Here is a 72,089-nt window from a genome sequence, read left to right as displayed (position 1 = left end):
AATAGGGTCCATGGTTAATTGTTCAGATGCACCGCGTAGAAGCCTAACCGTGAACGGTTAACGCGTGTGGATAGAACACCGCGAGTTTTTTAGAAAAAACTCACTTCCATGGTTTGGTGAATTCAACATCTCAGATGTACCCTTTGTTGCCAAGAGCGTTCAATCGGGTAGATAGAGCATGAATTCCCAGAGGGTTATGTCCATATGTAGAACACATATGGGTTTCAGAAAAATGAGAAAAAATTCAATCAGGAAGTAGGATCGAGCAAACAATACGAAAAAACCAGTCGAAATTAGAACGCATATTTCTGGCTCGGTATTGGGGGAAATTGGCGCCAGCAAACAGAGAATGGCGCCAACTTTTAATTGTAGCGCCTGGCGCCAATACTGGCGTCTGGCGCTACGGCTAAAGGTTTGGCGCCAAGCTCTGGCCCCTGACGCTACTTCCCACATGCCTCAGCAGTTTTCAGTGCTCGATAAAATCATCCAGTTTCGCGCGGTGTTATTTCAGTCCTAGTTGTGAAAGACATTTCTCAAATTTCCTACGTGTAAAATCCTATGTTTTTGACTCATTACGGATGGTCTTTCCAATGAGAACCTTTTTATGCATATGACAATAATGTTAATCAAAATTACGCACATGAAATACTTAGAATTTTTCGAGTCTCATCTACTCATTCTAAATCATTGCTGAAACAAATTCAGGAATTAAAATAGAAATCCTCCCCAGTGGAGTCGCCAAAAACTGTAGGGAATATTTTCAAGCCTTAAAAATCCCACTAGCTTGAACCCCAGTGTGATCATACACTAAAGTACGGTGGCGTCCAAAAGGGAAGAAGATAGAGCAAAAGAGTCGCCAACAAGTTTTTAAGGAACTTGTAAACCGTTCACGAGGTGAAGGTTACACCCCTTAACGATCCAAGAAATCGCCAACTCCATAAGGTCATGAACCAAATAAGGGTCCGGGGATGAAGGTACAAATCCAACCTAAAAGAGATTGAACTTGCCCTAATAATAGGCCTCTACTTTATTCTGCTCGTATTCATGTGCGCTTTCTGACTAACATACAATCAATAGGATTAACCCTAAACCTGTTTAATCTATGTTGGTTGAATACTAGTGCACAAATAAACTATTATTGGCGATCACTTGAATTATAATCAAAGTTAACCTAACAAGATTATTAATTATCTTATTAAGCGTGATTGCAAATACCAATTCCCTTTAACCTGCAATAAAAGGTGATCAAGCAATAACAATATATAATATATATGCATATCAAGAAACATAATAAATAATCATCATCAATCATAATCATTAATATTAGAAAGAACATAGGAAGCATCATATTTTTAATCATGCTTAATATTAAAAACACCCTATACATGATACTAGGAATTATAAATAACAATCTAAGCATGATATCTACATCATAAAATCAATTATTCAATAAAGTACTTACTTGGATGCCTCGTACCTCTTTCTAATTACAAAATACACACGTTAGTAACTTCAAGGAAAATAATAAACAAAACAATTAAATAATTGAAAGAGAAATTTGGGACCAAACCCTCAGAAATTAAAACCTTTCACGTCTAGGGCGAAGGCAACTTCGAATATGGCTAGGTGTATCAAGATCTTGTGAATGCGGAATTTTGTATTAAAGAGCAAAGTATTAGAAAAGAAAGAATGAACGAAAGATTAATGATTCATAAACTAATTTGTTGACGATTGAAGATTGTAGATGATGAATCCAAAAAAGCCTAGACTTCTGGATCATCGGCGTTTTTTTGGAATAGGGGAACAAAAACGAATTTTATTAAGACTTAAGAATAAAAGAAGTGGTGAATGACAGATGATAATCTGTCCTCGAAAACGGAGTTTTTGATACGATATTTATAGAGAAAATCAGCCAAAAAAAGATAATTTATCAAAACAGAGTCTGAAGATCACATAAACAACTTGGCGCCAGCCCTGGCTCATTGGCACCAGGACCACTGGCTAGCGCCAGGCGTCAATGGCTGGCGTCTGGGGCCAATCCTGGTTCTAGGCGCCAAGGCCTGGGGTTGGACGCCAAACCGGCTTTTAACACGTTTTCGAATATCTGATAATTTTACCGTACTGGAAGATAAAATAATATAATTTCAGTCGAAAATGCTATTTGAACTAATTAAAACTCTAAAGAACCCTAATTGAATTAAGAATGATAAGAACCTTCTAGAATGTTCTAGAAGACCAAAACCATTCCTAATTACATTAGGAATGATAAATCATATAGGCCCTCCCCTAGATCATTGGGCCGTACTTAAAACTCAAACCAGGCCCAGTTTAGTAAATTGGCCATAAATTCCTCAATATTCATCAGAATTGGGCTTATAATATATCGTTGGAAAGGTCTTTGCAAGCCCCATCCAAATACACCACTATTGGACCCATATCATGGACCAACCAAACTGGATTGGTTGTTTTCTTAAAATAAAGTTTTCAAAAACAGAGAGAAGAGAAAAGAAAAGAAATAAAACTTTCCGCAACACTAGACCTTTCCACACTTTTGTTTCATTCGATTATGATTCGACGTGAAAGGCACTCATCACTGGGTTTGGTTTTGAGGAGACACAAATGGGTGTCTACAGAAGCCCCCACTTTGACTGAGTTTGGAGAAACGCAAGTTTCGAAAACGAAAGTCAAAGTAGCGATAGGGATAGAGAATGATTCAGAACGTTCTGCGATCCTAAATCAATCTTGCAACGTCGATACCTGCAAACTAGCATTAGTTAAACATATAAAAGAGTTAAGAAACGCGTATCTTGCACCGTCGAGCACACGTCACTGAAAGTAACCGATTTGTTTTGATGACCTCCTGTAAGCTAGAGAATGTCATCCCGCTTGAAAACCGCTACGCCTGAACTGCTTCCAAATTAGAAGATTGCTTCGCCTGAAACCACCTTCTCCGCTGTGATAATATTCCACGTCCAAGGGAATACCATCAAAGGTTATTTCTCTTGAAACAATCCTCAGTTTTTTTTGTGACAACCCTCCACAATCTAGGGAACGCCATCTTGCTGTTTGTTTTGACGATCTTCCGCAATCTAGAGAACGCCGTCGATCAATGTTGCTACATCTTGAGCCTTTTCTTGAATCATAGTGACAACCTTTCCAATCATAGCAAAAGTCGTCGAAGACTGCCCATCTCGTGCTATCTTCTCAAATCTCGGGTGACAACCTCCACAATCTTAGCGAATGCCGTCGAAGACCGCCCATCTCGTGCTATCTTCTCAAATCTTTGGTGACAACTTCCACAATCTTAGCGAATGCTGTCGAAGACCGCCCATCTCGTGCTATCTTCTCAAATCTTTGGTGACAACTTCCAGAATCTTAGCGAATGCTGTCGAAGACCGCCCATCTCGTGCTATCTTCTCAAATCTTTGGTGACAACTTCCACAATCTTAGCGAATGCTGTCGAAGACCACCTATCTCGTGCTATCTTCTCAAATCTTTGGTGAAAACTTCCACAATCTTAGCGAATGCTGTCGAAAATAAATTTACTTGAAGTCATCCTCAGTTGTTGCGATAATATTCCAAAGAAAATTACCAAAGACCAATACTTGTCGATCTTTAAAGCTCGCTCGAACTTTGCTTCCGCTATGCCTGTACGTCGGCGCTCTCGTTGCTTTGAACCTATACGTCGGTGTCCTTTTGCGAATGAACCAGTATGTCGGTGCTTTTTGTTAATGAGCCAATGCTTAGGCGCCTTAAACACGATACTAGGAATATCATAATAACAATTTAAACACGATTTTTACATCATAATATCAATGAAAACCATTAAAGAACTTACTTTGATGCCTCGTACATCTTTCAAATAATAAAATACACACGTTAGTAACTTCAAGGAAAATAATAAACAAATAATCAAATTAAATAATTGAAATAGAGATTTGCGACCAAACCCTCAGAAATTAAACCTTTCACGTCTAGGACGAAGACAACTTCGAATATGGCTAGGTGTTTCTAGATCCTACGAATGCGGAATTTTGTATGTAAAAAGTAAGGTTTAGAAAAAAAAAGAGAAAGAGATGAATGAATGATTAAAAGAGAATGAGAGAATTAATGATTGCGAATGAAAACTGGTTGTAGGTGAATGAAAATGGAGTTTTTATGACGTTATTTATAGAGAAAATCGGCCAAAAAGATAAAATTAACAAAGCACAGTATTGGCGCAACTAAAACAGAGCTGGCGCCAACACCAGCTGATTGGCGCCAGGCGCCAACATTAGCGCCAGGCGCCAATAGCTGGCTCCAGGCCTAGTTCCAGGCGCCAATGCCTGACGTCAGGCGCTAGTCCTGTTTTTGACGCGTTTTCGAAAATCAGATAAATTTGTCGTACTGGAGGATAAAATCGTATCTTTTCCTCAAAATTGCTCTTTGATTTTAATTAAAACTCTTAAAAGTCAACAAAAGTCAATTAATCAATGCTAAAACCATTCCTAATTGCATTAGGAATGATAAATCATATTAGGCCCTCCCCTAGATCATTGGGCCGCATATAAGGCTCAAACCGAGCCCAGTTTGGTAAATTGGCCATAACTTCCTCAATATTCATCGGAATTGGGCTTATAATATATCGTTGGAAAGATCTTGTCAAGCCCTATCCAACTACACTACTATTGGACCCATACCACGGACCAACCAAATTGGATTGACTGTTTTCTTAAAATAAGTTTTCAAAAACAGAGAGAAGAGAAAAGAAATTAAAAAAACTATCCACAACACTAAAATTTCCACACTTTCGCTTCATTTGATTATGATTCGACGCGAAAGGTACTCATCACCGGGTTTGGTTTGGGGAGACACAAATGGGTGTCTACAGAAGCCCTCACTTTAACTGAGTTTGGAGAAACGCGAGTTTCGAAAACAAAAGTCAAAGTATCGATAGGGACGGAGAATGATTCAGAACGTTCTGCGATCCTAAATCACTCTTGTAACGCCGATACCTACAAAAATAGCGTTAGTTAAACAGATAAAAGAGTTAAGAAACGTGTATCTTGCACCGTCGAGCACACGTCTCTGAAAGTAACCGATTGTTTTGATGACCTCCCACAAGCTAGAGAATTCCATCCCGCTTGAAAACCGCTACGCCTGTAATTGCTTCCAAATTAGAAGATTGCTTCACCTGAAACGATCCTCTTCCGCTTTGATAATATTCCACATCCAAGGGAATACCATCGAAGATTGCTTCTCTTGAAACAATCCTCATCCGCTATGATAATACTCTACGTCCAAGGGAATACTATCGAAGATTGCTTCTCTTGAAATAATCCTCATCTGCTATGATAATACTCCACGTCCAAGGGAATACTATCGAAGATTGCTTCTCCTGAAACAATCCTTAGTTGTTTGTGACAACCCTCCACAATCTAGGGAACGCCATCTAGTTGTTTGTTTTGACGATCTTCCGCAATCTAGGGAACGCCGTCGATCAATGTTGCTACATCTTGAGCCTTTTCTTGAATCATAGTGACAACCTTTCCAATCATAGTAAAAGTCGTCGAAGACCACCTCATCATGAACCGCTCTTCTCATATCTTGGTGACAACCTCCACAATCTTAGCGAACGCCGTCGAAGACAGCCCATCTCGTGCTATCTTCTCAAATCTTGGGTGACAACCTCCACAATCTTAGAAAATGCCGTCGAAGACCGCCCATCTCGTGCTATCTTCTCAAATCTTGGGTGACAACCTCCACAATCTTAGCGAATGCCGTCGAAGACCGCCCATCTCGTGCTATCTTCTCAAATCTTGGGTGACAACTTCCACAATCTTAGCGAATGCTGTCGAAAATAACTTTACTTGAAGTCATCCTCAGTTGTTGCGATAATATTCCGAAGAAAATTACCGAAGACCAACACTTGTTGATCTTTAAAGCTCGCTTGAACTTTGCTTCCGCTAATACCAGTATGTCGGTGTCTCCGTGATGAGCCAATTCTTAGGCGCTTTAAGCTAAGTGAGACGATCTTTTGTCAGGTCGATCACTTATTTGCGGTTGTAATCAAATCGACTACTCAATCATGTCAAATTGCTTATAGGGGCTAACTGGCGTACCAAGGAACCCGAAATTGCTGTTCTGTCGCTGCTGGAATATCTCTGGCGCCAGGAATTGGAGTAGGGTCTTCCCTATTCTGCTGCACCTGTATTTATTTTTGACTATAGAACTTTGCCAATCTCTTTAATTATCTTAGGGTTGACCTAAGGTTTAGCATTGCTTGACTCATCGACTTGACACGACTCAAGGTATAAACTTGACTCTCTATGATTGACTGACTCGAGGTTGACTCGACTCAAAGTAAAATGACACGTGTGACTCAAGACCCGTGTGTGCATAGTGTTGAATCAATGTGACTCAAAAATGCAAAAAGAAAAAATTTTCCGTCATTTTTGTGGAGGGTACCGACTTTCTCCCAAAAAAGAAAGACGCGAAAAAAATCGAAGTTTTGAAAGTGCATGTTGAATGAGCTTAGTCAAATGTTGTTTGATACTATCTCTCAAGGTGCAAGGATTAATCCATCCTAGGCTATCTCAACTGTTGACTCAATGATGAAAGCATTTAGGTAACTTAGGCATGGAGGCTAAGCACTTCATACTTCGTGATGCAATGATGATTATGATGGATGAGTGATGTTGATATGACAAGGCATGCTTCAGCGTTATGTTAAGATTCCATGACAAAGGGTTCCTAAGGGAAGTATTTGATCATGTATCTGTGATGTGTGTGATAGTGACACTAAAGTTAGGCCACAAGAGCTAAGTGTGTGGAAAAATATATTGAAAAGAGTCAAATGGACTCTTAGGCTAGGTAAGCTAATGATGTAGGGATCAAGCCCCCAAGTCTAGCTCTACGTGAAAAGGGATGAGCATTGGAAATTCCTAGATATGATCATAGTGTAAGTGTGTGAATGTGAATATGAATGCATTTTTATTACGGCCGCACCTCAATGTGAGGTTGCCTACGTATCCGTTAGGAATCAGGCCGAACGTAGCTCTAGCTGAACCTCGCACAAGTATGTGTATACCTCAAAAAGGTCTTTCTAAGGGTTGTGACGTGGTTAAGCTAAAGTTTATAGAAGAAGGGGATAAAGGCTCAAGACCCTAAATTAGCCCCCAAGGTGTGCAACCTCACTTTTGAATCTTTACTTTTATGCTTGAGTTCCTACTCTTTTTAGCTCTTTTTTCTTTAGCATTTATTTTATTTTAATAAGTGTGGGCAATCCCGATCATGCGGTCTATCACTCACTTGGCATTCATGTTTCTCAGGCACGGTACCGAGCACTCGATAAGAGACGCAATCTGAGACGTGTTCATATCAAAGATACTTTCATATCAGAGACATTGGAACACTTGCCCTTTTGTACACTTGCTTTTATTTTTATTTTTCGAATTACTCAAGCTCTTTTTTAGAATTGCATAAGTTACACACCATCCCATCCCAAGGTTAGGTAGATGTAGGTTGGAAAAAATAAAGGTCTATCGTTAGACGAGGTTCAAAGTGGTTTATGAAGAAAGGATTGTATATTAGAAAGGTGAAAGGAGATAAGATGCGGCTACAAGGGGTGCCTTAAATCATTGGTATACCTTGTGCTTAATTCGACATGGATTTTTTTTATTTTTATTTTATTTTTTTTATTATTAATGCAATATAATGAAATGATCATATATAAGGAAATAAATGCTCATTTTATTAAAAGAAAATATATAATGATTCTACAGAATAAATCTAAGGAGAATAAAAAGGTGCCTATGCTAGACTTATTAGGGAAAGGGTAAATAACAAAAAAAAAGAAATAGAAAAAAGAGGTCACGAAATCTTGTCGTTGAAGCTCGCCTCTTGTCTTGTGTTGTTTCCTTTATCATCACTCGCTCATCTTGTTAACTGGAGGCATGGGAATCTTGTTATTATCAATCAAATGTTGGATAGCCTCCTTTAGCTTCCAACAGCTCTCAGTAGTATGACCCCTACCTTGATGGTACTTGCAGTGTTCGTCTGGATTCCAACTAGGCAATCTCTTTTCAGGTGCGGGATCTTGAATAGGTCTAATGGGAGTAATGAGTCCTTTGGCATGGAGTCGACCGAAGGCAGTATCGTAGCTCATCCCAATGGGGGTGAAGTCTTTCCTTAGTTGCTTCTTAGATCCTTGGTTATCGATGGCTAAAACTTCACTGAGATCAAAGGTACTAACATTGTTACTAGAGTGGGCGTTTTCGGAAGAAGAAGGATTGTCGTTCTTCTTTCCTTTCCAGCCACCGCGGTTACTATTGTTAGTAGCTTTTTGCTTTGCGAGGTCATCTTCGATTTCATTCCGATGTCATAAACGACCTTGAAAGTATTCAAATTGTGTTGATATTTTTAATGCTTCGAATACTTCTCTTGGAGATTCTTGATAAACATCCTCACAGACTCCTTTTCGGTGGGGACCTCAATCTTCTTAGCGGAAGTTTCCCTCCATTTATTAAAGAAAGAAGTAAAACCTTCTTTCTCTTTTTGTCTTAGCATCTCAAGTTGTCTATGATCGGTTTCAACTTGAATATTGCACTTGTACCTATCAATGAAAGTGTTTACTATCGATTCCCAGGTAGAGGTTTTCTCTTTGTCAAGGGAGAAGTGCCATTGTTGGCAAACGGTTTCAAGAGATAGTGGGAACAAAGAGGGGAAAACCTTCTTATCGATACCCTTAATACTCATTACAGTTTCGAAAGCTCTTAGATGGAAGTAAGGGTTATCTGTTGCCTTGAATTTAGGGATTTCAGTGGCGTTGAACTTATGCGGAAGAAGTTCCTTGTCCAGCGAGACCCCTTGTGAACTCATGCCCTGAAATTTATAGTCTCTAGATAGCTTGCTTAGACTCTCTTGTATGAGGTCCATTTGTTGTTGTTTCACGGGATCATCGATCTTGAGGGTTAAAGTCTTTAACGTCTCAGTCACGTTGGTCAATTGACTCCTAAGTTCATTGACTTCCTCTTGAGTTGCCATTATCTTTTTAGCCTTCCTCTTTTGACGAATCGGTTTATCAAAAAGTAAGACTTGAACAAAGGTGTTGTCCTTTATTAATCGCCCTTCTCTCCTCGACCAAGTACTGCGGAAAAGGAATTTGGGGATATTCATTGTTAATTATTTGACTCAAACTTTATTCAACATGCAATGGATGGAGGAAGTGAATAAAGATTGGAATAGAATGTGAAGAAGATTTAGAATGTACCCCCCAACTCAGATTACGGAAAAGACCGACCCATACATGAACCTAAGACATGGTCATGGTGATGTGTACTCAAAGTGTGTACTAAGAATAGTGAGTGTAGGTGACATGTTAAGACTCGTGTCATGACCATGTGGCTAGACTATGTGACTAGACTCAATTAATGACTCGACGAGGTATGATTGACAGCGAAAATTAACCGAATTAATTAGTAAACTGGTTAATTAGACACTAGGTGATGACTCGACCAATAATCCGAACTGTCGGCCAAACGACAGGACTGGCATCGCACTGTGTAGCTTGGCGCAAGACGACAGAGCTGTCGCCAGGCGCCACACTCCACAGTGTGACGCTACCGCTTAGACTTTGGCGTCAATATTGGAGCTTCAATCTGAGACTGTTTTCGGTGTTATTAATCAACTGGGGTATGCCTAAAGTCGTACTAGGTCAATTCCGATTAAAAAAATTAGACTTTATTTACTCAAATTAATTATTTAATTAATTAATTAGGCAAAGTTCTTTGAGTCATTAATTTATTTAATCTCAACACAAGTAAAAAAATGGTTAAGAGAAACATAGAATATATGCACAACAAATAATGCACAATTAGTCAAGTAGGCACAATATGATGCAATGAGTTTGCAACCTAACCATGGCTCTAGTTCTCTAAAGTTCGGGATATGGTTTAGTCAATAGAGGGTCCATGGTTAATTATCCGGATGCACCGCGCGGAAGCCTAACCGTGAAGGGTTGGCGCGAGTGGATGGGACACCGCGAGCTTTAGAAAAAACTCGCTTCCATGGTTTGGTGAATTCAACATTCTCGGATGTACCCTTTGTTGCACGGAGCGTTCAATCAGGTAGATGGAGCATGAATTCCCAGAGGGTCATGTCCATATGTAGAACACATATGGGTTTCGGAAAAGTGAGAAAAAATTCAATCAGGAAGTAGGATCGAGCAAACAATACGAAAAACTGGTCGAAATAAGAACGCATATTTCTGGCTCGGTATTGGGAGAGGTTGGCGCCAACAATCAGAGACTGGCGCCACATTTTATCTGTAGCGCCTGGCGCCAATGCTGGCGTCTGGCGCTACGGTTAAAATTGTGTCGCCAATGTTTTGGCCCCTGGCACTACTTCCCACATGCCTCAGTAGCTTTCTGTGCTCGATAAAATTTTCCAGTTTCGCGCGGTGTTATTTCGGTCCTAGTTGTGAAAGATATTTCTCAAATTTCCTACGTGTAAAATCCTATGTTTTTAACTCATTACGGATGGTCTTTCTAATGAGATCTTTTTTATGCATATGACAATAGTGTTAATCAAAATTACGCACATGAAATACTTAGAACGTTTCGAGTCTCATCCACTCATTCTAGATCATTGCCGAAACAAATTCAGGAATTAAAATAGAAATCCTCCCCAATGGAGTCGCCAAAAACTGTAGGGAATAAATTTCAAGCGTTAACCCCTAGCTCGAACCCCACTGTGATCATACACTAAAGTACGGTGGTGTCCAAAAGGGAAGAAGATAGAGCAAAAGAGTCGCCAACAAATTTTAGGAACTTGTAAACCGTTTAAAGGGTGAAGGTTACACCCCTTAACGATCCAAGAGATCGTCAACTCCATAAGGTCTAGAACTAAATAAGGGTTCGGGGATGAAGGTACAAATCCAACCGAAAAGAGATTGAACCTGCCCTTATAATAGGCCTCTACTTTATTCTGATCGTATTCATGTGCGCTTTTTAATTAACATGCAATCAATAGGATTAACCCTAAACATGTTTATCTATGTTGGTTGAATATTAATGCAAAAATAAAACTATTATTGGCGATCACTTGAAATTATAATCATAATTAACCCTAACAAGATTATTAATTATCTTATTAAGCGTGATTACAAGTACCAATTCCCTTTAAACATGCAATAAAAGGTGTGATCAAGCAATAACAATAAATATCAAGCAACATAACAATAATAAAAATCATAATAATCATCATCATAAAAATAATCTGAATAATAATTATAATCATAATCATAACAATAATCATCATAATAACAATCATATTAATCATAATAATAATTATTATAGCAATAATAAAATTATAATCATAATCAAAATAATTATAAAAATAATCATAAATCATGTTAAAGCATAATAAAAATAGCAAGATCCTAAGCATGATACTAACAAGATTAATAACAAACCCTAGCATGTCACTAAGCAATAAAAATCAAATCTTTAACCCTTACATGATACTAACAATCATGAATACTAGGAAGAACATAGGAAGCATCGCAGGAGTCATAATAAGCATATTTGATATTATAACCTTTTCCCTAAACATGATACTAGGAATATCACAATAACAATTTAAACACGATTTCTACATCATAATATCAATTAAAACCATTAAAGAACTTACTTTGATGCCTCGTACCTCTTTCTAATAACAAAATACACACGTTAGTAACTTCAAGGAAAATAATAAACAAACAATCAAATTAAATAATTGAAATAGAGATTTGGGACCAAACCCTCAGAAATTAAACCTTTCACGTCTAGGGTGAAGACAACTTCGAATATGGCTAGGTGTTTCTAGACCTTGCGAATGCGGAATTTTGTATGTAAAAAGCAAGGTTTAGAAAAAAAAAAGAGAGAAAGAGATGAATGAATGATTAAAAGAGAATGAGAGAATTAATGATTGCGAATGAAAACTGGTTGTAGGTGAATGAAAACGGAGTTTTTACGACCTTATTTATAGAGAAAATCCGCCAATAAGATAAAATTAACAAAGCCTTTTCTAATAGGTTAAGAGAGTATTTCAATTCATTACTTCAAATTCAGTTTTGGGGGGAAAGGTTAAGAGCAATTCAATTCATTTTGAGGGGAAAGGTTAAGAGCAATTGGGAGTACTATATTGTCAATTTCCATAAAGGTATCCACCGGTAAAAAACTGGTTTAGATTTTTGTACCATTAGAAACGTTAATGGTATTATCACATTTCAAATTTCGTTTGCCTCACCACATGTGACATGTGAATATAATGAGTCTCTAAACAGAGTTAGCTAACATTCATATACGTTATTAAACAACGAATTACATTACTTATACATGACAAATTCCATTACTTAGCTTACACGACATATTCCATTACTTAGCTTACACGACAAATTCCATTAAATTACTTATACATGACAAATTCCATTACTTAGCACACACGACAAATTCCATTACTTAGCTTACACGACGAATTCCATTACATAGTTAGGTTACATAACGAATTACATTTCCATTACAAGTGACTGTCATTCACTTACATGTGTTGCACCTTTTTTGTTAAACTTATCATAATCTAATGCTTCTCTGATCGACCTTCTGCCTGGTGGTGGTGATGCTTCACCATGTCCCTGATAAACAATACCAACACTAAATCAGATGGTCATACTAACAATAACTGTGATGTTCTCAACTATCAACAATTAATTTAAATCATAAAAATATAAAATACATACGTGGAAGGAAATATCTAACAAGTGGACCACGAACGGCTCTTTCCGCTGTTTAGGCGGAGTTGCCATAGGTATTAGTTCGTTCTTCTACCAGAATACAACAACCCCACCCGGTGACGCTTGAGGACCAAAACTGGCCATTTCATACTTTGTAGGCAGACGTAGTCTTATTAAAAGGAGGTCTTTAACCGTATTTTGACTCTCCGTTACAATCAACACTGAAGGCTTGAGCGATTGTAAATTTCATGAAAGTGGCGGACAAAACATAGTCGGTTCATCCCCCTAGCATTCTAACACACAACTTTCTTTCCTCTCGGTATGATAGGAGGTGAATTGTATGTTGGTGATGTGGGAGTTGCCTTAACTTTGACAACATGGAAGCGCAACATAAATTTCTTACAATAAGAAGAAAAAACTTGTACATGCAAGACAACAGATAAAGAAGCTAGCTCCATGACATGAATACAATTAGTAAATGAACCAATAAAGAGTGGACAGATTTTAGTTGGTATGGCATATATACCAATTGTATCAAATTGGTATTCAGGTGTTGGATCAAACAACAGCAGTAAATTCTCAGGTATTATGACATGCTGGTCTAATTTTGTGATAAATTCTGTAATTCCCACTCCAAATAATCCCATAAACCCCTATGTAACCCATAAGAATCACATAACAAAGGTAGGTGAACGGGGAGTATGTTAACATCTGGTGGTGGTATGAGCATGCACTTACCCGGAAAGGGGTCTGAATACAACGCAGAAGAAAGCAATCCTACCCGTACAGCATCAACGTTTATTGTATTACCCGTCTCAAAATCATCATAACTAGAGTAGTATAATGTCTGGTTTATATTCAACTCTACCTCACGGCTACTTAGGGACTTTAAGAACATAACATAAGGAGGATGGTATGGAATACGTCTAGATTGGGAGAGTTGTGTTGATTTAAGTTTCATACATATATTTGGGGAGGTATTGTCCATGTTGTAAAAATAATTTCAAAAGGATGACTAACTTCTTATTTATAAACACACATTTAAGCATTAAATCCATTAATGCATTGCCAACGACTAGCTGCTTTAATCTGAAGACCATCAACTCTTCAAATAGTACCAGGTATAGATGCCAATACAAACTACAATGGTATTGGATTGTGTTACTGAATTCCTAATTACCGAGTTCCAAAATTGTTAGTCCTTATGAAGTCCAGATGAATTCCTAATAAGGACTGTATTTGGTAATTATTAAAGGGGTTCATAATTCAAAAAATTCTAATAAAACAAAAGTACTTCTCCATAATAAATACGAACTGCTCCATAATATGAATATCTCATTTGGACATGTTGTGTAGGTTTGCTATCTACATAATATGTTGACAAGGAGGTGGTCACTTTGTAAAAGTAGGATGCGTGTACATATATTTGTTGTCTTTTTTACAAAAACTACTCTCATACCATTACACACTACTATCATACCATACTGACTTCTTGATGGTACGCCATTAATTACTCCCACACCACTGACCTGCAAATGGTTTATCAATAAAGAATACTCTAACACGACCCATGTAGTACAACATGGTATACTATGTCCAAACAAAACATTTCTACAACACATGATTTCCACTACTGGTATATTCTAAAAGTAAGATACAGTAACAATGGAATCGCAAAACAGACAAAGTTTCATTTCAAAATACTTAACAAATAGTATCAAAAGCACCTATTGTGATAACATTACATAAAGGATTGGGAAGTTGTGTGGTATCCCAACTCCTCTCTTCCTGAACCAAATTAATTAAGTAACACAAATTCCACACTAACTGTCTAGAACCAAAAACCTGCACACTGTCTAGAACCAAAATCAAATCACAAACAGATATTCCAAAACTACAAAACAACTAATCCATCTAAGTGATCCCGCTTTTCATTGCAAACGGAGCGCAAATCCTCAATAAGTAGCGATGCCTGGGCGAATTCCATGTCCTGGGAATCGACACCTCCTTCATGTGGAGTGAGATGAGCAGAAACAATGTTAAAAACCTAAATTTACAAACTCAAAGTCCATACAGAAGTAAATTAACAACATCACATTTACCACTTGAAACTTAGTTTGAAAACGCTCCGTACTAGCCCTAATGCAAGCCAACATGATAACCCCACAACTAACACTGTGCAAAGTGGACAAAATAATGTTATTAAAAACAACAAACTTGAAACAACTGAACAATGTACATAGCAGTAGTGAACTCACAGATCAGGCTGGTGAACAACTTCAATGCTTTCAATAGGCCATCCTCCAAAAGTACCCTGTTCCCAACTGTTGTCATGGGTGTGAACCAACACCTCCATTGCACTAATCTGGTAACAGAAAATGCATTAGACAATGACCAATATATCATAACAAAATTTGTCTAATAATTTAATAAAGGACAAGTTTCTACCAATTTCTGTAAGAAAGGTTCATGTTTCGTAGCAGGGTAAGAGTACATGGAGTCAATTAGCCATATCTTCTGTTCTTTAAAGGAGAACGCAACACACCACCGGTGTTCCCCAATTAGAACAGGGACAAATATCTGCATAATCAAAACAATATACAATACCAATAATATCCATAAAAAGCAAACTTTCTGTTAACACCAGTCTGAAATTACCAAAATCATTATGTGCTCTTACCACATCAATTTTCTTATAATCCACCCCCCACAATGGTTGCCCATGTTTTTTAGCCAAGGCATGAGCATCGTCCATGTCTGTAACCAGCTTAATCTGCAACATGTCATTGAATAAATATTACGTATATCATTTCAATAAGGTTATCATACATGAAAACTGAAACAAGGCCCAAGGTTACGTACGAAAAACACTAGATGGAGCATAATCCTTTTGTTGTGCCCATCATACTTAATACCCAATTCCTTTGTATACAGCTTGGATGCTACAAATACATACTCTGTCCCAACCCTTCGGCGACAGTGCAGAACATTATGGCAACATTCCTTATCAGCATACTCCCCTTCACATTCCAACAAAACAGGACTGCAACAAAAATATTATTAGTCCTAACAAACCATAACAGATCATAGCTAAATCATAACACATCAACATTCTATCTATACAGCATTCTACTATGTGGATGGTATACCATCTTTCTATTTCGATAGTATGTCAATATATGTTGATGGTTGCAAAGAATATTTCAAGCATTAACCCCTAGCTCGAACCCCACAGTGATCATACACTAAAGTATGGTGGCGTCCAAATGGGAAGAAGATAGAGCAAAAGAGTCGCCAACAAGTTTTAGGAACTTGTAAACCATTCACGAGGTGAAGGTTACACCCCTTAACGATCCAGGAGATCGTCAACTCCATAAGGTCTAAAACCAAATAAGGGTTCAGGGATGAAGGTACAAATCAAACCTAAAAGAGATTGAACCTGCCCTAATAACGGGCCTCTACTTTATTCAGATCGTATTAATGTGCGCTTTCTGACTAACATGCAATCAATAGGATTAACCCAAAACCTGTTTATCTATGTTGGTTGAATATTAATGCACAAATAAAACTATTATTGGCGATCACTTGAATTATAATCAAATTACCCCTAAACAAGATTATTAATTATCTTATTAAGCGTGATTACAAGTACCAATTTCCTTTCAACATGCATAAAAGGCGTGATCAAGCAATAAATATAAATATCAAGCAACATGATAATCATAATCAAATTATAAAAATAAATATAATTATAATCATCATAATAACAATCATATTAATCATAATAATAATTATTATAGCGATAATAAAATTATAATCGTAATCAAAACAATTATAAAAATAATCATAAATCATGTTAAAGCATAATAAAAATAGCAAGATCGTAGGCATGATACTAACAAGATTAATAACAAACCCTAGCATGTCACTAAGCATTAAAAATCAAATCTTTAACCCTAACATGATACTAAAGATCATAAATATTAGGAAGAACATAGGAAGCATCATAGCAATCATATTTAATATATTTGATATTATAACCTTTTCCCTAAACATGATACTAGGAATATCATAATAACAATTTAAACATGATTTCTACATCATAATATCAATTAAAACCATTAAAGCATTTACTTTGATGCCTCGTACCTCTTTCTAATAACAAAATACACACGTTAGTAACTTCAAGGAAAATAATAATTAAAACAATTAAATTAAATAATTGAAATACAGATTTGGGACCAAACCCTCAGAAATTAAACCTTTCACGTCTAGGGCGAAGGCAACTTCGAATATGGCTAGGTGTTTCTAGATCTTGTGAATGCGAAATTTTGTATTTGAAAAGCAAGTTTAGAAAAAGGGAGAAAGAGAGAGATGGTGAATGATTAAGGAAATCTTGATGAGAATTAGCGAATGATTAAAGAGAATTGAAAATTGGTAGTAGGTGAATGTAGATGAATGTTGATGAGAATTGGTGAATGAAAACGGAGTTTTAAATACGTTATTTATAGAGAAAATCAGCCAAAAAGATAAAATTAACAAAACAGAGCATTGGCGCAACTGAAACAGAGCTAGCGCCAACGACAGCTATTGGCGCCAGGCGCCAATGCTTAGCGCCAGGCGCCAATGCCTGGCGTTTGGCGCTAACCCTGTTTTTGACGCGTTTTCTCAAATCAGATAAATTTTGCCGTACAGGAGGATAAAATCGTATCTTTTCCTCAAAAATGTTCTTAAATTTTAATTAATACTCTAAAAAGTTAACAAAAGTAAATTTATCAATGCTAATTGAAGTAGGAATGAAAATAACCTTTTAGAAGAATCTAGAAGACTAAAACCATTCCTAATTACATTAGGAATGGTAAATCTATATTAGGCCCTCCCCTAGATCATTAGGCAGTATATAAGGCTCAAACCGGGCCCAGTTCAGTAAATTGGCCATAACTTCCTCAATATTCATCAGAACTGGGCTTATAACATATCGTTGGAAATCTCTTGTCAAGCCCCATCCAACTACACTACTATTGGACCCATATCATGGACAACCAAACTGGATTGACTGTTTTCTTACAATAAGTTTTCAAAAACAGAGAGAAGAGAAAAGAAAATAAAACTATCCGCAACACTAGACTTTTTACACTTTCACTTCATTCGATTATGATTCGACGTGAAAGGTACTCATCACCGGGTTTGGTTTTTGGGGAGACACAAATGGGTGTCTACAGAAGCCCCCACTTTGACTGAGTTTGGAGAAACGCAAGTTTCGAAAACAAAAGTCAAAGTATCGATAGGGACGGAGAATGATTCAGAACGTTCTGCGATCCTAAACCACTCTTGTAATGCCGATACCTGCAAACTAGCGTTAGTTAAACAAATAAAAGAGTTAAGAAACGCGTATCTTGCACCGTCGAGCACACGTCTCTGAAAGTAACCGATTGTTGTTGTATCCTTGTTGTTTTGATGACCTCCTACAAGCTAGAGAATGCCATCTCGCTTGAAAACCGCTACGCCCGTAACTGCTTCCAAATTAAAAGATTGCTTTGCCTGAAACGATCCTCCTCCGCTATGATAGTATTCCACGTCCAAGGGAATACCATCGAAGATTATTTCTCTCGAAACAATCCTCATCCGCATTGATAATATTCCGCGTCCAAGGGAATACCATCGAAGATTATTTCTCTCGAAACAATCCTCATCCGCATTGATAATATTCCACGTCCAAGGGATTACTATTGAAGATTATTTCTCTCGTAACAATCCTCATCCGCATTGATAATATTCCACGTCCAAGGGAATACTGTCAAAGATTATTTCTCTTGAAACAATCCCCATCCACATTGATAACATTCCGCGTCCAAGGGAATACTATCGGAGATTATTTCTCTTGAAACAAACTCCTTCCGCATTGATAACATTCTGCGTCCAAGGGAATACTATCGGAGATTATTTCTTTTGAAACAAACTCCTTCCGCATTATGACCATCTTCCACGTCTAAGGGAACATGGTCGAAGGCAACTTCACTTGAAATCACCTTCAGTTGTTTGTGACAACTCTCCACAAGCTAGGGAATGCCGTCAAAGATATCCTCGCTTGAAGCCATCCTTATTTGATGCTAATTTTCCAAAGGAAATTACCGAAGATCTCCGCTCGTCGATCTTTAAAAGCACACCTGAACTTTGCTCCTGCTATGCCTGTACGTCGGCGCTTCCATTGCTTTAAACATGTACGTCGGTGCCCTTTGCGAATGAACCAGTATGTCGATGCTTTTTCTGCTTTTGAACCTGTATGTCGGTGCCTTTTTTCAATGAGCCAATGCTTAGGCGCTTTAAGCTAAGTGAGACGATCTTTCATCAGGTCGATCACTTTATGCAATCAAGCCGATTACTAAAAATCATGTCAAATTGTTTTGAGGGGATAACTGGTGTATCAAGGAACCCAAAATATATTGCAAAAAGATAAAACAACCCCATCGAGTGGCTGAGTATCCTGGTGCCGCGAAGTTGTTTAAGCATGTCAGAGGGAACTAGTCCCCCTTGGTGATCTTGCACGATCTCTGGTCGATGTTGTGTAGAGGAGCTACTGCCGTTGTTAGCTCTCGTTCCTGTACCGGCTGAGGATGTGGCGGTATGATTTTTCAGCTCTTATCTTTCGTTAAGTAGCCCCCAAGTAATGCTTCACTGACTTGGTTTTGCTTTGTCCTAATGATGCTACTGAGTTCGTGCCACCCCGTATGTCTATCCATTACTAGGGGGACATATGGGCCGATTGTGGAGATGATTCTTCCGGCCGCGCTTCGTAGAGCAGTCGATTCCTCGCCACCAAACTCGAGTAAGCTTATTTATTTGCAACTTTTGTCCACATATATTATGCATGTTTACTAACTTATTTCTTTGTCAGCTCTTGCGCGAGGTGATTTGTACCTGTGCTTTTTATTATTTGACTTTGTATATAACTTTGCCTTTTAGTTAAAACTCATTTTTAGACATATTTTGTATATACATACTATTATGAGTTTATTTTGTTTGCTATTATTATGTGCATGTTTGTGTGTGCAAGAAAAAGTGTGAAAAACAATTTTGCCCAAAAATTCCGTCATTTTTATTATTGATGGAGGGTATCCGACTCTCTCCCCCAAAAGAAAAAATGAAAAAAAGGAAAAGACAAATAAAATGTTGGGTTTAAAAAAACTTGGAAATTAACCTAAATAAAATCCAAAAAGGAATAATATAATTAATATAATAGCTATATTAATTAAAAGTAGAATAAAAAGATGTTTAGAAAAGATAATCGGAGTCGTAAAGTCATTAGTCGACTCGAACTTAAGGTACGCGATTTAAGAAAGCGCGCCTGACGTGGCAAATTGGCGCCAGCTGGCGCCACGCGATTGGGTGTAGCGCCAGGCGCTACACTTGGCGTGTGGCGCCAAGCTTTGGCGTCTAGCGCCAATTACGAAGTCTGACGCCAATTGGCACTGTCTCCGTATTTCATCCTGCTTAAAACTGCTCGTAATTTGTGTATAAATAGCCCCCCTGCCCAGCCGATTCTTTTCATAATTGCAGCAAATAAAATAGTTCTTCGCCTTAGGAAAATAATACCATGTCTCTAGTCACCAAACTTTCACTCAATACACCCATGAATGGTGTCGATCTCTTAATGCTAGAGACATAAAAGAATTTGATTTGTTTCACTTGGGGGGAATTTATGGCATAAAAGGGGTAGATCTTGACTTAGATTTCATTCACACCGCTCTAGAATTTTGGAATGTCGATATTCATTGTTTTAGAATAGGGTATGATGAGATTATCCCTTTGCCAGAAGAATTTGGTGCTATTTTAGGTTTCCCTACAATAGACCTCATAGTAATCCCTAGATTAGATGCATATTATTACAAGGATTTTGAGCGTTTCTTCAACTTAAAAGAAAGGGATTTATCAAAAATAGTAGATGGCAACATAGTTAATTTGAAAGAATTTGCACGCCATTATTTTGATAAACCTCTTTCTGAGTCTTTTCATATATATAGAAGAAGGGCTTTCTTATTTTACATGCTTAATCAATTTTTTCTTAGTAGTGGTAACAATAATGAAGGCCAATCAATTATAACCACCATACTAGAACAAATTGAATCAGGGAGAAATCCAATGCCATTGATAGTTGGAGAGACTATGATTAGTCTTGATGAATTGAAAAGGAACCCAAAAGCACCTTTTCGCGGCTCTCCAATTTTATTACAGGTAGAAAAATAACATTTTTAATTACAGAAATCAAAAAATATATTTTTGTATTGTAATAATAATTTATTTGCATTGTAATTTTTTTTTTACAGATATGGCTAATGGAAAGGCTAGAATTAATTAGCCCTCCGGACAATATTGAGAAGTACACTCCCAATTGCTTCGTGAGGAGGAAGAAACACTTCCCTAAATTGGGCGCCATGGGTGGAGAAAGGTCTTCAAAACTCGCAATTTTGCTATCAAGTGGGTCGTCCCATGGTGGAAAATAGAAAGGATGGTTGGTGTCAACAAGAACCTTTCTGTCGTCTTCCAAGTTTGTCTCGTATGACTTATTATTATCCCTGCAGGGTAAAAAGACAATACGGCTTGCTTCAGAATATCCCTTCCGGGATCTTCGTCCTCCCTATGAGTACCCTGTTTCCTAGGAAGTAGACAGATTTGATGCCTATTGGAGTGTCAGACCTCTATGGGAAGTAATTACCCAAAAGGTTCCTCCTTCCTTGCCCAGTGATGTGAAGAAGTGGTTGCTGAAGAAACCTTCGAAGGATTCGAAGAAAAATCAGGGTAGAACTGACGTGAAGAGTCGTCTAGGTGACAGGGTGATTCCCGCCAAGGAACGCTTAGGTGAAAGAGTTGAATTCAAAACACCTGCAATGCCTAGGAAGAAAAGTACTACCAAAGATAAAAGAAAAAGGAAAGCTGACACCACAGAGAAAAAAGCTTGGGTAGAAAAGAAGCATGGAATCCTAGCTGAATGGGAGACCATCTATTCTAAGATTGAATGTAGGTCCTCTAAAGGATGCCTACTAGCTAAGGTTATGGATGAGGAGGAGGAAGCAGACAAAAATTGGAAAAGGGCTAGGAAAGAAAAGAAAGATTAGGAGCATTGCTTAATTTCAAATTATTAGACTTAGTTTATATTTTTCATTTAAAGTTAATTTATTTCAGCTTTATTAAAATTCCGTCAATAATGTAATTTTATTTTATCAATGAAATTTTCATCTTTTAATTAAACTATTTACTTTAAATTTATTTTATTAAAGCAATGAAAACCGAAAAAATTAATTTTCCAGAAATTCTTCGAGTACGGAAGTCGGAAATTTTTCCGAAAAACACCGAAATTTGCTCAGAATTTGTCTGTGAATTGGTGCCGCTTATTTGCGACTGGCGCCTGACAGGGAAGTCTGGCGCCAGGCGCCAGTTCCATCGGCTGGCGCTAAGGGTCGTTGGCTGGCGCTAAGGGTCGTTGGCTGGCGCCAGATTCTTCTTTGCGACGCCGATATTTCGCTGATCTTCTGTCGAATTTTTAATTAACTCTGGGACGCGAGAATGTCGAAAAATAAGGTGGCCGCACCCGTAAAGGGTTGCCTACGTATCCTTTCTTAAGGAATTAGGCCAAACGTAGCTCTCTTGAGTATCCTACTCAAGTAATTATGGGTAGTATTTCTTAAGTTGTCAAGATTTGTCATGTTTGAGAACTCATTGCCATCCATGTCAGTTAGTTTTGCTGCACCTCCTGACAGGATTGTTTTGACAATGTAGGGTCCAGACCAATTAGGTCTAAATTTTCCCCTTAGATCTAAAACATTTTTCCTTAGTGCTTTTAACACCAAGTCTCCTACTTTGATGTTTCTTGTCTTGACCTTCTTATTAAAATGCCTAGCCATACGAGTTTGATAACACTGAGTGTGATGTAGAGCTTCTAGTCGTTTCTCATCGAGTAGAATTAATTCTTCATATCTTGCCCTAGTCCATTCAACTTCATCGAGTTTACTCTCTAACGCAATGCGTAGAGATGGTATTTCTAGTTCAACAGGTTGTACGGCATCCATTCCATATACCAAGGAAAATGGCGTATTTCATGTTGATGTGCGAATTGACGTGCGGTAACCCCACAATGCGAAGTGAAGTTTGTCAGGCCAATCCTTATAATTTTCCGTCATTTTCTCGATGATAGTCTTTAGGTTTTTATTAGCTGCCTCAACTTCTCCATTTGCTTGAGGCCTATAAGGGGAAGAATGATGATGTTGAATGTCGTATTTTTGTAGCAATTCTTCACATTCGGCTTGAAAGTGAGTTCCATTGTCACTTATCATTTCATGTGGGACTTCGTATCGACAAATAATATTTCTCTCGATAAAGAGTGCTACATGTTTTGCAGTGAGTTTAGCGTATGATTGCGCTTCGACCCACTTTATGAAGTAATCAATTGCTACTAGGATATATTCGTGGCCTCCTTTTCCTGGGGGAGTGATTTTGCCGATGATGTCGATTCCCCATGTAGAGAATGGCCATGGTGATGTGTAGGTGTAGATCAAGGATGGAGGAACATGTTGTAAATTGGCATAAATTTGGCACTTGGGCATCTTTTTACATATTGATGGCAATCCCTATTCATTGTAGTCCAATAATATCCTTCTCGCATTATTTTTTGGACTAACATTTTGCCATTTATATGTGTGCCACATATTCCTTCGTGGACTATCCTCATTGCTCTTTGTGCATCCTTCTTTCTTACACATAAGAGAGCTCGACCCTTAGGTACCCTTTTATGTAGCTCGTCGTCTATGAGTACATATTGGGAAGCCAAAAGCCTTAATGCTCGTTTTGCTCTTTTGTCAGCATGGGGAGGGTATTCTCCTTTGGTGACATAATTGAGTATATCTGTGTACCATGGTTCTTCCTCTTCTTCTACTTCTTCGTCTTGAACTACTTCGTCGTCTTATATAGCTTGGATGTATGCTGGTTTGTGCCTTTTTTCTATAGTTAGAGGCATTTGCTCGATTTCCGTGGGAATCCTAACCATTGAGGCTAGTCTTGCCAGGGCGTCAGCAAATTGATTTTCTTCCCTAGGTAGATATGTATATTCTACCTTCTCTAACTGATCTGTAAGAGTTTCCAGATAAGTTTGGTAAGGGGCTAGGCTTTCGCTCCTTACTTTCCACCTTTTAGATATCTGATTAATTGTAGGGAATAAATTTCAAGCGTTAAACCCCTAGCTTGAACCCCACTGTGATCATACACTAAAGTACGGTGGCGTCCAAAAGGGAAGAAGATAGAGCAAAAGAGTCGCCAACAAGTTTTAGGAACTTGTAAACCGTTCACGAGGTGAAGGTTACACCCCTTAACGATCCAAGAGATCGTCAACTCCATAAGGTCTAGAACCAAATAAGGGTTCAGGGGTGAAGGTACAAATCTAACCTAAAAGAGATTGAACCTACCCTAATAATAGGCCTCTACTTTATTCTGATCGTATTCATGTGCGCTTTCTGACTAACATGCAATCAATAGGATTAACCCTAAACCTGTTTATCTATGTTGGTTGAACATTAATGCACAAATAAATCTATTATTGGCGATCACTTGAAATTATAATCAAATTAACCCTAACAAGATTATTAATTATCTTATTAAGCATGATTGCAAGTACAAATTCCCTTTAAACATGCATAAAAGGCGTGATCAAGCAATAAAAATATATCAAGCAACATAATAATAATAATAATAAATATCATGACAATAAAATTATAATCATAATAATAAAATAATCATAATAATAATCATAATAATAATAATAATAATAATAATATTCATAATCATCATTAATTATAACAATTATAATCATAATCATGTTCATGTTAATATTAAAGCATAATAATAATAGCAAGATCCTAGGCATGATACTAACAAGATTAATAACAAACCCTAGCATGTCACTAAGGAATAAAAATCAAATCATTAACCCTAACATGATACTAACAATCATAAATATTAGGAAGAACATAGGAAGCATCGCAGGAATCATAATAAGCATATTTGATATTATAACATTTTCCCTAAACATGATACTAGGAATATCATAATAACAATTTAAACATGATTTCTACATCATAATATCAATTAAAACCATTAAAGCACTTACTTTGATGCCTCTTACCTCTTTCTAATAACAAAATACACACGTTAGTAACTTCAAGGAAATTAATAAACAAAAAATTAAATTAAATAATTGAAATAGAGATTTGGGACCAAACCCTCAGAAATTGAACCTTTCACGTCTAGGGCGAAGGAAACTTCGAATATGGCTAGGTGTTTCTAGATCTTGCGAATGCGGAATTTTGTATGTAAAAAGCTAGGTTTAGAAAAAGAGAGAAAAAGAGATGAATGAATGATTAGAGAGAATGAGAGAATTGAAAACTGGTTGTAGGTCAATATAATTGAAAAGCTGGTTGTTGATGAATGAAAACGGTGTTTTTAATATGTTATTTATAGAGAAAATCAGCCAAAAAGATAAAATATCAAAACAGAGCATCTGGCGCACGAAAAACAGAGCAGGCGCCAGCCTTAGCGCCAGGCGCCAGGCTTGGTTCCAGGCGCCAATGGCTGGCGTTGGACTCTAAACCTGTTTTTGACGCGTTTTCTCAAATTGGATAACTTTTGCCGTATAGGAGGATAAAATCGTATATTTTCCTCAAAAATGCTCCTTGATTTTAATTAAAACTCTGAAAAGTCAACAAAAGTCAATTTATCAATACTAATTGAATTAGGAATGAAAAGAACCTTCTAGAAGAATCTAGAAGACTAAAACCATTCCTAATTGCATTAGGAATGATAAATCATATTAGGCCCTCCCCTAGATCATTGGGCCGTATATAAGGCTCGAACCGGGCCCAGTTTAGTAAATTGGCCATAACTTCCTCAATATTCATCAGAATTGGGCTTATAATATATCGTTGGAAAGCTCTTGTCAAGCCCCATTTAACTACACTACTATCGGACCCATATCATGGACCAACCAAACTGGATTGTCTGTTTTCTTAAAATAAGTTTTCAAAAACAGAGAGAAGAGAAAAGAAATTAAAACTATCCGCAACACTAGACTTTCCACACTTTCACTTCATTCGATTATGATTCGACGTGAAAGGTACTCATCACTGGGTTTGGTTTTGGGGAGACACATTTGGGTGTCTACATTGATAATCAAAGAAGAGTCTCCGAAAATCCTTAACTGTTTTACTCCTAATGCCAAAGATGTTTCAAGGCTTACCAGGCATGCTTCATATTCAGCAGCATTGTTGGTAACGTCGAAATCAAGCTTTATGGAGATTGGAACATGCTCTTCTTTAGGTGATACTAGTAATACTCCAACGCCACATCCTTTTTGGTTCGAGGCTCCGTCAAAGTATAAGGTCCAAGTATCATCTTCAGTGACCATTAAGTCTTCATCTGGAAATTCATTGTCTTGTATTGGCGTCGAGTCTTCTATTGGAAAAACTGCTAGGAAGTCCGACATCACGGATCCTTTGATAGCTTTTTGTGGCATGAACCTTACATCAAACTGAGCTAGATTGACTATCCATCTCGATATGCGTCCGTTGAGTGTAGATTTCTCAAATAGATGCTTGAGTGGATCTAATTGGGAGACTACGAGGACAGTATGCACTAACATGTAATGTCTTAACTTGGTCGTGGCCCACACCAAGGCGAGGCACAACTTCTCGAGTGGCGTATAGCGTGCTTCGTATTCGAGCATCTTCTTGCTTAGATAGTAGATTTCATTCTCTTTGCCTTCTACTTCTTGTGCTAGCATAGCTCCCATTGTCTTTTTGGTAACCGTCAAATATAACCTAAGAGGTATTCCGGGAAGTGCTGGTGGTAATACGGGAGGATTTGCGAGATAGGCTTTGATATTTTCAAAGGCTTTTTGACACTCGTCATCCCATATTACTGGTACATTCTTCTTGAGCTTTTTGAAGATTGGTTCACATATTGTCGTCAATTTTGATATGAACCTATTTATGTATTACAATCGGCCAATAAATCCTCGAATCTATTTCTCAGTCTTGGGCGATGGCATTGACATGATTGCTTTGATTTTGGTTGGGGTGACTCCAAAAGCACACTTAGCTGGATTCAACCTCATATTATATTTTCTTAACCTTTCGAAAAATTTCCTTAAGGCTACTTGATGGCCTGGACGGTCTTTTGATTTTACAATCATGTCGTCGACATATACCTCTACTTCTTTATACATCATGTCATGGAGTAAGGCAGTTGTTGCACGTTGGTAAGTAGCACTCGCGTTTTTCAACCCAAATGGCATTACCGTGTAGCAGTATGTGCCCCATGGTGTTATAAAAGTTGTTTTCTCCATGTCTTCTTCTGCCATGAGAATCTGGTTGTAACCTGCGTACCCATCCATGAACGAGAGGAGCGCGTGATTTGCCGTGTTATCTACCAGAATATCGATGTGTGGCAAAGGGAAGTCTTCCTTTGGACTTGACTTATTTAGATCTCGATAGTCGACACACATTCTTACCCTTCCGTCTTTCTTCGGAACTGGGACGACGTTGGCGACCCATTCGGGGTATTTGGATACCTTGATGAAACATGCAGTTATTTGTTTTTGAACTTCTTCTTTTATTTTAAGAGCTACGTCGAGTTTCATTCGACATAAATTTTGTTTTACGAGTTTCATTCCTGGAATTAGTGGTATAGTGTGTTGAGCTATTTCTCTATTAATGTCTGGCATATCTTCGTATGACCAAGCAAACACATCGATAAATTCTTTAAGTAAGTTAATTAAATCGGTTATTTCTTGTTTATTCAGTGTTAATCCGATTTTAACTTCTCTTTTATGGGTTGAATCATTTGAGATATCAACCGTTTCAGTTTCTTCAATTACCGGTGTTTTCTTTTCGAGTGTTTCCATTGCTTTAATAATTTCTTTGTCTTTTTCATTGTTAGTTAAGCAATGCTCGTCATCTTTGGTTAGAGAAGAACACGAGAAATAAGGAGAAGGAGAAATATTATTATACTCTGAGATTATTACATCAAAGAGTGATATATCCTTAGGGACTTGATCACTAACTATTCTAGGAGAAGAAATAGGATGGGAAGGTACTACTACTAAAGACCTAGAAGACTCTATAGGGAGAGACTCCGACTCTGACTCTGACTCAGACGACTCTTCAAACATTGGTCCTTGCCCTGTCGTGATGGATATCTTCCTTCCACTTGGAGTAGTCACCTTGATAGTCTTGCGCCACCCTTGTAGTGATTCTTCAGCTCGAGCGATTAACTTCAATGGATCGAAGCTTTCGCTTTGTAGGACTGTTTGAATGAGCGAGGAGTTATCCTCTTTATAAGTTGGCTCATTCTTTTCTCGCCCAAACAGTAATCCCATGACGTTAAAGTCAAATCATGGGGGTGCTTTCTCCTTGTGGACATGAGTTGAGATTTCATCAGTGGAGTAGCAATCCAAGAAAATCTCAAATCCCGGTTGCCTTATGCCGTTTACGACAAATGGTTTGGGAAATTCATGGCATGGATAGTCCTCTCCTTCTTTTATGAATTGACCATTAAGTGTAAGAGGGTACTGATCCATTGGGATTGCTTTCTTTTGAATGCGAGCGTCCCTACGTGCCTTTGACTTTTCCTGGGCTCGCTTGATATCTTTCCGAGTCGATTCGAAACCAAGTCCGAAAGTGTCTAACTTAGGGAGGCCAGGTGACTCCGGCGATTTTGCCATTCCTTTCTTATTTCCTAGGGTCATTCCAGGAAAATGTCCTTGTTTCTTCAGCATGGCATTTACAATCATGTTGGAATGGGGGTCATGGAAAAGAGGGGTCCTTTCATCCTCCTGGATTAAGGAGACTTCTTCGTTAAAGCCCCATAAGTCTTCATCATCCTCGTGGTGCTCCACATTAATAATTGGATTTTCTATAGACTTGATCCTCATAGGCGAAGCATCGATGGTGATAGGATTTCCCCCAACTATAGCTTTTACTTGTTGGTGGAGAGATGAGAGGACGGCCTTTAGGTCAAGAAGCCAAGGGTGTCCCAACAGCAAATTGAACGAAGCTTTAATGTCTACTACTTGGAAAGTAGTATCATGTTCTATTGCTCCCGCAGTTACATTCAGGGTAATTTACAAAGAGCTTAACGACGAGTGTTGTCATAAGCCCTTATTCCTTGAGTAGACGGAGATAAATCTTCGTCCCTTATGCCTAGCATCCTTGCATTTCTAAGTGGACAGACGTTGATGGCCGATCCGTTGTCTACAAGAGTCATAGGAACATTCATTCTCTTGCAAACTACTGTGAGGTTTAATGCCTTGTAATGTTTGTCACCTTTCGGGGGTAAATCCTTGTCAGAAAAGGTGATCAAATTAATTGGACTAGGAAGATCACTTGTGAGGAAGTTGGCTAATCCCTCAGGAGTAGTGTCAGAATCTATCCCAATTTTGTCCAAGACATTCATTACAGCTAACCTATGTTCTCGAGATGTTGCCAAGAGTTTCCATACATTAATCTCAACTTTTGTCTTCTTAAACTGCTTAACAATATCATTGTCTTCAATGATAGGTATGGGAACTTGTTGTGTGGTTGGCATAGGTTGTGTTGAAACGGGAGGTTGCATTCTCCCGGATCTTGTGAGGACGTCTATCAATGAGTCTTCTTCAGCCCAAAAGTCATCCATGGCGTATGACACAGAAGGTGGAGATCCTATTATGCCTTTTAGATAGACATCTTCTTCATCACTATCCCAAACTCCATTAATGGTTGCATCGAATTCTTGTGGAACTTGGACTAGTTTCTTTTCATCAATCATTTTCTGAACCAAATCTTTGAATTTGAAACAGTTTTCGATAGTGTGACCCCCTGATTGATGATACTGACAGTAATACCTATCTGTCTTTTTCAATGATTCAAATGGTCTCGGTTCGAGAGGTTTGATTTTGCCACTCTCGGAGAGCATTTCGAACATTTGTGCATATGGGATCCCAATTGGAGTGTAAATTCTATTACTCTTCTTGGGTTTTTCAGTGACTTGTAAGGAAAAACGCTTTGCCTCATAAGTTGTTCCCTTGCTAGCTAGAGGTAATGAGATCTTATTAGCTTCCACAAGATCTTGGATGAGGTTTTGAAACCTGTAGCATTCATTTATAGTATGATCGTTTCCTTGATGGTACTTGCAATATGATTTGGGATCCCACTTCGGAGATCGCTTTTATGGTGTTGGATCCTCTGTTGGACCAATAGGTTTGATTAGTCCTTGATCATCGAGATGATCAAAAGTAGCATCATAGGTCATTCCTATGGGTGTGAATTCTCTTTTAGATTTATCTTTCAGAAGTGGAACCTCGTCATATTTCTTTTAGGTTCCTTTATAGCTTTGAGAGCTTCACGTAGTAAATGTGATACCTCCATCATAGACAGTGTGAGTAATTGTATATCTTCCTTACTTGCCGGTTCTGGAAGGTTATCCCTGACATCAAAAAAGGTTTCCTCCTCTTTTTCAGTGGCATATATTTCTTTGACAGGTCTAATGAGAGATGAGGGGTCAACCTCGTTTTCCTCATCAGAGATAGCCAGGGCATGAGCGAGAGGTGCATTATCAATGCTTGGCTTCTTACTGGCAGGAGGCAACGGCAGCTTGTTGTTGTCGATTAAGTCTTGGATAGCTTCCTTAAGCTTCCAACAGTTTTCTATGAGATGGCCCCTACCTTGGTGATACTTACAGTGTGCATTAGGGTTCCAATTAGCCGACCTCTTTTCGACTGGTGGGTCCCCAAATGGTCCAATAGGAGTTATAAGACCTTTTGCATTTAATCGATCAAATGCGGTGTCATAACTCATGCCAATAGGAGTAAAGTTCCTCCTAAATGGTTTCTTCTGTCCTTGATTGTTTATAGCAAGGAATTCACCTAAATTAAAAGTGCTAACATGGTTTGAGTGGGTGGTTTTGGAAGAAGAAGGATTGTCGTTCTTCTTTCCTTTCCAGCCACTGTTGAAGTTATTGTTGGCAGCTTTTAACTTAGCCATGTCGTCTTCAATATTGATTCCAATGTCATAGACGACCTTGAAGGTATGGAGATTATTTTGATACTTGAGATTCTTGGAATATTTTTCTTGAAGATTTTTTATGAACAATTTTACAGACTCTTTTTCACTTGGCACCTCAATCATCTTAGCCGAGGTTTCCCTCCATTTGTTAAAGAAAGAGGTGAAGCCTTCATTCTCTTTCTCCTTGAGTATCTCAAGTTCCCTATGGTCAGTCTGGACTTGAATGTTGCACTTGTACCTATCCACGAAAGCGTTTGTTATGGACTCCCAGGTAGAGGTCTTTTCTTTCTCGAGAGAAAAGAACCATTGTTGGCAAACGGTCTCGAGAGATAGTGAGAATAGAGAGGGGAAAACCTTCTTATCGATACCCTTAATACTCATTATTGTTTCGAATGCTCTTAAATGAAAATAAGGGTTATCAGTTGCTCTGAATTTAGGGATGTCGTTGGCATTGAACTTCTGCGGAAGAAGATCTTTGTCCACCGAGACCCCTTGTGATGTAAGCCCTTGAAACTTGTAGTCGCTAGATAGCTTTCTTAGACTCTCTTGCATGAGGTCCATCTGTTGTTGCTTCACGAGATCATCTATCTTGAGTGTTAGGAGCTTCAGTGTCTCAGTCACGGTAACCAGTTGGTTCCTAAGCTCGTTGACTTCTTCTTGTGTTGCCATTATAGTCTTAGCTTTCCTCTTACGAGCTATGGGTTTGTCGAAAAGTTGGACTTGTACGAAAAGGTTGTCTTTGATTAACCGTCCTTCCTTTCTTAACCACGCGCTGTAAATTAAACCATTTTGCGTTTTAATACTTGACTCGAATCAAATTGACTTTACGGTTTATTTTAAGGAGGAAAAAAGAAAAAAAAATGGGTGCATATTTTGGCAAAAAATAATGTACATATTTTTAGGGAACTAAGTATAGTTTTTAAATTGGAGGATTAATATCCGACTTACCCCCCTAAAAAATGATGGAAAAACGCGCATGCGAGACTCTCTTAGACATGGTCAAAGTATGTGTATTGGTGTGTGCGTTGAGTGTAAGTGACATGCTTGGAATCTTGTGTAAGACCATGGGACTTAGTGCCTAAACTCGATTAACGACACAAACAAGTACTATTAACAGCAAAACTTAACCGAATTAATTAGCAAACTGATTAATTAGACACTAGGTGACGACTCGACCAATAATCCGAACTGTCGGCCAAACGACAGAACTGGCGTCACACTGTGTAGCTTGGCGCCAGACGACAGAGCTCTCGCCAGGCGCCACACTCCACAGTGGGGCGCTACAGCTCAGACTTTGGCGCCAATATTGGAGCTTCAATCTGAGATTGTTTTCGGTGTTATTAATCAACTGGGGTATGCCTAAAGTCGTACTAGGTCAATTCCGATTAAAATATTAGACTTTATTTACTCAAATTAATTAATTAATTAAATTAATTAGGCAAAGTTCTTTAAGTCATTAATTTATTTAATCTCAACACAAGTCAACAAAAGGTTAAGAGAAACATAGAATATATGCACAACAAATAATGCACAATTAGTCAAGTAGGCATAATATGATGCAATGCGTTTGCAACCTAACCATGGCTCTAGTTCTCTAAAGTTCGGGATATGGTTTAGTCAATAGAGGGTCCATGGGTAATTTTCCGGATGCACCATGCGAAAGCCTAACCGTGAAGGGTTGGCGCGAGTGGATGGGACACCGCGAGTTTAGAAAAACTCGCTTCCATGGTTTGGTGAATTCAACATTCTCGAGTGTACCCTTTGTTGCACGGAGAGTTCAATCAGGTAGATGGATCATGAATTCCCAGAGGGTTATGTCCATATGTAGAACACATATGGGTTTCAGAAAAGTGAGAAAAAATTCAATCGGGAAGTAGGATCGAGCAAACAATACGAAAAAACCGGTCGAAATTAGAACACATATTTCTGGCTCGGTATTGGGGGAAATTGGCGCCAGCAAGCAAAGACTAGCGCCAGGATTTAGCTTTAGCGCCTTGCGCCAATGCTGGCGTCTGGCGCTACAGTTAAATGCCTGGCGCCAATGCTCTGGTCATTGGCGCTACTTCCCACATGCCTCAGTAGCTTTCTGTGCTCGATAAAATTTTCCAGTTTCGCGCGGTGTTACTTCGGTCCTAGTTGTGAAAGATATTTCTCAAATTTCCTACGTGTAAAATCCTATGTTTTTAACTCATTACGGATGGTCTTTCCAATGAGATCTTTTTTATTCATATGACAATAATGTTAATCAAAATTACGCACATGAAATACTTAGAACGTTTAGAGTCTCATCCACTCATTCTAGATCATTGCCGAAACAAATTCAGGAATTAAAATAGAAATCCTCCCCAGTGGAGTCGCCAAAAACTGTAGGGAATATTTCAAGCATTAACCCCTAGCTCGAACCCCACTGTGATCATACACTAAAGTATGGTTCGGGATGAAGGTACAAATCCAACCTAAAAGAGATTGAACTTGCCCTAATAATAGGCCTCTACTTTATTCAGATCGTATTTATGTGCGCTTTCTGACTAACATGCAATCAATAGGATTAACCCTAAACCTGTTTATCTATGTTGGTTGAATATTAATGCACAAATAAAACTATTATTGGCGATCACTTGAATTATAATCATATTCCCCCTAAAAAAGATTATTAATTATCTTATTAAGCGTGGTTACAAGTACCAATTCCCTTTAAACATGCATAAAAGGCGTGATCAAGAAATAAATATAAATATCAAGCAACATGATAATCATAATCAAAATTATAAAAATAAATATAATTATAATCATCATAATAACAATCATATTAATCATAATAATAATTATTATAGCTGTAGACACCCATTTGTGTCTCCCCAAAACCAAACCCAGTGATGAGTACCTTTCACGTCGAATCATAATCGAATGAAGCGAAAGTGTGGAAAGTTTCGTGTTGCGGATAGTTTTAATTTCTTTTCTCTTCTCCCTATTTTTGAAAACTTATTTTAAGAAAACAGCCAATCCAGTTTGGTTGGTCCATGATATGGGTCCAATAATAGTGTAGTTGGATGGGACATGACAAGACCTTTCCAACGATATATTATAAGCACAATTCCGATGATTATTGAGGAAGTTATGGCCAATTTACTCAACTGGGCCCGATTTGAGCCTTATGTGCGGCCCAATGATCTAGGGGAGGGCCTAATATGATTTATCATTCCTAATGCAATTAGTAATGGTTTTAGTCTTCTAGATTCTTCTAGAAGGTTCTTTTCATTCCTAATTCAATTAGCATTGATAAATTGACTTTTGTTGACTTTTCAGAGTTTTAATTAAAATTGAATAGCATTTTCGAGGAAATAATATGATTTTATCCTCCAGTACGGCGAACTTATCTGATTTTCGAAAACGCGTTAAAAACAGGCTTGGCGCCTGACTCCAGGCATTGGCGCCTGGAACCAGGCTTGGCGCCTGACGCTAGCCATTGGCGCCTGGCGCTAGTGTTGGTGCCTGGCGCCAATTAGCCAGGGTTGGCGCTAGCTCTGTTTTTCGTGCACCAGACTCTGTTTTGATATTTTATCTTTTTGGCTGATTTTCTCTATAAATAACGTATTAAAAACTCCGTTTTCATTAACCAATTCTCACGAATTCTCACCAATTCTCACGAATTCTCATCAACAATCGGTTTTCATTCGCAATCATTAATTTTTTAATTCAATCATTAATTCTTTAATTCTCTCTTTCTCTCTTTCTCTTTTTTTAAACTTTGTTTTCAAATATAAAATTCCGCATTCGCATGATCTAGAAACACCTAGCCATATTCGAAGTTGTCTTCGCCCTAGACGTGAAAGGTTTAATTTCTGAGGGTTTGGTCCCAAATCTCTCTTTCAATTATTTAATTTAATTGTTTGATTATTATTTTCCTTGAAGTTACTAACGTGTGTATTTTGTTATTAGAAAGAGGTACGAGGCATCAAAGTAAGTACTTTAATGGTTTTAATTGATATTATGATGTAAAAATCATGTTTATATTGTTATTATGATATTCCTAGTATCATGTCTAGGGTAATTTTAATAATAAATATGATTCCTGTGATGCTTCCTATTCTCTTCCTAATATTTATGATTGCAAGTATCATGTTAGGGCTAAAGATTTGATTTTTATTGCTTAGTGACATGCTAGGGTTTGTTATTAATCTTGTTAGTATCATGCCTAGGATCTTGCAATTATTATGCTTTAATATTAACATGAACATGATTATTATTAATTATTTATTTATTATTATGTTGCTTGATTATTTATTTTTATTGCTTGATCACACCTTTTATGCGTGTTTAAAGGGAATTCGTACTTGTAATCACGCTTAATAAGATAATTAATAATCTTGTTAGGTTTAATGTGATTATAATTTCAAGTGATCGCCAATAATAGATTTATTTGTGGATTATATTCAACCAACATAGATAAACAGGTTTAGGGTTAATCTATTGATTGCATGTTAATTAAAAAGCGCACATGAATACGATCAAAATAAAGTAGAGGCCTATTATTAGGGCAGGTTCAATCTCTTTTAGGTTGGATTTATACCTTCATCCCCGAACCCTTATTTGGTTCAAGACCTTATGGAGTTGACGATCTCTTGGATCGTTAAGGGGTGTAACCTTCACCCTGTGAATGGTTTACAAGTTCCTAAAACTTGTTGGCGACTCTTTTGCTCTATCTTCTTCCCTTTTGGACGCCACCGTACTTTAGTGTATGATCACAGTGGGGTTCAAGCTAGAGGATTAACGCTTGAAATATTCCCTACAATAGCGATAATAAAATTATAATCATAATCAAAACAATTATAAAAATAATCATAAATCATGTTAAAGCATAATAAAAATAGCAAGATCCTAGGCATGATACTAACAAGATTAATAACAAACCCTAGCATGTCACTAAGCATTAAAAATCAAATCTTTAACCCTAACATGATACTAACGATCATAAATATTAGGAAGAACATAGGAAGCATCATAGCAATCATATTTAATATATTTGATATTATAACCTTTTCCCTAAACATGATACTAGGAATATCATAATAACAATTTAAACATGATTTCTACATCATAATATCAATTAAAACCATTAAAGCACTTACTTTGATGCCTCGTACCTCTTTCTAATAACAAAATACACACGTTAGTAACTTCAAGGAAAATAATAATTAAAACATTTAAATTAAATAATTGAAATAGAGATTTGGGACCAAACCCTCAGAAATTAAACCTTTCACGTCTAGGGCGAAGGCAACTTCGAATATGGCTAGGTGTTTCTAGATCTTGTGAATGCGAAATTTTGTATTTGAAAAGCAAGTTTAGAAAAAGGGAGAAAGAGAGAGATGGTGAATGATTAAGGAAATCTTGATAAGAATTAGCAAATGATTAAAGAGAATGAAAGAGAATTGAAAACTGGTTGTAGGTGAATGTAGATGAATGTTGATGAGAATTGGTGAATGAAAACGGAGTTTTTAATACGTTATTTATAGAGAAAATCAGCCAAAAAGATAAAATTAACAAAACAGAGCATTGGCGCAACTGAAACAGAGTTGGCGCCAACGCCAGCTATTGGCGCCAGGCGCCAATTCTTAGCGCCAAGCGCCAATGCCTGGCGTTTGGCGCTAACCCTGTTTTTGACGCGTTTTCTCAAATCAGATAAATTTTTCCGTACAGGAGGATAAAATCATATCTTTTCCTCAAAAATGTTCTTTGATTTTAATTAAAACTCTGAAAAGTCAACAAAAGTCAATTTATCAATGCTAATTGAATTAGGAATGAAAAGAACCTTCTAGAAGAATCTAGAAGACTAAAACCATTCCTAATTACATTAGGAATGATAAATCTATATTAGGCCCTCCCTAGATCATTGGGCCGTATATAAGGCTCAAATCGGGCCCAGTTCAGTAAATTGGCCATAACTTCCTCAATATTCATCGGAACTGGACTTATAATATATCGTTGGAAAACTCTTGTCAAGCCCTATCCAACTACACTACTATTGGACCCATATCATAGACCAACCAAACTGGATTGAATGTTTTCTTAAAATAAGTTTTCAAAAACAGAGAGAAGAGAAAAGAAATTAAAACTATCCGCAACACTAGACTTTCCACACTTTCACTTCATTCGATTATGATTCGAAGTGAAAGGTACTCATCACCAGGTTTGGTTTTTAGGGAGACACAAATGGGTGTCTACAATGGTATCTAACCTCAATGATACTTGCATACTATCAAGTATCAGGATGGTATCTATTATCAGGATGGTATAATCATTAACGTATAACTGATTAAATTAAAGGACTTATTGTCAACAAAATGATCTAATAATACCCCAGATAAGATATAATAATCCATATATAAGTCCATATCATTGAAAACACATATTATTGAAAGCTAAACATTACTATAACAACTATGCACACATAAAATGAACCATATCATTGAAAGCAAATATTATGAATGCAGTGATATAACGGTATACATACCTGGCACTTGCAGAAGATCCCATTCAAATCCACTTCACAAGATTCAGATCAGGTGCCTTAAGATTATACAGTCTAGCCCTTCGATTCCCCACAAATTCACTTGAAATGACCTTCACCGACGGCTTTAGATCCTCTTGCTGTCACTCCGGTTACATTGCTTTTCCCCATCAACATAATCGCCACCTTCATCTTCAGGTTCATTTTCCTTCATGGCCAGGACAATGTTGTCCCCACCCTTTGGCAATGCAGTATGAGTCCCATTCCCATTCCCACCATCATCAGTCCCATTCCCCCCCACATCAGCAGCAGCAGCTTTACCTACAGTCCCATTCCCCCCATTCCCATCATTATCATTCCCAGCAGCTCCATTCCCACCAGCTTCATTCCCACCAACTCCATTCTCAGTCTCATTCCCATTCCCCCCCTCATCATCATCATCAAGAAATTCATAAAGCACCTTCGATGACACACCCGTAACCACTTCTGAAATCTTCATTGACATATTCCCAACAGCAACAAAGTCATCCAACTTATTAAAAGTATCAGAAACAGAGTTTATATATTCCCCCTTGTCCAACTCTCGCCCCTTGATTGAGCTTGAGCCAGAACTGCCCCCATGACTAGGATTAGGGGACCTACGAACAAGAGACCTTTCCTTCGGCGTACCCTTAAATGTGGTACGCTTTTTCTTGCTTTCAAAATCCTCTCCAAATTCTTCTCCAATTCCTTCTCCATGTACTTCTCAAATACCTTCTCTATGTTCTTCTCAAAGATCTTCTCAATTTTCTTCTCCATTCTCTCATACAACGACCTGATCATATCCAATACCTTGAAAACAACATAAATACATTAGTTTAAACATAAGATTATCATAGTCTGTAACCAACCACAGAAAAAAAGTTTACCTCTTCTGCAACGCGGACTTCTAACGGTTGGCATGAGTCCCTTCCAACCATAGGATGTCGTTCCCCATACGCAACATCAATAGTCTACAATGATTTAACAATAAAAACATTCAACAGATTGCTCACACAACACATTCACAAAGTAAACCAAGTTAAAGTACAACACGTTCACCTTCACTTTCCCATAGTCTAGTGATGGTAGCAAATCAGCTTGGATTGCAGCAACAAAATTCTTCTTTGTCCACACCTCCGACCTAGGAAAATGCCCCCAACTCAGAGGAGGCAATGCAATGTGGTCCAAGTAAAATATATGTGACAACAATATGCATTTTAAACAACCATAGAAAAAAACATATGAGCTTTTAAATAAACTTATATAACATTATACCTGAAGGACTAACACACATCCACCACCACCGGCTGAATACCATCTCTTGTTAAGCCTCCTCCTAAAATCTCTTACACAGGTCATCAACCAACTGTGTGTACATGCACACCAATCAAAATACTGCACACCATCACCTATCGAAACAACGGGCAGTAATGAAGTAGCCAAGCTCTGACCATTGGTAGTCGGACACTACAAGAAAAAGCGAAATTAGCAACTGATTTTTGCGACTACCATAATAATTAGTCGCAAAAAATATTTTTGTGACTGAAAAAGACGAGTAGTTGCAAATTTTGCAACCGATTTTGTAGTAGTTGCTATGCGGTCACCAATTAGCGATTAATTTTGTGACTACCATAATAATCAGTCGCTAAAAGTATTTTTGCAACTGAAATAGACGAGTAGTCACAAAAAATTGCAACCGATTTTATAATAGTTGTTATGCAGTCGCTAATTTACGACACTCTTATAATAATTTGCGACTAAATTGTAGTTGCCAGTGTTAATAATTTTGAAATCATTTTTTTCTAAAAATTGCACTACTATTGCAACTAACACGGTTGTCGCTACTTTTTTTTTTTAATTTATTAAAAAAGAATAAAAGAAAACCCTTAGTATAATAAAGTAGTTGCCGCCAAAAAAAAAAAGAACTATAACTCCTTATTGTAGTGCAGTTTATCGCTATTTCTTTTAACATACTCTTCTCTTTACTTCACTTCATAAAAAAATATCAATTTTATCGCTATTTCCGTGAGCAGAATCTCTATTGTAGTGCAATTTACGTTCTCCACTGATCATCAATTTAAGGTTTGTTTTCTAATTCTTAAGCTTAATTTTGCTTTTGATTTATTAGGTTTTTACTCATGCTTTTGATTAGTGAAATCGTGGTGCTAGAATTCCGTTTTGTCGAGATTGGGTTCAATTATGTGTGCTTAATTAAGGCTTATTTGGATCCTTTTCTGAAATTGCAATCGAGCTACTTTAGTTTTTCTTGGTAACGAATAATTGAATCATGTGTGGCTAGTTTTTTGCGCAATTGGACTAACCTTATTTCGTGAAATTTGGTTAATGATTATGCAAATTGTGAGTAAATTTTGCTTAATTGAGGGGCCGAATTGCTTAATTGTTGCTGGTTGTTGACGGTGGTGTTGGTGAGGGGCTGTTGTAGTGATTTTGGTTTGGTTTGGGTGGCTGCTGGTGTTGGTGAGGGTGAGCAGGGGTTGTTGCGAGGTGAATTGGAGCAGGGGATACTTGGGTTGTTGTTGCGGCTGCGCGTGAAGGTGGTGGTGTGGCTGCAATTGGGTGATGGTGGTAGAATTGAGGTGTGATTGCGTGGCTGGTTTGGGCTGTGGTGGTGCGGTTGTTGTTGCTGTAGCAGTTGGGGTTGATCTGGTGGATGATGGATGAAATTGGTGGGCTGAGAAGTGCGTGGCTAATTAGTTTTAGGAGATGCTGGAGGTTTTGGCGGTGGTTGGTGCTGGTGTGTGTGGTGTTGTTGGTGGTAAGGCTGGAATGCGTGGTGGTTGATGGCTTGATGCGTGAGTGAAGGAGAGGGAGCAGGGGATGTTGATTGGTTTTGGTGGGCTGATGTGGTTGGTAGTTGCAGCAAGGTTTTGGTGGGCTGCTGTGTGCGAGAGGGAGCAGGGGAATTGGTGGGTATTTCATTGCTAAATCTGTTGTGTGTGACTGATAAGTGATAAGTCATGCTGACAATCTTTGTATGTAAGTCTATAAATCATACAATTTGTAATTTGTGTTCATGGTCCTTTGCTTTAGTTTTCTATGTAATTGTATATGAATCTGACTTGAATTTACTCATAATTAATGGTCCTACACCATAGATTTGAGTGTGAGATTGAAAATGAAATGTCCACCTTTGATTGTAGTGCTTCACATAGTCAAATTATATCATCAGCAAAACAGACGGGACATCAGTTTAAATATGTGTTTCTCAGATAATAATTTATCATATCAAGTGATTTTAGCGTGCCCATGTTACCAAATTCTCCATTGGAGATTTTTTTTTTTTTTTTTTTTTGAGAGTGAGAGAGAGAGATCAACAAAAAATAAAGTGTAAGTACGTAGTATAATAGTTATAGAAATATATATATTTCTCATGATTTTTATTTAAAAGAGTAGACCTATATAGAAACATGTTGAAACTCAAAAATGTAATTAGAAAAGACATTGTCAACTCCTTACTAGCATACCATGTTTTTCAAATTTTCCAGTTGTACCACTTGACAAAAACTGACTTAAAACCTTATATAATATTTTTAGATTATTTTTCTAATATTTTTCCTTAACACTAGATATCCTATTCTCATATTTATGTTGCTTCATATTTTGATGTATGTAGTTTCCTTAACACTAGATATCCTATATTACATATGTGTGTATGATTAACAATGTCGTTTAGCAGTTAGGATCATGGAGAAATTGAATCGAAAATGGATGTATGAGAGATTAGAAGGTCGACTACTAAAAAAAGAGTTCACAATTGGCGTGCGAGGGTTTATTGAGTTTGCTAAACAACACCGTAATTTTCAAGAATCTTCAAAGATCAAATGCCCTTGTTCAAAGTGTAAAAATGTTCCTTTTTTAGAAGTTGAAAGTGTAAGAGAGCATTTGTATAAAAAAGGATTTCTTAATGACTACTATGAATGGGTTTGTCATGGAGAGGATTTTGATTCTTTAAAAGCATCTGATGAGCCATCGGATCCGTATTTTGACATGATTATTGATGCATTTGGTCAAGTTGATGGTGATCCAATGCATGAAGATATTCGGAATATTGAAGAAGAACCTAATCCTCAAGTTAAGAAGTTTTTTGAGATGTTAGCTGCCGCACAAAAACCATTGTATGAAGGAAGTCGATTATCTGTTTTAGAGATGGCTTCAAGGATTACGAGCTTGAAGTGTGAATACAACTTGCCCCATAGATGTGTCGATAGTATTTCATCGCTCATTAGTGAAGTAATTCCTGATGAGAATTCAATGTCCAAGACGTACCATGACACTAAAAAGGTGGTAAAGGGCCTTGAACTTCCTCATGAGAAGATACATGCATGCCCTAAAGGATGCATGTTATTTTGGAAGGATAAAGCTCACCTTGAAAAGTGTTCGAAATGCGGGGGGGAGCGTTATAAGAAGACTTCTCGTGGAAAATGTGTGCCGGACAAAGTGTTATTCTACTTCCCGATTGCGCCAAGGTTGCAAAGGCTCTATGCGACTAAAGACCTTGCACATGAAATGCAGTGGCATTCACAAAATCCTAGGGTAAGTGGAACACTCACCCATCCAAGTGATAGTGAAGCATGGAAACATCTTGATAACACATACAAGGATTTTGCAAGTGAGCCCCGTAATGTTAGATTGGGTCTATGCACAGATGGTTTCTCAGCACATGGAAAATTTGGAAGGCAATATTCTTGTTGGCCAGTAATTGTTACCCCATATAACTTGCCTCCATGGTTATGTATGAAGAAGCCGTTTATGTTTTTATCCTTGCTCATTCTGGGTCCTAAAAACCCAAAAGGGAACTTGGATGTGTACATGCAACCCTTGATTGACGAACTGAAATCTTTATGGGAAGTAGGTACAATGACATATGATGTATCCACAAAGAAAAATTTCAAGTTACGAGCTGCCCTTTTATGGACGGTTAGTGACTTTCCTGTGTTTGGGATGTTATCTGGTTGGACTACATCGGGAAAGATGGCTTGTCCATACTGCATGGACAAGCATAGATCTTTTTGGCTAGACAACGGCTCTAAAGTATCATGGTTTGATAGTCACCATCAATTTCTCCCACCTACACATCCTTATAGAAAAAACCGCACTGCTTTTTTCAAAAAAAAAAGAGCAGAAACTCGATTGCCTCCTCCAATATTGACGGGCCATCAACTATGGGAGCAGGTTAAGGAGATTCCAAAGTCCATTGATCCAAAAATCTGTTCGACAAAATCAAAAAAGGTTAAGACAGGGTGGCATAAGCAAAGCATCTTTTGGGAGCTTCCTTATTGGAAATATTTGTTGATTCGACATAATTTAGATGTTATGCACATTGAAAAGAATTTTTTTGATCAACTCATCCACACAATAATGAATGTGAAAGATACCGCAGTTGATACAGATAAGGCTCTCCTAGATGTTCAGCGATATTGTAAGCGGAGTAGCTTAGAGCCTATTGAATCTGATGATGGGAGCTTGATCTTCCCAAAAGCACCATACACTCTTGATAAAGCACAACGTAGAGTGTTGTGTGAATGGATAAAAGATCTTAAGTTTCCAGATGGATATGCTTCTGATTTTGGTAGATGTGTGGATTTGCAAGCCTGTAAGATACATGGAATGAAAAACCATGATTGTCATGTGTTCATGGAAAGGTTGTTGCCCATTGCAATGAGAGAACTTCTTCCTAATAATGTTTGGAAAGCAGTCACTGAAATCAGCCAATTTTTTCGCGATCTATGCTCTTACACTATTAAAGTTGATGATGTGACTCGTTTAGGAAAAAACATTCCAGAAATCTTATGCAAGTTGGAGAAAATATTCCCACCTGCATTTTTCAATTCAATGGAGCATTTACCCGTTCATTTGCCACATGAAGTAAAAGTGGGTGGTCCTGTGCAATACAGATGGATGTATCCATTTGAGAGGTAATATACATTTTCCTAATCCACTCCATTGTTTTCAAGTTTCTTCTATATGATTTATAATTTTACATGTGAATGAGTCAATTTAACTTATGTAGATTTCTTAATCATCTGAAGAAGAAAATTGGTAATAAGGCACGAGTGGAAGGCTCGATTTGCAAGGCTTATCTTGCAGAAGAGATTTCTAACTTTTGTTCTTATTACTTTCAACCTCATGTTGATACGAAATCTAGAGATCTAGGACGCAATGTTGTTGATGATGATGATCTAGATTCAACTATACCAGAATTATTCCAATTTAGCAAAGGTCGTGGCAAAGGTGTCCAAACAAGGTTTTTAGATTCGAAAGAAGTCAAGCATGCACACCACTATGTTCTTTCCAATTGTGGGGTGTTAGGAGGATATGAAAGGTACAAATTTCTATAATTGGTAGTTATTTTATGCAATTTGCTAGATAATTAACGTTTTAAGGTTTATAGGAAGTTTGAAGAGTCGATGATGCAAAAATATCCTAGTATTGACCTACATGATATTTGGAGCAAGTTTTCACATGAATTTTCCAAATGGTTTCAGGATTTTGTAAGTTTTTACAATCAAGTTTCGATATATCATTCGCTAAATATGACTAAGGTTATATATTTTATTAATTAATGGCTTGAATTTGAAATTAGGTTATCGAATCTAATGAGACTGATGAAGTGATTCGAGCACTTGCCATGGGTCCGTCTAGACAAGTCAAAACATGGAGGCAATTTGACATCAATGGCTTTAAGTTTCACACTTTTGATTATGGAAAGCACAAGGCAACTATGAATTATGGTGTGGGTGTAATAAGTGAGGAGGAAATTGATTACTTCGGCATTTTAGAAGAAGTCATTGAGCTGGTCTACTTGGGGACCGTAAATGTCTTCAAAACCGTCTTGTTTAAATGTAATTAGATGGATTCAGTGAATGGCATGAATATTCATGAGCTGTATAGATTAGTTGATGTAAACCACTCTAAGAAATACCCTTCATATGATCCTTTTGTTCTATCACATCAGGTTTATCAAGTGTATTTTACCTCTTATCCAAGCTTAAAGAAAGATAAGAGTCAATGGTGGGCTGTTTTTAAGACTAAAGCTAGGTCAAGTGTGGATGCCCCAATCGATGAGTCAATTTTCCAAGTAGACATTGTTGAGACCCCAACCCTTTGTTCGTCGGATGATGATGATGGTGTTATGTACGAGGATATGGATGAAATGGAGGAGGACGGCTCAGGTGGTGAAGAGGAAGAACAACATGAAGAAGATGAATAGGATGATACTGAATCTGAATCTGAAGAAGAGGTTGATGGAGAGTTAGGATATACTGACAGCGATGACGAGGATGATGATGATGATGATGTGGATGAAGAAGAAGAATAATTTCTAAGCTTGTACTTTTCAATGTGTTTTCTTTGTTATGGGCTTATTTGTTTGATAGACAATGTGTTTATCTTATTTGTTTGATATATGATAAATGTTTTAAAATTTGTTGATCATATTTGTGAGCTTACTTTTTTAAAAAAAATTTTATTATGGGTTATTTTGTATAAATTAATTATTGTGCTTCTAATCTTTCTAGTTCTTTGGAAATGAAATCCTTCATGAAAAATTCAAAATTTGGCCAAGGAGGTAATCAAGGCGGTGTCCGAGCCAATAATCAATCGGTTGATCAAGAAAATCCTGTGGTCACACGACCGACACCACCACCTTCTAGTGAACAAGTACAAGTAAATTCTAATGCTGATGTTGCTGTTGAGAATGATGTGGCACCACAAAATTTGAATGGAGTGGAACAAGGAAAGATTGAGCTCTCACCGGATGGGCTATGGTCAGTTATATTTATCTATGTATTATATTTGTTGTCTTAGTAGCTTATTATCATTATTTATGCTTGTACTTAATCTTTCTTGCATCAGGTTTGATGACCATACCGTTAGTGGAAATGTCACAAAATCTTGGAAGGCACACTACAACCACCTATACATGAATTTTACTAAGGTGCCACTTATGGTTAGGGATCGTTGGTTCACTGAGTTTAAGGTATGTTTAGAATTTAGTTGTCATCTTAGATATTTTTATAGTGTTAGTTATATTACCCTTGGAGTTGGAATTTGCAAAGAGGTGGTTATGATATCTTTGTTATGTATATATTGTTTATAGTTATATTTATTACGGAGTCTAGAAAAAATGGAGAAATTTGATTTAAGGCTAGAGATGACTCAATCTTGATAGGTGTCTTTCACATGCTATGAATATTACACCCTCTGACAGCCTAACTCAGTGGCCAAAACCACCCCTATTCGTGCTGCGAAAGCCACTGCCATAGCCACACGGACCTGAGCACTTACAAGACGAACCATCACAGCCATAATGCTGCCATCAGAGTCCCTAATCACAGCCCCCAAGCTCACACCCCACCCTTCCAACACCGCTGCATCAGCGTTGATGCGCACAGTGCCAGCAGCAAGGCACCTCCAACAGCAACAACCCACAGCAGCAGCACTTCTAACCCCACCAGAGACAACATTCGTGTATTCCAACAGCCATGCCATGTTTGTTTTAAGAAATTTTAAGTACCAATCCAAATGTGTACCTCTAAATTTTATGGTAGGTCACGCTCTTTCGAATTTCGTTGTAGGATCTTGCTGAAAACTCTATCTTTCTTGCTCCTATTTGCTGCATCATTGCTAACTGTTTGAAAACTCTGTTATATGAAGAGAATGCTTCAATTTTATGTCTTGATTAGGTTACTTATTTATTTGCAGTGAATAAGCAGCATTGCGTACTCTAGTTTTTCTAGCTATTTATGAGTGTAGTGTTGTGAATTTGACATAAAATTCTGAAGAATATTTTTCTTCTTGGCTGTAGTTCAGTTTGGAGTCATAGTGAATGATCTAGGATGGCTCATTCGTCTTCCTATTCTAAGTTTATTTTCATACATCCTTGTCCCAGCAGCCTCTTCAAGCATAGACAATATTTCAGGAGGCTTCATGTTTAAAACTTTTGTAATACGCCCTTGCATAATAAGAAAATGTGGATTATTCATATTGAGCTGCACTGAAAGGAAGAGGTTTTGTACCCTACTAGGTTGGGCAAGGTGCCCATTAATCAGATACTTGTTCCTGCCGCCAACCACAATCTGCAAAATTTGACCATAAGCATATAGCTCCTTGTAATTTCGATTTCCAAAAGCAATCTTAATAGCTCATGTCGTTATGACTCTTATGAGCAGTCGAAAAAGGTTGATAAATTACTTGAAAGCTAGGTTCAGACTGATTAATGATACAAACAAAATGCCACCAGAATAAATAGGACCTATTGGTTGATTTGGCTAGATTAAAAAATGTCAAAGTGTTCATACTTGGCTAGATTATAAAATGTCAAAGTGTTCATACCCATATCAGAATGTCAAGAATCAACCACCTATGCTTGAACTAAAATAAACAGTTCGATTGACATACTCAAACATACAGAAAAAAAAACACAAATTTTAACTTAAAACTGAGCTAAAAACGAAAACTTTTAGAAAAATAATAACCTGGGAAAGTGATCAATTTACACTCCACTAAAGTTGGTATCTTTGATTTTTTATCCATTGTTTAATTCTTGAAAATCCAAGGCCTATCTTTTCACATGAATGAGACTAATGAGGAATTTGGAAAATACTTAGAGAAGAGGGACAGCTGGAAAAATGTGTAGTAATCTTTCATTTGTGAGTATAAACTTAGGTTACAGCTTATTAGAGTATTGATTCACAAGTTGCCCATGGTTTTCGTCATGCCAATATTTTAGTGTATCTTAATGAGATAGATCGTTAAACTTTGGTAGTTAATTGAGCTTTGGCTTACTATAATGTGCTGTTGTGTAATATCCTGCACTCCTGCAGCCATATCAGGTTGTAAATTAGAAATAAAATTATTTATGTATAATATGCTATTTTGAGTTAAAATTATAATATTTACATGTTAATTATGTGCAGCGTACATATACTTGGACAACAGAGTTCGATGCTAAGGCTAGGAGAGAATTTGACAAAAAAGCTGGGGACCGACTTAGGGGCACATTGAACCAAGTTTACAAAATGCCTCTCAATAAGAAAGTTAGTTTCATGACTGACACTGTTCGAGCTGAATTCATAAATAAGCGTAAGCATCCTGATAATCTGAAACGTTCTAACCAAGCAAGAGATAATCGGTTATCTGGTCAAACATTAGAGAAGTTTGACCCTGGCCATCGCCAAGGTAGCGTATCTACTCCTCAAGTGGTTAAAAAAAATGGTAAGTGTATGATTTTAGCAGCTAACTTGTGATTTTATATAAGATTGAAGCAAGTAGAAAATTTTTAGCCACTAAGAGATGACAATAACTAGTCTTTATTACAATTGCTCTGTAGTCTATGTCCCCTATTTTTTGTTGTATTTTTTTTAGTGCTAACAACTTCTTCTAATACAAGGCAAAGAAAAAGGATGGAATTTTACCAACTGCTGCTGAAGTTTATGAGAGCACTCATTCTGTTTGTGTGGGCAATGAAGTTGAATTGATAGGTGACAAGTCTCAAAAAGTCATGGTATGAGTATACTTCTATATTTTGCTAAGATTACAAAAAAAAATATGTGGTAGTTAATGTTTGGAGATATTATAGATTGTTTATTTGTTTGTGTGATTGAGTTGGAGGATGAGAATGATTTGCCGGCATTAATCATATGATTAATGTGGTATGGCACAATGTGAATTGAGACAGGTTTATTTTGAAGCCATACCTATAGGAGGGGATTCTTCAATTTACAAAGGAGACTCTGCCGAAATTTTTACTAATAACTGCTTACATAAATTATTTTGCTGTAAGTGTTACCTTTTTTATTTTAAAAAAAACAATTAAATTATTTGTAACTCTATTAGCCGCTCTAAAGCAATTAAATTAAATTATGTTTTAGAAGTCCAAACAAGTTTTTATCCCGGACGATGTCCCGAGTCATTGCTTGTATTTTTATTATAGTTGTTTTTTTTAAAATGTATTTAGTTTATTTAAGTTTTAACATTTGAGATAATAGTTACTAATACATATCTTAATGCAGGGAGAATATATGGAAAAACTTGAGGAATATAAGAACAAAGGAATTGAGATAAACCCCGACAAAGTCTACTTAGAGGTTGTAGGTGGGCAAAAGAAAGGAAAAGTCTACGGTTTAGGGAGTGCTTCACAAATGTATTACAAGAGTGATCCTACTTCTCAATCTACTGCATCATCTTCCACTCCTTCCATGATTTCTCAATTAAGTTCTCAAGTTGAAGAACTAAAGAAGATGGCGGAAGAAAACCATAACAAGGTAGAAGAAAGCCAAAAAATAGCGGCAGAGAACTTAAAATGTGCTAAGGAATTCGTCGAAACTCATGAGATCGAAAAAGCTACATGGAAGAAGGAAAAATTAGCTATGCAAAAAACATTGCAGGAAATGGCATCACTTGTAAAACAAGTTTACCGTCCTTATAAGCCTCCTATGCCTGCAGTCACCCGCTCTCGTGATACAACTAAGTGATTTTTATTTTCTTAGTGGTAATTTTATGAACAACTGGTCTTTTACATTGTTATTAATTCTTGTTTGAAGTAGCTTTTTTTTATATGGAAGGTGACTTTTGGAACAATTAGTCTTATAAGTTAAATATTTTTTTTTAATACATTGATAAAAAAATTGATTGATATTTTGGATATTTGAATAAAATTAACATTTTAGTTATTTGAATTTATGCGTGGGTACCTTTTTTTCTTTTTGATTAATATTGGTTGTCGCTTAATTATGGTCTCAAATATTGATAGTTAGTCGCAAATATTTAGCGACTGCAAATTTGGTTTAGAGACTAATTGGTTAGTTGCAAAATCATTAGTCTCAGTAGTCGCTAATCTGTCATAAATAATTAGTTTTGCAGTCGCAAAAATTTGGTCTCGTATGTAGTTGCTAATCCGTCGCAAAAAACATTAGTCTCAATAGTCGCAAATCCGTAACAATAAAACTAGTCTCCGTAGTCGCAAAAGTTTAGTCTCGTAGTCGCAAAAATTTGGTCTTGCAGTCGCTAATTCGTCGCAAAAGTAGTCTTAAAATGTTGATCTCTGTTGTTGCTAATCCGTCGCAAATATATTACGACGGACAATAATTTAGTTGCTAAAATTTGAAAGTTAGTCGCTAAATGATAGTTGCAAAGGCGTTGCAAATCTGTCACTAAATTTGCGACTGTTCAAAAATTAGTCGCAAAAATGGATTTGCGACGAGGTTTTTGGCAACGAACCAAAGTAGTTGCAAATTCGTCGCAAATCCATTTTTGCGACGGATTTGCTTTGCGACGGATTTGCGACTACTTTGGCCGTCGCTAATTACCTTTTTTCTTGTAGTGGGACATATTAGCAGTCCCAACAACGCTAGCAAGAACGCCTTCATGAATTCATCCTTCTCATGCTCTGTGTTAATCGGTATTAAAGGCAGCTCATCAACGACCTGCTGGATCTTAATGTGACATGTACCATCTGGATTTACCTCACCATAGTGCTGAACTATCCTATCAACCCTCACTTGCATGGCTGCATTTGTTACTTTAACAGGAACTTGGTTTGTACCACGAGGAAGCCCAAAAATTCACCTCCATTATTGTTCAGGGCACAAGGGTAGCTCCCTTCCATCTCCTGCAGTGAGAACCTTCTTCTCGGGATCGATCCTTCCCATAAGCCAGTAACAGAACCTGCGATCAATCTTCGTTGAAGGTAGCTTAACCAAGGAGCCAAACCCACTATCCTGCAACAACTCTATTTTCTTCTCATCTATTTTCATCGCCTTGATAAGATCAACAAATGCACTGACTCGACAATTGAAGTTTGTTGGCTGAAACAATTTGGAAAAATACACTTCAACAACCACATTACAGCATATAATTACATAACAGATTATCGTTAATAAACTATACCTTCCAGCTGCAATTCCTCAGCTGTGTTGCAACTAACAACCCTCTTTGCTTGGCAGACTCACCTAACGTCTGCCCCGGTTGTCCAACAACAAACTACAGATAATCAACAAACAAAATTACAACAGAAAAACATATCAAAAAGTCACCAATTGACAATAACAGGACAAACCAATTAAAAAATCACTCTTCCTTGTACCTCATCCATCGTATTATCTTGTTCTTTAATTACTAAGGGCCTCTGAACTCTTCTCACAACTCTAGTCTGTTTCTGTGGTGGGGGTCTCTGTAGGGATCTCTGTGGGGGTCTCTGTGAAACAATTTTTTGCTTATTATCAGTGTGCTCAGTAACAAAATACTATGACTCCACCTCATAATCACCACCAAATAAATCGTCTTCAGCGTACTGTTGTTCTTCAACTTCCTCCTCATAGTCTGCATCATTAGAATCATCATCCGCTCCACTGAAGACTTCGTAGTAGTCATTATCTTCATCATCAACATCCTCGACAACAACCGCTTCCATTTTCCTTTTCTTGCTCTCTACTTGTTGTTCTGCTTGTTTGCTAGAAGAAGCAGCGGGTGTACCACTTCTAGTCCTCATTATTTGCTTCAGTGTACACTACATACAAAAAACAGCCAAATAAATACATTGATTTCTTCTAGATATATACAAATTAAAATCAGCCATGCATACTGTAGGGAATAATTTCAAGTGTTAAATCCCACTAGCTTTAATACCACTGTGATCATACACTAAAGTACGGTGGCGTCCAAAAGGGAAGAAGATAGAGAAAAACAGTCGCGAACAAGTTTTTAGGAACTTGTAAACCGTTCACGAGGTGAAAGTTACACCCCTTAACGATCCAAGAGATCGTCAACTCCATAAGGTCTAGAACCAAATAAGGGTTCGGGGATGAAGGTACAAATCCAACCTAAAAGAGATTGAGTCTGCCCTAATAATAGGCCTCTACTTTATTCTAATCGTATTCATGTGCGCTTTTTAATTAACATGCAATCAAAAGGATTAACCTTAAACCTGTTTATCTATGTTGGTTGAATATTAATGCACAAATAAACTATTATTGGCGATCACTTGAATTTATAATCACAATTAACCCTAAACAAGATTATTAATTATCTTATTAAGCGTGATTACAAGTACCAAATTCTCTTTAAGCATGCATAAAAGGCGTGATCAAACAATAAATATAAATAATCAAGCAACACACTAAATAATCAATATCATGAATAATAATTATAATAATAATAATATCATCATAAATAAAATAATTATCATCAAAATAATAATAATAATAATAATAATAATAATAATAATAATATTCATAATCATAAATTATAACAATTATAATCATAATCATGTTCATGTTAATATAAAAGCATAATAATTGCAAGATCCTAGGCATGATACTAACAAGATTAATAACAAACCCTAGCATGTCACTAAGCAATAAAAATCAAATCTTTAGCCCTAACATGATACTAACAATCATAAATATTAGGAAAAACATAGGAAGCATCGTAACAATCATATTTAATATTAAAATTACCCTAGACATGATACTAGGAATATCATAACAACAATGTAAACATGATTTCTACGTCATAATATCAATTAATCAATTAAAGTACTTACTTTGATGCTTCGTACCTCTTTCTAATAACAAAATACACACGTTAGTAACTTCAAGGAAAATAATAAACAAAACAATTAAATTAAATAATTGAAATAGAGATTTGGGACCAAACCCTCAGAAATTAAACCTTTCACGTCTAGGGCGAAGGCAACTTCGAATATGGCTAGGTGTTTCTAGATCTTGTGAATGCGGAATTTTGTATGTAAAAACAAAGTAAGAAAAGAGAGAGAGAATAATCAAGAAAATCTTGATGAGAATTCGTGAGGATTGGTGTATGAAAACGGAGTTTTTAATATGTTATATATAGAGAAATCAGCCAAAAAGATAAAATATAAAAACAGAGCACTTGGCGCACGCAAAACGAGATTGGCGCACACAAAACAGAGCTGGCGCCAGCACCAGCTAATTGGCGCCAGGCACCAGGCCTGGTTCCAGGCGCTGATTTCAGAAATTCACGCGTTTTTTGTTTTTATCATATCTTTTGATCCGGAAGTCCAAATAAGGCATATAATATGTCGTTAAAGAGCTCTTAAAGTCTAATTTCCAACCCAATTAGAATCAGATTAAAATATTTTTTAGATAAAAAGATATGGCCAAAATAGTGGAAGGATGTCAGTTTTGGATAAAGTTTCATGTCTCATTCATATCTTTTTCGTTATAACTCGGATTTAATATTATAATATATCATTGGAAAGATAATTTCAAGATCTATCCAACCATATAAAATTTGGATAAATATTATGAGGCACGAAAATAAAATATGAATTTATTCCACTTTATACAAAACAAGGATTCTTAAAAGGAGTAGTTTTATTCAATTTCAAACTCTTTAAAACATAATTATCAATCCTAACTCCATTAGGATTTTAAGAAACCTTCTAGAGTAGAGTATTCTAAAAGACTATAATCAATCCTAATAGCTTTAGGAATGATAATTAATAATAGGTCCTCCTCTAGATCATTGGGCCGCATATAAAGCTCAAATCAGGCCCAGTTAGTATTTTGGCCATAACTTCCTCGATATTCATCGGAATTGGGCTAATAATATATCGTTGGAAAGGTCTTTTCAAACCCCATACAACTACATTATTATTGGACCCATATCATTGACAAAACAAACTGGATTGGCTGTTTTCTTAAAATAAGTTTTTAAAAACAGAGAGAAGAGAAAAGAATTAAAATCTATCCGCAACACTAGACTTTCCACACTTTCGCTTCATTCGATTATGATTCGACGTGAAAGGTACTCATCACTGGGTTTGGTTTTGGAAAGACACAAATGGGTATCTACACATACATACCCCCCAATTACTTCTGCATCCTACAGAAGTCTCATTCAACTGCTCCGACATCACTAACTACATTACAACACACGGGAAAAAAATTTTACAAAATCAATGTACTACTTTGGAGGAAAAATAACTCTTAAAATTCCATGGTTACAAAAACCTTAAAAAAGGTTTCTAAAACAGGTACCAACAACACCTTAAAAAAGGTTTCTAAAACAGGTACCAACAGGTACCAACATGGTATCGTAACTCATTGATTATGGTATCAAACATAGACCTATTTGGTATCAAAAACAGAAAATTATGGTATCAACCAACAACCAAAAAACTAGAACTTAGGGGCCAACAACAACATTCATACGGGAATTCAACAGAAATTTTTAATACATTCTAAGAGGAATTCAACAAATAATTAAACTTCTACCAATTTCAACACTCTAAACGATGTACTCATGATTTCAACCAAGTTAATTTATCCCACCATGAGTACATTAGTTGAAATGCATGTAACTTCGCCAAACTAAATTGCAGTCACCATTCCCCATCAAATACATGAGTTTAATTGCCATCTAATGCAATCTTATACAAAGATAAGTTTAATTGCCATCTAATGCAATCTTATACAAAGATAACAAATTTCACATACAATTCAACAATTTTAAACATACAATTCAATAATTTCCCAACAGTTAATACTAAAATTAATCGACAAATAAAGGGCATGATTTCAAGTAAAAACCCTAACTTTTGACAAATTCAAACCCTAACTTTTCACAAATTAATCACACATATTTCAACAAATTCATCACACATATTTTAACAACTTCTACTACACAGACAACTTTTAAGAACTACAAAAACCTAACAAAAAAACTAAACTTTCAAAACTTAAACAACTAGGGAGAATACTTACATTTGATGGCGCGACCAATTTAGGGCGAAAATGCAATCACACAGTCTCCTTGAATAGAAACCCACAGACGATGCTCCAAGTTTTGCTTGAATACAAACCCAAACAACGCGAAATTGGCAACTTTTTACCGGTTTGTTTTTTCGCACACTCTCACTCTCCTTTAATCGAAATGAAATTTTGGGAAAATGGTTTTCTCTCTCCTCTTTTACAGATTTAAATTTCAAATTTTTTGGATGTTTTTTAACACTTTAAATTAATTAATCAGGAAGATGGGTGGGTGGGTGTGGGGACCACACACTTTTCAGAATCTTTTCACTTTACAGAAAAATTTTCAGAACCTAAATGTGGAATTCCCATTATACCCTTAGTTGAGTCATTCATGCCTCAACTTAGTTGAGGATGAGAATTGCTCCTTTATTTACTACACGTATCAAATGCGAGTGTCTTTTAAATAAGTGTTACGGAGTATTTTTTTTTTAAACAAAAAGCTACAAAGTACAATTTATTGTTATATTTCTTTCTCCTCTCATGGTCCTTACCTAAATTTATTATTACTTTTTTTTTTTAGTGTTATTATTATTATTATTATTATTTCTCTCGTCATATTCATTAGTTTTCCATAAATTATCAACCCCAGTATGGGTAGTATCTTTCTTATATCATTTTTTAATACTCCAACAACTCCACTTATTTCTTATTTTATTTAAGTCAATTAAATTGTATTAAGTTATATGTGTTGGTCAAAATATAACACTTATTAAAGTACGGAGTGAGTAACCCAAATTCGACCCAATTTGATTCATTTATCCAATGTAATGACGTTAAAATGATTATGTAGTGTTAATATAGTAGCAAATGTATTGACTAATCTAAAAATATTTTACATGATAACATATAGTAAAGATATAATCAACTTAGCAATATAAAATTATAAATAGTGAAATATTGTGATTATTATGCAACATGTTGTACACACATTAAGGGTATGTTCTCATACGTTGAAATTTAGTTCAGTTCAGTTCAGCTCAATTCAATTCAGTTCAATTCAGTTCAATTCAGCTCCTAATTTCCTTCTCTTATAAAATATTCATTTCAGTTCAATTCAGTTTAGTTCAGTTCAGCTCAACTCAGTTCAGTTCAACTGAATTCAGTCAATGAGAACAAGCCCTAAAATTGGATGACAATTTGGTAAACCTAAGGGCACATATATCTAGTAAAAAAAAAAGCACATATAACCCACACTTATTTTGTGATTAACCAACACTTGTTCCTCCCCAAAAGACACTAATCTAATGAGGTGGTGGGCTATAAAGTTCCTATCCCTAGGGTGTTCAAATCCGGGTACCCGAGTTTTCGGGTACCCGAAACAGCAGGTACCCGAATCTTCGGATAGTTTGAAACTCGGCCCATGCCCCGAACTGAGAAAACCGGGTAGTTTGGGATTCGAGTACCCGGTTTTCTCGGGTCGGATCATAGGGTACCCGGATTCAATATGATAATAATTTGCCCAAAATATGAAAAATGATAAACAATCAAGAATCTGCTACCCAACCTTCACAAAATTAGAATAAGTACAACTAAAACTATACACAATTAGAAGTATACGTGTACAACTAAAAATAGATCTTTATTGAAGATTTAATCAAAATAAAAAAGAAAAATAAAAAAATGAAACTCAGTTTCATTAGTAGTTGTCTTCTTCCCACCGTCATTTACATCATCATCAATACCAACCATCATCAAAATCATTATTCATCATCAAAAGGCACCACTCGATTCTTGCCCAGAAATTGAAGACCCACGATCAACCACCACTAGTCAGTGGCGGATCCAGGATTTCCGAGATAGTGTGTCACCATCAATTATTGATCATTTGTGAAAGTACAATTTTTTTTTCCATGTCTTGTTCATAATTAATTTCAATCCAAAAATTATATATATATATATATATATATATATATATATATATATATATATATATATATTTCACCAAATTGATTTCAATCCAAAAATAGGACACAAAAATTCATACCACAACCAAATACAGTACTTAAGAATTCAATTTTACAAGTCGAAAATACTACAAATAACATGTTATAAACAAATGGTACAATAAAATTATTATATTGAATTAACTTTATGATTTTTTAGTTAATTGATAAGCTTTATGGGGAAATATTAAAATTGGTTGTACAAATATAAGATATAAAAAGGGAAAAAAAATTATTAAAAAATTATACAAAAAAAGTGAGATAACTTAAGAGACCAGTTATTAAATATAACTGGTCTCTTTAATGAAAAAAGAAAGTAGCGCAAAAAAATTGTGAAATGGCAGCATCAAAGAGACCTCTTATATAAATAACAGGTCTCTTTAATATTTAAAAAAAACCACAGCAAGTCTTTTGTAGCAATAGCAGCATTAAAGAGATCGCCTATCTTAATAAGAGGTCTCTTTGATATTGTTTGTTGTTACCAATAGCAGCATCAAAGAGACCACCTATCTATAATAAGGGGTCTCTTTGATATTTTTTTAAAAAAAAAATACTGTGTCACCGGACCCACTATGACTAAAGGTGGGTCCGCCCCTGCCACTAGTCCAGTCCACCACCTTTCCTCGATTACAACCCAGAAAGTGAAGATGCCCTCACAAATCGAACCACCCACTCCCCCCATAATTCGAATAAGACCCAAAATGCAAATAAATAATCAATCACGAGATCTACAGAAGTTAAGAGGAATAAATATTGTATTATAACTTTATAAGCAAGGTAGGAGAAGAACATTGAAGAATAAAAGATGGAAAAGTGTTTTAGAGTGAGAAACTGAGAAGGAGAGAGAGGAGAGGAGAGGAGAGGCTAGGCGCCTAGTTGTGTTTTCTTGAAATTAATACCCTAGGTGGCTTTTTTTTAAAAATATTGTTGTTGATACATACGGGTAGTCGGGTACCCGAGTTAACCAAAGTGTGCCCCATGACCCGGCCCGTGACCAGGCTATTTTGTCGGGTCGGATACCTTACCCGAAAAAATGTTAAAATTTGACAAATTACCCATCGGATTTTTCTCGGATCATCGGGTAATCGGGACGGATCAATCGGATCGGGTTTTTTTTAACACCCCTAGACCCCTCTTAACATGAGACCATTGCACTACATGTCTACATCAAAAGAAGTAGTCTCTCATGCAACCTCCACGAGGCCACCATGAAGGTGGCAAGTGGTATATTTCTCATTTTATTTATTTATGTATAGTATTTTGGTCAAACCTTAATTACTTGATAGAAAAGAAAGCATAAACACATGAATTTGTCAACCCATAATGTGACATACATATGCAGATCTTTATCTCCTTAGTTTTATATTACAACTCAAGTACCCTTATACCAAATCATACATTATAATTTAACGACTTAACGTAACTTCCAAGATATTGTCTTAATCTCCTCCTTATATCTCCAAAGTTAACTTAAGAAAAATAAATATAGTAAATTCACATTAATCTAGCTTTAAACATGGAGATTAATACATACTTGTACAGTATACTATTATTAATCATAGCTCTCTACCTATTAAAATACCACTTTCGAAAAAATTTACAAAAAAGCCCTCCGAGCCCCGCCACGTGTCTTCCCATAATTGGTCATTTCCACATTCTCAAGGAGCCATTTCACAAGACCCTAGCCAACCTTGCGGACCAGTACGGTCCAATCCTCTCGCTCCGGTTCGGTTCACGTCCGGTTCTCCTTATCTCATCACCCTCAGCCGCCGAGGAGTGCCTTGCCAAAAACGACGTCGTTTTTTGCAACAGTCCGAGTGTATTCCTCACCGCAAAACACTTAGCCTATGACTATACCAGCCTCATTTGGGCTCCTTGGACCTCACTGGCGAAACCTACGGAGGATCTCCACCATCGAAATCTTCTCGTCTCACCGGCTCAAGCTACTCGCCAGCATACGCTCCGATGAGGTGAGGTTAATGATCCAAAGATTGTTGCAAAGAGTGAAAAGTTTAGGAAAATGTTGGCTAAAATGTTGAGGTTGTTTAATGATGCTTGTATAGGAGATATGGTGCCATGTCTTTGGTGGTTAGACTGGTGGAAAGACAGGGAGCTAAAGAGATTCGAGGCGGAGCGAGGGGTGGTTTTGAGGGAGGTGATGGAGGAACATAGGGAGAAGTTGAAGGTTGAAGGTGGAGATGATGGGAAGTCAATGGTGGTGATGAAGCCCTTGATCCAAGTGTTGCTTAAGCTCCAAGAGTCAGAGCCAGAGTATTACAAGGATGATATCATCTTTGGCATCATTTTGGTATGTGCTTACAATTTATTTATTTATTTACTTCTAACAATTTACCTCGACTACATTAGAAACTTTTACAGTACTTAATGATATACTAACTACAATTTATTAATATGATCAACCACTTTAAATTAGGGCCTATTCATATTTACTGAACTGAGCTGAACTGAACTGAAATGAAATGAATATTATATGAGAGAGGGAAATTAGGAGCTGAACTGAACTGATTGGAGCTGAACTGAGCTAAAGTGAACTGAAATTAAGTAAATGTGAACAGACCCTTAGTTCATATACTTGTACAATTTAAATATATTATATACATAGTGACAAATTTGATAAGATTTATTATTATTATTATTATTAGGAAAATTTGTCTGAAAGGGACTAATATATTCACTATTTTGTGTGGAAGGACTTTTTATGTTGAAAGTTTTCTAAAAGGACCTTATAAGTATGTTTTGTTGTTTATAAGGACCTTGATCGGAATCCGTCGTTTCACATAGATTCTGTGGCGTTGACCCCTCACGTGCATGTAACGTGACATTAAAAAATTACCCTCTCCCTTTTTCCCCCTTTTCCCTCCAACCCTAGCATTCAAAACACTAGCAAAGTCAAACGCCGGATTCCAATGTTAAGGGGAAAATAAGGGAAAGAGTATTTTTTTTTAATGCCATGTGACATGCACGTGGGGGGTCAATGCCGGAGAATCAAAGTCAAATGCCGAATTTCGATGTCAAGGTCCTTCCAAACAACAAAACATACTTATAAGGTCTTTTTAGACAACTTTCAGCATATAAGGTCCTTCCAGACAAAATAGTGAACATATAAATCCCTTCCAGACAAATTTTTTTTATTATTATTATTTAATAGTTGGTTCGTGGAGGCGGATGCACGATCCACATGGTGCATCCGCTCCAAAATACAAAAAGGCGGAATGAACATTCAGATATATACTAATGAACATGGTCATATAAAAGAACATAGTAGTCATTTATAATGTACATGGACATATACATAAAAGAACATAGTGTTCATTTGTAATGTACATCAGTTTTTTATGCAACAATTTTGTACATATATTTTTTTTAAAAGAAATTTTGTATAATAAAATAGATAAATAGTACTATAATTAATTTTTTTTACCATACATTAATTACAAATCATTTCAATTTTTTTTTTACCAAAAGTTCACTTTCTCTCTCCAAACAAAACTTCAAACCCATTTAAATTCCTCAAACCTCAAACAAAATTTCGAATTTCAAAATTTTGAGCCCAAAATTGTTCAAGATGACAAATAAAAACGAAAGGTAAGACCAAACTCGACATTTATACTTGTTTATTTGACATTCATACTTATTTATTTTGAGTTTGAGTGTTTGTTTTTTATAAATTTGATTGAAAATTGTTATATTTGATTTTATTGAAAATTAATTGCGATTTTGATATAATTTTGTTGTTGCAATGAGAAATAAAATGAAATTCTTGTAGAAGATCAACCGATTAATATATTTTCAAAGAAGAAAGCAAGCAAATAGACAAATTTAGAAAAAGTTAGATCCAAATAATACAATGTACATTAAAATACAGTAAAATGTTCTTTTTTCATATACTTATATGATGCAAATAATACAATGTACATAAAACATGTAACCAACAATATAACATATATGTTCATTAGAATATAATACAATGTACATTATAATACAGTAAAATGTACATTTTCATATACATACATGATCATTTATACCAAATGTACATTTACTATATGAATAATGTTCTTTAATATAATCATGTTCTTTACTAATATTACAAATGTTCTTTAGATTTACAAAAAAAACATATAAAACTGGATGTTCTTTATAAAATAGCTATATGTTCTTTACAAAACAACTATATGTTCTTTACTGAATAGCTAAATGTTCATTCCACCTTTTTTTTAAAGAACACTGGATGCACCAAGCATGGTGCATCCGCCTCCACAGAAAAAATTTCAATTATTATTATTATTATTATTATTAGATGTTAATAAAGGTTTTATTTAATTTTTTTTTAGCATATTTTATTGAAAGATGTTAATTTTTTTTTTTTATTGTTCACCTCAAAAATCAAAGTGTTTTGTCTAATAATTGAAGTTAAGGGGATTATAGGACAATCGTTATCTAGATCAAAAGAGAACTAAACTGATGTCTTAGCTTGTTAAAATTTTATAAAAGATGTTCAAGTAACAAGTTGTCTATATAACAGTATATTCAATTCTTCAATATTTGTGTATATTTTCAGGATCTACTAATAGGATCATCAGATACATCAGCTGAGACAATGGAATGGGCATTATCACTCTTACTCAACCATCCTCAAGTTCTTAACAAGGCCAAAGCCGAAATCAACAATCATATAGGCTATGAAAGGTTGCTCGAAGAATCCGATCTTAACCATCTTCCTTATCTACGATGCATTATTAATGAAACACTCCGAATGTACCCCCCTGCCCCTAATCTAGTCCCTCATGAATCATCAGAGGACTGCACCGTCGGAGGCTATCATATTCCTCGAGGTACAATGCTACAGATCAACTTATGGGCTATACAAAATGACCCAAAGATTTGGGATGATCCTACAAGTTTTAGGCCTGAGAGATTTGAAGGAGTGGAAGGTCATAAGATAGGATACAAAATGATGCCTTTTGGGTCTGGTAGAAGGAGTTGTCCTGGAGAAGGTTTGGCTACTCGAATCATTGGACTAACCATTGGCTCGTTAACCCAATGTTTCGAGTTGGAGAAGGTTGATCACAACCTGGTTGATATGACCACAGCGCCTGGGTTTAACTTGCAGAAAGCCAAGCCATTGAAAATCTTGGTTCGCCCATGTTCAGCTATGATGAAGCTAGTTGATCAAATGTGACATTGTCAATTGATCATATGAAAATTACTGCATTATTAGTGTGAACTTGGCTTACTAATAGAGAAATCTTCTTGTACTGATGTAAATATGTAATGATTTTATCATATGCCTTAGTTGATCTGTAATTTATCTTGTCATAAAAGTATAACACGACTAGTTCTTTCCTTTTATTATTATTGGACGGTGCATTTAACAAAGCCAAAAGAATATAATTATTGTACAAGTCATTGAAAGGTAACATTATATCACCTTCTATAGAAATCTTCAATGGGCCACCATATAGAAGCTCGTGTTGAAGGCAAGTTTGATCACATACAAGCCTAAGTCGGTTATAATGCTTTGAGACTAGTGGATTGGAGTAGTAAATCCTATTTTTGGGAATAGTATTAATCGATGCTTTTGTTAGACGGTCTAAGAAATCATCTAATAACATGTTCTGTTTAGTGGTATTGTTTTCCACTCTTTGGTGTCTTATTGCGAATTCTCAAATAACATTATGTTATTAACTTTATATTACAGTTTTATTATGCAAGTTGAGCACAAAATGGTTTGTTATTGTAGAAAGCAGGGTGGATGAATTAAATAGATTATTAATTATGATAGATTTCATCATTTTGACGTCTGAGAAAACAACAGCAAGAACAGTCTTTGAAGAAAAAGCTTTATTGCAAGCAGAAAATTTCATACATAAAACCCGGTTTCGAGTGCTAATTAACTTTCAAAATGGAAAAGGTCAGCATAACTAGTGTTATGCCTATAAATAAAATGCAAATGGTCCTATATTGGAGTGGATTGGGGATGGCCTGGTCTGAAATTTGTGGCGATTGTCTAGGAAACATAGCAGATAAACTCACAACAATCTCTGATTATCGGTCTCTCCGATTGGTTTGTCAAGATTGGGCATCGACTTTGCCCAAGCTTCCAACCCACCGTGTAGCTATCCCTCCTCTGCTCATGCTGCTTGAACAACAACTGCAGGAGCCTGCAGGTTCACAAGATAAAAGATGCTGTCATTTTATTAGCATTATTTCTGATGACAGCAAATACTATCTGAACCTTCCTGAAGTTTTTCCTCCTCACCGAATTGTTGGCTCATCTCATGGCTGCCTTATCATAGTTGGGTTAACCGGTGAAATCTTTTGCCTAAACCCAATTTCCAAGGACAGGATTAATTTGCCTCGGCTCTCTGATTTCCCTGATGTTGAATTGTTCGATAATCCTGAGGCCTATTACAGGATAAGCAACCAATACGGATACCCACAAAACTTGAGTCTAACTCAGATGAGAGACTGGTATGTTAAGAAGATAATATTGTCCTGTTATCCTGCAGATGGAGCTGATTACATCGCCCTTGCAATCATTCAATCTGGCAGTCAATTAGCTTATTGCAAAAGGGGCGATACACGTTGGAATTTTGTTCCTTTGAATTTTATCCCTGATGCACACAGATCCACTGAGGATGCTGTATATTACAATGGTATACTTTCAGCGTTATCTTATGGACTTTATGGAGATGAACTCACAATTTGTGACCTTCGTAGTTCTGAGCCAACAACTAAGGTGATCGATGCTCAAATTCCTCGTGCAAAGCCTGATAATAGGCTGCGCGATTATCTTGTCAGCTCTGAGGATGACGATGGGCTTTTACTTGTATCGCGGTATATCAACAAAGACGTTGAAAATATTGTTGTTTATAAGTTTGATACAATCAGTAGTTCATGGGTGTCACAAGAAACATTACATGGTAAGCTGCTGTTTCTGGGGTTGAATTCATCCTTGTCATTTCAGGCTTCTGATTTTCGCAGCAGCAAAGAGAGTATATACTTTTCAGATTATGTTGCAAAGGAAACTGAGTACATTGATCCTACTCCTATATGGTTTACACCCAATCCATGGTGGAAACTAAACATGGGCAACGGGCCGTGCCGTGCCGCCGCGGGCCGTGCCTGGCCGTACAGCGGTGGGGGCCGTGTCGTGCCGGCTCCGCGACGGGGCCGTGCTGTGCCGTGCCTGAAATTGGCACACCCCAGCCCACGGCACGGCACGGCCCACGTGCCTTGAGGGCCGTGCCGTGCCGGGCCGCGGGCCAAATCGTGCCACCCTTTTTAATTTTTTTTTATTTATTTTTAATAAATGAAAAAAAAACGAATTAAACGATATATATATATTTTTTTAGTACAACTTAATATATGTGATTAATTTATGTTTATGTTAATGTTAATATAATTTGTTTACATTTTTTGAACAACTTTATTTTAATTTAGGTTATATAAATTATTTATCTAATTAATAATTATGTTTAAGTTTATATAAACAAATAAAAACAATTTTATTAATTTAGCAAAAAACAACAATGCATATTGTTAGATTTCGGGAAAACTCCTCAATCTGGAGTGTGTACCATTGATCAAATAAATAGAGTTTACAACGCAGTCGATGTGAAACAGTAGGATATAAATGTATATCGTGATCAATGGTACCCTAAACATAACGCAGAATGCGTTTTAATGCCTCATAATGAGGTTCCCGAGGATCATGCATAAATAGACACACCTGTTGTACCGCATATGAAATATCTGGCCTGGTGAAAGTGAGGTACTGAAGAGCACCTGCTAAACTGCGATACAAAGTAGGATCCTGAAAAGGTGGCCCTGCATCTGCACTAAGTTTTGACTTAGTGTCAACTGGAGTAGTGGCAGGTTTACAGGAGGCCATTCCTGCACGCTCTAAAATTTCCTGTGCATACTTCTCCTGCGAAAGAAGCATATAAGAGGGTTTTCGGGTTACTGCAATACCCAAAAAATAGCTAAGAGACCCCAAGTCAGACATAGGAAACTCAGTTTGCAACTGAGAGATGATTCCTGTGCGCAACCTGTCAGATGAGGTAGCTAATATAATATCATCAACATATAATAGCAAATATGCCATATCATCTCCCTGCCGGGAAGTAAAGAGAGAGTTGTCACTTTTAGCAATGACAAAACCCAATTTAATAAGAAAGGTTGCAAAGCGTTGGTACCAAGCTCTAGGAGCTTGTTTCAAACCATAGAGAGCCTTGCGTAGCCGACAAACATGAGTGGGAGCCCTCCGATCAACAAAACCCGGAGGTTGATGCATGTAAACCGTTTCCTGCAAGTCACCATGTAAAAATGCATTTTTGACATCTAGTTGATGTATCGACCATTTCTTAGCCATAGCTAAGCTCAGCACAGTTCTAATAGTGGTCGGTTTAACAACCGGACTGAAAGTTTCATCACAATCTATACCAACTTCCTGCGACCTGCCATCACAAACAAGACGAGCTTTGTGCCTTTCAAGGTCACCATTAGACTTGAATTTATGTTTGAACAACCATATACAATTAACAACATTCACCCCCGTTGGCCTAGGCACCAACTCCCATGTCCCCGTTTTAAATTAAAGCACTATACTCATCAAACATCGCCGCATTCCAATTAGGGTCATGTAAGGCCTTTTTATAGCTTTTTGGAATTGGTGATTTGTGAATAGAAGAACCCGAAGTGATCAAAGAGGTTTGACTGTACTTTGGGTTAGGCTTAAATATGCCCCGTTGACTACGGGTGACTCGAGGGGAGGGAGGTGGAGGTCGTGTGGGCTGTAGAGGGGGGGGGGGGGCGCCACGCAAAGGAGGTTGTGTATAAGGCTGTGCCGGCAAAACCGGGCTGCTGGCAGGTGTAGGGTGCTGGGTCGGGTTGGCGGGGTTGCTGGCAGGAGTGTGTACCTGGGCTGGTGAGGGGGTAGGTGGGCCGCAAGGCAGCTGGGGTGCGGGTTGGGGCCTAGGTGGGGTGCGGGTAGGGGAGTTTTGTGGGTCGAGTACTCGAACTGGGCTACCTGCATTTGGGCTACCTGCATTTGGGCCAGCTTGGTGTCGAAATTGGGTAGAAAAGTGTTGCAGGTAGTGGTGTGTGAGTAATGGAGATGTGTCATCAAAACCCAAAAACTCATAATCTTTAAGTGTGAAATACTCCAAGTTTTTGAAGGGGAAAGTGGACTCATCAAAGGTAACATGGCGAGAAATGATTACTTTGCGAGTTGCAATGTCAAGGCATTTATAACCACGATGATTAGAGGGATATCTCAAAAATACACAAGGAGTAGATCTAGGAGCAAGTTTGTGAGGAGTCGTTGCAGAAAGATTAGGGAAACATAGGCAACCAAAAACCCGTAAATGATCATAGGATGGGTTTTTATGAAACAAAGCCTGAGCCGGAGTCATGTGCTTAAGAGATTTAGTGGGAAAAATATTTAAAAGATAAGTGGTCGTCTCTAGAGCATGTGACCAGTAGGAAGGAGGCAAAGAGGCATGAAATAAAAGGGTGCGGTTGACATTATTTATGGTCCGAATCATACGTTCGGCCTTTCCATTTTGAGAAGATGTGTGTGGGCAAGAGAATCTAAAGACCATACCATTATCAAGGCAAAATTTTTTGAATGGGTCATTGTCAAATTCGCGACCGTGATCGCTTTGGAACGATTTAATAGGACGTTCAAATTGAGTTTGCACATATTGTCTAAAGTAAAGGAAGGATTGGTAGGCTTGAGATTTCTGAGCTAAAGGAATGGCCAACACATAATGAGTGAAATCATCAAGAACAACTAAATAATATTTATGGCCATTGATGCCCCGAATGGGAGATGTCCATAAATCAGCATGAATAATGTCAAAAGCAGAAAAAGTATTATTATTTGAATCATAAAAAGGTTGTCTAACATGTTTCCCTAATTGATATGAATTGCAAAACGTGGAGTCATGCTCCTTATTACAAGAAATAAAATTGTTGCTCCTAAGAAAACTTAAAGAAGAAGCCCCGGGATGTCCTAAACGATCATGCCACGGGGTGACTGCAGAGAGAGTAGTGGCTAGACATGTGCTTGGTGGGCTTGAGGTGAGTGGATAAAGCTCCCCGGTGCTATTGCATCTCGTTATTACCCTCCCCGTTCGAAGATCCTTCACAGTAAAACCATTAGGGTCAAATTCTATAGACACCGAATTATCAGAAGTAAATTTTCGCATAGAAATAAGATTCTTAATAATTTGGGGTGCAAGAAGAACATTTTTTAAGGTTAGGGAATTATTAGGGAGGGTTGTATGACCATAACCAGTGATTGGAATGCGATGACCATTACCTACTAAAATATGATTATTAGTGCTTAAATTAAAGAGGGGAAGAAGCGTACCGGTATTATTGGTCATGTGAGACGTAGCACCGGAGTCCATATACCAACCGTTGTCCGGTGGTGTGAGGTTCATCTAGGAGTAAGCACTGCCAAACTCCGTTGGAGTCAAAGGAGGCCCGTAAGAGGGAGGCCCTGCTGTATAAGCTTGCTGAGGTGGTCCGCGACCATAATTGGGCCTTGGTTGGTACTGCCCATTAGTTGGAAATGGAGCTGGTGGAATAGCCCACCCTTGTGGCCAATATGGAGGACTGGGCCAAGGAGGTTGAGAGGCCCATTGTTGCCCATGTGAATTGGGCTGCTGTTGGGGCTGCCAATTTTGTTGAGGGGTGCTAGAAGTCGACCCCTGCTGCTGCTGGCCAGGGGAGTTGCTACGACCCTGTCCACCGCGGCCTCGGCCTTTGCCACGGCCCCTTCCCCCGTTGCTGCGCTCGCGTCCAGCGCCGCCACCACCCCTGCCGGCGGTGGACGGCTGTTGTTGTTGTTAACAGTGAGGGCAGGGTGAAATTCATTGGCCGGAGGGGGAGGAGGTGGCGGTGAATCCGAGTCTTTGGCCATGGAAGAGAAAGGGTATTGCTGCTAAAGAAAGGGGAAAATACGGAAGCGTTGAAAAAATTATTCCTAGGATCAAAACCTAAGCTCTGATACCATGTTAGATTTCGGGAAAACTCCTCAATCTGGAGTGTGTACCATTGATCAAATAAATAGAGTTTACAACGCTAGGATAAGGACTCCTAGATACGATCAACATACAAAATATACATTAAATATATCCTAAACTTGTGACAAATATTATCCTAAATATAATATCTATCACATATCATAAAAAAAAAAAATACGAGTGCGATAATCCGAAAACACAAAAAATTGAAGAATAACTTATTTTATTATATGACGGTAGCCGATACGATAATTTAATAATACAAAATAATTAAATTATTTTATTATATGGTGGGCTCGTGCCGTGCCGTGCCCGGCCGTGCCGCCCGCCGTGTTACGTGCCGTGCCCGTGCCGATTTCCAAAAAAGTGTTCACGGCACGGCCCACAGGCCAGAGTCGTGCCGCCGTGCCGGTCCGGGCCGGAGTCGTTCCGAGCCCGTGCCGCCCGCGTGCCGGCACGGCCCATGCCCATGTTTAGTGGAAACACCCTTGGTCACGTGGGTCCCGTGACCTAGCTAAAAAAAAAAATAAAAAAAATTGAAAAAACAAAAAAGCTGAACGAAGGAATTGAAAGGGGAAAAATCAAAACATTGACATAATACTCCGTAACATACTCTTCTCGCTACACTGACACCACTGATTCGCTGTCTCCTACCACCGCACCGCCCCGCCGGCCGCCGCAACTTCCACCCATCTCCGTCCGCATAGCTTCACTCCACTCCTACAACCTTCTTGTGTGCCCTTAGACTCTTCTATGTAACTTAATTGATTTTTAAGTTTTTAATTTCGTATTATACACGTTGATTTTGTGCTTAATTGAATTGTTTATATTATTTAATCTAGTCAATTAGTGTGTATGTTTTTTGAAATTGTTAATTTGTTATTAAATTTATCACATTAGGGAGTTAGGGTTTCTGATTTTTTTAGGAATTGATAATATTGAATTGTTAATTTTTTTATTCTTTGACATTGATATTATGAATTGACAATGGACTAGTAAAATTGATGATTTCATATTTAATCTATGAAATTAGGGGGTAAGAATGTAAGATTTAAGAACCTTGGGTTTCTGATTTTTGTTTTGGAATTGATTAGTTTGGATAATTGCTTTTCTGATTTTTTGAATTTGATATTAGTAGTGGCCAATTGGATATAGTGATTAGTGATTTTGAATAATTGCCTTGAATTTGTATATGTTCAATGCTAAGCTTACTATTAGTGTTTTAGCTTTACTTTATTATCAAGTTAGTGTGTATAATTAACTTGGATTTTTGAAGCAATAGTGGTTTGCTTAATCTAATTGATAATGTAACTTAATTTTCATAATGAAAAGGAAAAAAAATGTGTGATATCACAAGTTTCTTTGGTCCGAAAAATCCCCCTCCTCCACAAAATCCTCCTCCTCCAAATGTTGAACGTTGAATGATTGCTTGATTACTTATATAGAGAGATATGTTAATGTTGACATTAATGATATTCTAGATCAATATTAAAACATGAAAACTCGTAGAGAGCAATTGTAATTTTTTTTTTGGTGTAATATGGATATTAATATCTTTTGGAATGTAACTTTTTTTTAAAAATAAAATAATTATTAGCTTTTATAATATTCTTGCATTAATTATTGATTAGTAGTCGGTGGTGACCCAGACCAGCATCCAAAAAAACTTGGATCCACCAATGATGGTGGTTTGTGTGGTTGTTGATGATTAAGGTGGTGGTGTTGAATTGTTGATTATGATGGTTCATAATCAGCTTAACCCATTCTCCTAATTTCCCCCCAAAACACCCTTAACTCACAATTAGCAATTTGTCTTTAGGAGTCCGTGCCAAGCAAGTTGGTTGCATTTTTTCTGATACGGAGGGAGTAATAGCTTGCAAATGTGATCCATTTGTTCTCTACTTGTGATTTTTACTTGTTTACTCCGATGCTAAATGTGATTTTTAATTCCTTGTAGCTTTTAACTACTGCATTGATGCTGATCTACTCAAACCCAAAGAAAAGGCCAAGACCTGATTGGCAAAAGGCCATTGCCATTGAGGAAGCATGTAAGAAGAAATGTAGTTGTTGAGGTTGATGGGGAGAGTCCGAGTGACAATCATCTCATTAGAAGAAGTTGGGATGACATGGACCATGAAATATTGGTTAGCATTATGAAGCGATTGGGTCTGAATATGCTTCTCCTGTCAACTTGCTTAGTGTCCAAGTCCTGGCTCAATGCCACCCTCGATGCACTCTTCCCACCATGCCATGCCTTCGATTTGCGCGATTGCTCTGTGTTCAGCACTACATCTCATTGCCAATATCGGAAGCGCAACAGGTTGTGGAAGATGATTGAGCTTCATCTCAATCGCAACCTACCCACACAACATTATTATACAAGTCTTGTACTCCGCCACAGGAACTTAACTATATATGCCTATCGTTTCATTGCTCAAAGGTAAGCTTGCTTGTCAAATTCCTTCCTGCATTTCCCCATTACTTACTGCAGGTTTGAGTTTTTGGATATAACTAGTTTTTGCCCCGAGCAATGTCCTGATTAATTTGGTTTCCATTTAATTTTATAGATTAATCTATTTTAATAGATTTGATATAACACCTTCTATGATGATGACTGCAATGACATCAAGCTTTGGCCTTGTAGGTTGCCTTCAATTACGAGCCTGACTATCTGCAACATTGGTTTGCCTAAGCTACTTAAATTTCGGGATTTTGCATCATGTTGGAAAGGTTTGGTAGAAGTGGATTGTGATGCATCATGCGTTCGAGGCATCGGTTTGCTCTGGAATCAAATTCATAAATTAAAGTTGTATGGTGATATAAAGGTGCATGAAGCAATTTCTATTGCAAATGATTTTCCTTGTCTCACACATTTGTCACTCAAGTATTGTAAATTAAGTGACGATGGTCTATCACTAATATTGGAAGGCCAAAAGAATCTCACTTACCTTAATATGACTCATGCACGTGTTGGTGGCAAGAGGAATGCCAAGGATTGGGATAAAGACCTTCTATTGTTGGCAAGCAAGATCCCACAATTCTTGAGATGTGAAATGGGAAATTGTTGCTCTTGTTTTCCCTGTTATCGTCCTTCTTGAAGCGTGATGCAGTTGATATTGCTTGGAAATTTTAGCAAACTCAGGATTGAATTAGGTTTCTTCCATTGTGATTATGTCATCAGTTTGCTGTTTACTACTATGAATTTAATCTTAATTGGATGTCGTTTGAAATAAAACTAGATTAATGCCCAAGCGTGTTTTGCTATTTACTAATATGTTCAAGCTAAATTGTTGATGCACCCAAAGATCTTCAGGGGGTTCCAAATTGTTGATGAAAATTGATCTAATGCAGGCACCATAATTGTTTAACTAACTTCGAAAAAGTCAAAAATATGTGTATATAGAATGCGATGAAAGTATAAACACATATTTTAAGTCTGCAAAATAACAGAGTCAATAATTGATACAAATGTAAATATTTGATTCATCATATTCTATAATTGATACTTATGCAATATAACAGTCAATAATCATAAACACATATCTAATACTTTCACTGATTCAACCTCCACAGATACCAACGGGTTCGAATTTCTCAACTGAGGGCCGAACGGGGTTTGATCTTGATCAAGATTTATCATTTAAAATGGCACGGCACACGGATGTTATCCTTCATTCCAGGTTTTGAATAGTAATCAAAGATTTTCTGTGCAACTTGCCTACATCTCTTTTTAGGAAGATCACCCATTACAGAAATAGCTGCAATTCCCATAACATCTCCTGAACTAACACTCCCACATAATTTGTCTATATTAGCAAGAACACATACCGTTTCAGCACAATTCTTTGTTTGAAATCATTGGATCATAGAGACGAGCAAACTTATATGTTTCTCTTTTCTTCGCCTCATCCTCTGATCCCATATACTCCTTAAGGATTTTTTCTAACTGCTCAAGTGTTGTTTGATTACCGCGATGATACAGTACATTCAGAAGATCTGGTCGAGCTGCATTGAGTCCTGTACATCCTCTGCAGAATAGCTCAACAATATGCATTCCTGTAAAAGAGAGATGTTGTTCAAAAAGCAATCGAGTCATCTGTTTTCCTTCCTCAATGCCATTTACAAAGTAGAGTATTTGTCCTAGAGTCTTACGATATATCAAGTTTGTTTGATACAGTCCCCTGAGGGCATCTACACTTGGACCCCAGACGTCAAACTCCCCTAAATCAAACCTTTGACCGGTAAATCTCTTGTAATTTTCCTTTATATGCTCTTGTGCTTTTACCCAAGAGGAAGCATCTTTGGTAAACAACCTTAGCATAGAGGCAGCATAGTAACAACCAGCACGGTTAAATTCGAGTGAATTTCTCACAACCCCTACTGGATCAACAATTTGGGATCCAATACCAGCTGAAGCAGACTCGAGGTCTGAAAGTGTTAAAGGGTTTCCAGTGACAGGTCTAGCAGAACTGGCAGGAAAGACTCTTGTACTAGGATCTGATTCGGATTTTAAGTTCCATGCCAGCAGCAACACATCATAAGCAACTTTTTTTGTCATTGCTACAGAAATCCCTCTGATCACTCGTTTGATCGCTTGAGTTGTTTCTTCTTTAGAGAGAACTGTGAGAGGGAGTGCATCTTCAAATAATACCATATCATCCGTCCAATCGTCCTTCGAAAAATCCTGCATAGCAAAGTCATTGAGATCTTCGTATCTCTCTAGACATTTGAGTACTGGCATCCTGGGTGTTGCCATGTTTGCCACAGAACTAATATTTCATGAAGAACAATTATTAGGCAGCAAATTAAAACGATAGCTAAAGAATTATTAAAGCAGCAAACGAGAGGGGGGGAGGGGTAAGGGAATCCCCCTACCTCTCAAGCATTTTGTATTTAGTGGGGCTCGAAG

At 37.1% G+C, this 72,089-nt stretch overlaps 4 protein-coding genes and 1 pseudogene across 5 annotated transcripts; 4 read left to right on the top strand and 1 right to left on the bottom strand.

The window, feature by feature from the left end:
- The first annotated feature begins 39,424 nt into the window (after positions 1-39,424).
- On the top strand, positions 39,425-48,944 carry LOC110703644. The gene is made up of 3 exons (XM_021881434.1): positions 39,425-39,448; positions 47,778-47,891; positions 48,400-48,944. Exons 2-3 carry the CDS (start codon positions 47,889-47,891, stop codon positions 48,859-48,861), a joined length of 465 nt encoding a protein of 154 aa, XP_021737126.1. The 5' UTR covers positions 39,425-39,448; positions 47,778-47,888; the 3' UTR covers positions 48,862-48,944.
- A 43-nt stretch (positions 48,945-48,987) lies between these two features.
- Positions 48,988-54,335, bottom strand: LOC110703645. Its single transcript, XM_021881435.1, has 5 exons — positions 54,133-54,335; positions 51,930-51,950; positions 50,472-50,894; positions 50,276-50,368; positions 48,988-50,193 (listed from the first exon to the last, which is right to left on the bottom strand). The coding sequence occupies exons 3-5, from the start codon at positions 50,478-50,480 to the stop codon at positions 49,960-49,962; spliced, it is 336 nt and encodes a 111-aa protein (XP_021737127.1). The 5' UTR covers positions 50,481-50,894; positions 51,930-51,950; positions 54,133-54,335; the 3' UTR covers positions 48,988-49,959.
- A 3,057-nt stretch (positions 54,336-57,392) lies between these two features.
- Positions 57,393-61,471, top strand: LOC110703643 (annotated as a pseudogene).
- Positions 61,472-62,046: 575 nt separating this feature from the next.
- Positions 62,047-63,773, top strand: LOC110703691 (putative F-box protein At5g55150). The gene is made up of 2 exons (XM_021881482.1): positions 62,047-63,200; positions 63,665-63,773. The coding sequence occupies exons 1-2, from the start codon at positions 62,047-62,049 to the stop codon at positions 63,771-63,773; spliced, it is 1,263 nt and encodes a 420-aa protein (XP_021737174.1).
- Positions 63,774-67,604: 3,831 nt separating this feature from the next.
- LOC110703642 lies at positions 67,605-70,428 on the top strand. Of its 2 annotated transcripts, none has more exons than XM_021881433.1 (3): positions 67,605-67,913; positions 69,138-69,620; positions 69,825-70,428. In XM_021881433.1, exons 2-3 carry the CDS (start codon positions 69,307-69,309, stop codon positions 70,276-70,278), a joined length of 768 nt encoding a protein of 255 aa, XP_021737125.1. In that variant the 5' UTR covers positions 67,605-67,913; positions 69,138-69,306; the 3' UTR covers positions 70,279-70,428. The 2 variants fall into 2 exon arrangements, with proteins under 2 accessions (XP_021737125.1, XP_021737124.1); XM_021881432.1 differs by having other exon boundaries at positions 67,605-67,935.
- Positions 70,429-72,089: the final 1,661 nt, after the last annotated feature.

This window comes from Chenopodium quinoa, unplaced genomic scaffold (genome assembly GCF_001683475.1).
Source record: "Chenopodium quinoa cultivar QQ74 unplaced genomic scaffold, ASM168347v1, whole genome shotgun sequence".
In the NCBI taxonomy this organism is placed as follows: Eukaryota; Viridiplantae; Streptophyta; class Magnoliopsida; order Caryophyllales; family Amaranthaceae; genus Chenopodium; species Chenopodium quinoa.
Note: the sequence above shows the minus strand (reverse complement) of the source record. Positions and strands in the feature narration are given on the sequence as shown.

What these genes read in the sequence shown, in the direction of transcription:
- LOC110703645 (XM_021881435.1), bottom strand. An exon ending in TGAGGAATTGCAGCTGGAAG is followed by an intron (nt 50,194 to 50,275) that starts GTATAGTTTATT and finishes AAATTGTTTCAG; the next exon opens with CCAACAAACTTCAATTGTCG.
- LOC110703691 (XM_021881482.1), top strand. Translation starts at nt 62,047, where the DNA reads ATGGAAAAGGTCAGCATAACTAGTGTTATGCCTATAAATAAAATGCAA. An exon ending in ATTGATCCTACTCCTATATG is followed by an intron (nt 63,201 to 63,664) that starts GTTTACACCCAA and finishes TTATTAATTTAG; the next exon opens with CAAAAAACAACAATGCATAT.
- LOC110703642 (XM_021881433.1), top strand. Translation starts at nt 69,307, where the DNA reads ATGGACCATGAAATATTGGTTAGCATTATGAAGCGATTGGGTCTGAAT. An exon ending in TATCGTTTCATTGCTCAAAG is followed by an intron (nt 69,621 to 69,824) that starts GTAAGCTTGCTT and finishes TTGGCCTTGTAG; the next exon opens with GTTGCCTTCAATTACGAGCC.